Source organism: Phocoena sinus, chromosome 2 (assembly GCF_008692025.1).
Source record: "Phocoena sinus isolate mPhoSin1 chromosome 2, mPhoSin1.pri, whole genome shotgun sequence".
NCBI classification, from domain to species: domain Eukaryota; kingdom Metazoa; phylum Chordata; class Mammalia; order Artiodactyla; family Phocoenidae; genus Phocoena; species Phocoena sinus.
Genome location: NC_045764.1, coordinates 38,221,987 through 38,292,681, shown reverse-complemented (window position 1 = coordinate 38,292,681; position 70,695 = coordinate 38,221,987). Strand labels below are relative to the sequence as shown.

The window sequence follows — 70,695 nt, the reverse complement described above, 5'->3', positions numbered from 1 at the left end:
AAATGTACACTTTCCTAACCAAACTATTATGACCACACAACTCACACTCTAATTCACTGTTTTAAATGTTAAATACAAATAAAACTAAGCAATTCAAGTCCTGTTTCTACAATTTCACCATCACAGAGCTAGGGCTGGGCGACACAAAACCACCTGAAAACACTCAGTTGATTCCAAACACCAGAACTGGATAAGGGGCCAGCTGCATGGAGTTGCGAGGTATTGGGATTAACTTCCATGTAGAACACAGGGTTAATTAAAGGATAAGTAATAAAAAATGTGCTGACTTGAAGCCTACATATTTATTATTAAAGCCAACAGGTTAAGACACAAAAGGACACATGTTATATGATTCCACTTATATGAGAAACCTAGAGTAGGTAATTCATAGAAACGGAAAGTAGAAAGAGGTTACCAGGAGCTGGGGAAGGGGGATTGGAAGTTATTGTTTAATGGGTACAAGGTTTCTGATCGGGATGATGAAAAAGTTCTGGAAATAGTGGTGATGGTTATACAACATTGTGAATGCACTCAGCGCCATTGAACTGTATGCTTAAAAATGGTTAAAATAGTCACAATAAAAAAAATAGAAAAAATGATTAATATCATGTTATGTATATTTTACCACAATAAAAATCATCTGAAAAAAACCCAACAGGTTAGAATTAACAAAATAATTTGGGGAGGGGGAGAGGAATATCTTATCACTGACGTGGTTAAAGGCCAGTGCAAGGCGGGGGGGGGGGGGGGGGGGGGGCGGCGGGGGAAGCAGACTGAAGGTGTGTTTTACTATGGTTTTCAAGTTCTCTACAGACAAGGTACTTGCCTGCCTCCAGGCTGGATCCCTTGGGACAACTTTGTTGTGTTTATCTTCGTGGGTCCAAGGTGTGTTTGTCCCTCTTTTGTGTCTGAGTCTGTGAAGTGTTTGTCTTTGGGTTTCTAATGTGTGTGTCTCTCTCTCTTTATGTCTTTTTGTGTGTATATTTGCGTGTCTGTCTACAGTGAGATGATCAGGGACCCATCACAGTGCCTATGATGAGGATCCAACGACTGTTATCTGCTGTGTGCTTGTTTGGGGGTTCTCGTCTTTGTGTCTCCATGGTTCTGATGGTGGTGGGGTTTTGGTGTCTCTGTGTACAAGTTTCTATGTGTGTGTATGGTGTGTGGGGTAGGTACATGGTGACTGTCTCCATCTCTACTCCTCCTCTCTGGCCTGTGTGTGGGGTGCCACAGTGGATGGGCTCATAGGGAAGGCTGCTGCTGCCCCCAAATTTCTGGCTTAGGGTTCCCCCAGAGCTGCACTGGTGGGAGAGGGCACCCCATAGCCTGGCTTTCCCAAAAGCCACACCAAAAAGTCTCTGACATTTTGCCTGAGACGGTCTTCCTAGTGACTCCCAGTCCTTCCAAAGCCCCAGCTAGCCCTGCACTTGCTCATCCACGGACCCCCAAATTGGGCAGTAAGGAGTGGACAGCAAATAACCCTGGCAGTGGGCAAACCCTCTTGAAGTCACCTCGGTCCACCCCTTTCACAGAGCTAGGGGCATGAGTCCTTAGGGCAAGTGGCCCAGGAGCCACATGGGACTCCAATCCTGGGTCTGGAGACCCGATGCATGCCCCTCCCCTGGGCCCGTCAGTCACCCCTCTGGGCCTGAGTTCCACTACCTTCAAAGTAGGCACAGTAACTCCAGTTGGAATCTCTCCCTCCTTCCAAACACAGCCCTAAGCAGGCTTCATTGCAAGTCCCTTTCAAGGCTAACAGGATGAGCCTCGTGAAAGGTCTTCAGAGTAGTTGATGAATAGGTAGGGGGTGGATGGGGGCCGGAGGCAGTGAGCCAGGCAGGCTGAGAATCCTGTAGCTTCAGAGTCAGGAGGGAGCAGACCCGAATCACAAAGCGTGGGGGGCACACTTCCCTTTCCAACTCTGAGGTTCCCAAGCGGGGGGTAGCGGGAAGCCTCAGCTTCCTGAACAAAGGTCAGACCCCCTTGCCGCTGATGCTCTTTTGGGAGCCTTGGCTTTGGCCAGCACGGAAGAAAGGCTCCTTCTCTCTGGGTCGTGTCAGGCCTGGCACAGGGCTGCCTGGGAAACAGAGTCCAGTGTCTGGCTCCAATGGGCATTCAGAAGCTCAGGGCCTGGCAGGCTCTGCCAGCTACCAGAAAAAGGGGGCATTGTCCCTTCCTCACTGGAGCCAACGGGTCTTTCCTCCCCTGCTCTTGGGGGCCCAGTGGACTCCCTGCTCCCAGGGTATGCTGGAACCCAGGGGTGCCCACCGTCAGGCACCAAGACCCAGTTCTGAGGGAAGAGGGCTTGGGGGATGGGCTGGGACTCCTTCTGGTTCTCATTCATGTGCTCAAGTGTGGGGAGAAAGAGTTCTGGATTCAAAACCACCCTCTGAGCTACAAGATGGCCTGACTTGGGGCTGAGGGTGTGTGGGCACCAAGCAGCCAGGACACAGGGCTTCTCAGATGCTTCTGGGGTCCCAGTTCCCATCTGTGTGGTCTGGCACAGCTCTGAAATTCTCCCTACAGACTCCCAAGCTAGCAAGAAGCTACCGAAATCCTTCACGAATCCAGAGCTTTGAGAAGGGCAGCTCTACCCGCAGTCCTGTGTTTAGGAAACCTGCGTGCAGATCAGGGAGATGCTGAAGCGTCAACTGGACAGCTTGTGTGGGTCCCGTGCCCACGGTGGAGACAGCTTTACTGGAAGCTCTGCCTTCGGGGAGTAAGAAAAGCTGATGAAGAATGACACTTCCGTCCTTTCATCCACTAAAAAACAGGTGGCGGGACTTCCCTGGCCGTCCACTGGTTAAGACTCCATGCTTCCAATGCAGGGGGTGCAGGTTTGATCCCTGGTTGGGGAACTAAGATCCCACAAGCTGCACAGCGCGGCGAAACCAACCAACCAACCAACCAACCAACCAACCAACAAAAGTAGGTGACTAAAGGCAATGTGGAGTGGACCCTGGAACAAAGGACATTAGTGGAAAAACTGGTGAAATCCAAATAAGTCTGGAGTTTATATCATCGTATTGTAGAAATGTTAACTTCCTAGTTTTGACAAATGTACCATTGTTGTATAAGACGTTAATGTTTGGGGAATCTGGATGAAGGGTATACGGAACTCTGTACTACCTGCAGTTTTTCTGTAAGTCTAAAGTTATTCCAAAATAAAAAAGTTACTTTAAAAAAGGCCATGGGCTTCCCTGGTGGCGCAGTGGTTGAGAGTTTGCCTGCCGTTGCTGGGGACGTGGGTTTGTGCCCTGGTCCGGGAAGATCCCACATGCCGCAGAGCGACTAGGCCCATGAGCCATGGCCGCTAAGCCTGCGCGTCCGGAGCCTGTGCTCCGCAACGGGAGAGGCCACAACAGTGAGAGGCCCATGTACCGCAAAAAAAAATAAAAAATAAAAAAGGCCAGATGGATACTATAGAAGGAGCCCTTATTGTGCAACACTTTCGCTCCAACATACAACGGTTGTTACTAAGAACGCTGGAAGCCTTAGTCTGAATGCTACTTTTGGATACAACTTATTTAGAATTAATGATCATTCCGTGTTCAAACAGGGCCTAAGAAATATAGTTGCCATTTATAGAGCATATCCTATGTGTCAGGGCCTGCTCCCATCACCTCATATAATGCACATGCCATCCTACAAGCTTAATTTCTGTACAATCACTGTTTAGAGATGGAGAAACTGTGGTTCAGTGGGTTATAAAGCCCGTTGAGATCACAGAGCCAGAGCTGCAGAGCCCAGGCATGCTGACTCCCGTATCCCATAGTCCCAGTGGGGGGGACGACTCAGAAGAGGAGCTGTTTCTAAGCCTCCTGGAGCTTCCCCTGGTTTGCAAACCAGCAACCTCTCAGGGGGTCCATCTCTCATCAGAGGCTGAAGGCCTTTCTGAAGCCCACTCTCATCCGTCACGAGTCCCTGTTGCTGTCCTGGAAGGCAGCATTTTAGCTCCCCCCCTCGCTCCTGGTGGGGACTCTTCTCGTACTTTCTGGGCCCCTTGGCCGGTGTGTGTGTGTGTAGGGGGGCGGGTTCCCTCAGCTTTCATTAAGTCTCAGCACAGCTGCCCAGGCTGTGGGTGACTGGGACCCAGCAGGCCCCTGTGATGGGGCGGCAAGTGAGAGCTGGCTTCCTGGGGCCTCCCCGGGTGTTGAGCAGCGTGGCCACTTCCGAAGGCCCCTTTGTTCACCCCTTTATCCAGAAGAGTGGCTGCGATTGTATGGGTACAAAGAGCCTGCGGGCCCTGACTTCCCACCCCTGCCTGTGGCTCAGCAGGGAGAGGGTTTCCCAGGCTGCCCTGCGTAAGCCAGAGACTCAGACCTTCTACTTCTGGGTCCCAGACCTGTTCATTCATCTAGCCTGCACTGGCTCCCCTGCCCCCGGGGCCCAGCTATTCACACTGGCCACCATCTCCCTGTCCCTCCTGTGCTCACATCGGGACACACACAGCAAGCAGTTCCCGCGCTAAACGCTGGGGGAGACTCCAGGAAGATGTGGCTTGCTCCATTCACCTGCCGCAAAGTGTTTTTGGAAGGTTTGCTGACTTGCAGGCAGCTGAGGATGCACTGGGTGTGGGCCTCCCCAAGAGGCAGCTGGAAAATGGGGTAGGGTGGGGAAGCGGGCCGGAGGCCTGTCTGTGGGGACTTGCACCCACCATGAGCACATGCATGGCTGCCCTGTGCCAGAGGAAGAACAGAGTAAAGAAAGGAAGAGGGGGCTTCCCTGGTGGCGCAGTTGTTGAGAGTCCGCCTGCCGATGCAGGGGACACGGGTTTGTGCCCCGGTCCGGGAAGATCCCACATGCCGCAGAGTAGCTGGGCCCGTGAGCCATGGCCGCTGAGTCTGCGCGTCCGGAGCCTGTGTTCCGCAACAGGAGAGGCCACAACAGTGAGAGGCCCATGTACCGCAAAAAAAAAAAAAGAAAGAAAGAAAGGAAGAGGAAGGCAGTACATCTTAACCTCCTCCTTTAAGCACTGGTATGCCGAGCCCTGGCCTCACATAATGGTGCTCAGTGCCCCCAGTAGTACCCCTTCCTATAGACAACTAAGCCTGAGAGAAGGAAGTGACTTTCTCAAGGAGTCACAGCTCAAAAGTGAAATTTAAGGCCATGGGTCTCTGATCCTTAAGGCCATGCTTTTTACTACAATTCAGGAGAGAGAGCAGGAATGCCAACCAGGGGGCAAACTACATGGCCATGGCCAAAGAGCCTGCTCTGGGGCTGGCTGCTTTGGCCCCATCTGTCCAGACTACCCAGCCTCAGCGATCCCCTGGGAGTGGCCACCTTTACCTAGTGGGAAGGTTCTGGTCCTTCCAGGAAAGAGCCAGAAAAGCCTTTTACCCTGGTTTGATCTCTTGCCTCTCTGTCTGCCCCTGGCCTCCAAAGAAGAGAAGGGGTACTGCCCCCGGGCGCATAGGCACACCCTGGGCGTGCTCACGGGGGAAATAATGGCTCGTCTATAGGCCAATGGCTCTCACCTGACCTGTTTTCCTCTAGGTCAGGGGAGGCAGTGACTCAAGGTCTAGTGGTCTGTCCCTGGAATCCAGAAGGGCAGCCCCAGGGGCCAGACTCTGGACATCAGCCCTCTAGGAAGAGCCTACCATGCCCCACCTCCCACAAGCCAGAAGTCCTTCAGGCATCCCGGTAGCTAACTCATTCCTGGTCTCCTCTGCACAGATGGGAGCAGCCCAGCAGAACCTTCCTTCTCATTCCTCCTCCTCTTCTTCTCCTCCCTCCCTCCCTCCCTCCTCCCCCTCCCCCCCTCCTTCCTCTGCCCTCCCTTCTCCTCTCCCATCTTTCTTTCCTTCTTCCTGCGTCTCATCTCTTTCTTCCTCTCCCTTTCCTTTTCCTCTTCCTCACCCCCTCTCTCCTACACTTTTCTTCTCCTCCTTCTCTCCCTCCTCCACTCTCTCCTACCTCCAAACATCTCCAGGGGCCCAGGATTTGAAGCTCATAAATGATATAGTCAGCACAACCTTCCTCTCATCAACCCAGAGTGCCCACAAACCATATAGCTCACACCAGAAGGAGGCCTTGGGTTTCTTCTCCTCCAAGCCCCTCATTTCACAGATGGCCCAGAGACGGGATGCAATTTGCCCAAGGTCACAAAGCCCAGGGCACTAAAGTACTATGTGGCCACTTGTCCATGGGAATAAAAAGAATCATAGCACCATTTATTGAGCACCTACTAAATTTTAGGTCTTGTGCTAGGCATTTGTACCTATTGCATGATAGCAACCCTTTAGAATAGGTATCACTATTTCCTTTTATTTTGCACCAGGGAGCTGAAACACTGAAAAGTCCAATTACTTGTCCAAGGTCACACAGCGAGGAAGTGGAAGAGCAGAGATTCAAGCCACATCTGCTCAGACTCTGACCATGAGGTCTGCTAGGATCACCTGCTCCAGCTCTCTCCTGCTTAGGACCCATTGGTCACTGACTCTCTCAGACATTGCTTGAGGCCAAGCAGAGGCCTCTGTGTTATGCTAGACTGTCCTCTGCCAGCCCAGTCCTGTAGCCCCATCACACACCTTGCTCCTGCCGGAGGTGCTGCCATCAGTTCCACCCAGGGACTCTGTCCTGCTTGCTCAGAACTTGCAAATGAGGGCAGAGGAGCATCCTGGGAGAACGGGGGTAGGGGGCTCAGAGCATCTCCCCTTCCATCTGTCTGCCCACCCAGGAGCCCTCCCTCTGAGATGTCACATGAATTCGGCATTGGCAGAAGCCCAGGGCAGAGAAGGGAGTACAGCCACAGCTGTGGGAAAGAGGCGAGAAGGAGGGAGGCAGGCAGCCAGAGACATCCCCAACCTCTGGCTGCCCCTTGGAGCAGAAGGGGGCCTGTCAGATGTGGGAGGACAAGGACCTAACCCCTGCAGAGGGAAGGCACTAAGCTCAGGCCTCTTGCCAGCCCTAGAGGGCCTGACCCCAGCTGAGCCAGTCTGGGGCAAAGCAGCAGGTTTGCAGGGGAAGCGGGGGTTGCTTGGTCCAGCAACCAGGTTCTTGCCCTTCACATGGTGTCCCCTGCATTCATAGGTCACAGGACGCCTGGGGGTGGGGAATTAAGGGATCCAGGCAGCAGGGATCCCCTGTTGCTGGCCTGCTGAGCATCCCAGACTAAATGGGTACAAACTTCAGGGCCTGAGAGGAGGAAGAAAACTGGTCCATTTGACAGATGAGGAAACTGAGGTCCAGATAAGGGAAGGGACTTCTGTGGTTCAAACATTAGACTATAGGTAGTCAGGGCTCTTGACTGTTGGTGGAAAGGATTCAGGGAGGGCCACCAGGGGATCCCTTCCTTGTCCCATACAGGGTCTCCAGCCCAAGAGAGCTCAGAGTCTAGAGGATGCTATCGGGAGACTGGGGGCAACTTCTTCCTGGGACAAGGGCTTGGGTCCAGAATGCTCATGGGGGTTCCCTGCAGCACCAGAGCTAACCTACATGGTATCTCCATTTGAGTTAGAAAAGAAGACCCATTTCCCTAACACACCCAGACTTTCTGCACCCCAGAGCTGGGTGACCCTGGTAACCTGGCCCCTCTCCACCCCCTGTCTTCTCTTCTAACCGTCACCTCTCTCCACCGCCTTTCCTCTCTCTCCTACCCTCCCATTCTCTGAGCTCAGCTGTGCCCCTATCCCCATCACCCCCAGAAGTCCAAACTCCCCAGCAGGGCTCACACAGGCCTTTTAGGAGCCGGCCTCTCCATCCTTCCACGCGTCCCCTGCTCTAGCTGCACTGAGCTGCTGCAGTGCCCTGAGCAGACCTGCCTCGGCATCTGCTGTTTCTTCTGGCCAGAACTTGGTTCTTCCTTCTTTGCCTGGACTGCTCCTGGGCATGCACCAAGGCTTAGAGGCCCCAGTGGCTGAGTTAGCTGCCCCTCTATCGGGCTTCCCCTTACACAGGCCTTGCCTCACTGCACCCTCACGCTGTCTCTCCCCCAGGGGACACAAGGCTTCGGGGGTGGGGCGGAGCCCATGTGTCCCCTCCCAGCTGCATCCCCGGGTCTAGGCCCATAATACAAATTGCTACTATCTAATGAGTGTAATGAATGTATCCTGTGTGCAAGATATAGTGGAAAATGCATTAAACACAACACTTCAGCGACTCTTCACCATGACCCTTTGGGTTCTATTACTGATAATTAATAATAAATGCTATTATTAAGCCCATTCCACAGGTGAAGAAACCGAGACCCAGGGAGGTTAGGCACTTTCCTGCCAAGTCTTCTATCACACGTTCCACCTCTGAGAAAATTCGAGGTAAATGAACTGGGTCTGCGTGGAGAGGCAGGGGGGATCTGGGATGCTTCTCTCACCAGAGTGTGGCACCAGGTCCCCGATTCCATCAGGGACTAAGTCCCAGCCCAACGGGCTCCAGGACCTTCTCAAACTAGCGCTGGGTCCTAGCCTCAGCCTCGTCAAGAGATGTGTGAGTCTCATTCCCTGAGCTTCTGGGCTGCTCCTGTAAAATGGACATTGTGGTCCTGCCCTGGCTCCCCGACATGCTGGTTTGAGGGGCTCAGACAAGATCCTGGATGTGAACGTGCTTTGAAAATGGGAAAGCTTCACACAAACAGAAAGCAGTGTTTGGTATTAACAAAAGCTACTGGCCTCTCTTTGGCTCCTGCTGCACCCTTGTCCAGGGTCTGGAGCTCCCCAGACTGCTGGGGACAGGGGTGCTTGGGCTGTCTGGGGGTCATCAGTTCCTTCTCCTTGCTGGATCCGGATGCTCCTCTACGACTTTGTGGGAGTGGGTTGGCAGCCTACCAGGAGATGTAGGACAATGGGTTCTAGGCCCTGGGAGGCCCCTTGCAGCTGTGTGCCCTAGAGCAGGGAGCATCAGTTTTCCCAGGTGTAAGACAAACTTTTAGGGTTTGTCATGAAGACCAAGTGGGAAAGTGGGTTTAAAATCCAGCCTGCACTCAATCCCCAAGCTGTATGCCCTGCAAGTGCTGCCCAGAGGGGGCGCCTTTTCCTAATTTTCACACAAGACTTGTCTGGGCTGGCAGCTGAGCTGGGGTGCAGGCCCTATCAGGAGAGAGGCAGCCTGGCGTCTGAAACCCTTCAGGACTTCCTGGGGTTAGAGCACTTTTCCAGGCATAGATATTCAGCAGGTCTCTGAGGCAGGCATGAATCTGCATCCCCAGTTGCCCATGAGGAACCTGGGTAGGTGATGTGTGTGGAGATGCTGCTGGTAGGCCCCGGGCCCTGGGCTTGATCCACCATCCATCTGCCCCATGGTCTGAGCATCACCTGCAGACATGGCGTCCGGATGCTAGGCCCTCCTCTCCATCCTCCAACCCTCCTCTCTTGGAAAGAATGAGACAGATAATAAAGTTCTATTTCCATCACATTTGCCATTTCCTGGTCTAAGTAAAGAGTATCAGGAGAGTGACAAGCTGAAAGCTGCTGATTACTGTGGCTTCAAGGCAGTGACCAGTGAAAAGATCCAACATCAGAAATAATGTGGTCCAGCCGGTTTGGGGTGCCCAACCCTGAAATTAATCAGCATTGGAGTAGAGGGATGGTTGGAGAAGATGGGTAAGGGTCTGTGTGCCTACCCCCTAGGAGGTGGGGAACCTGACAGTTAAAGGGACAGACACTCTCCCTCTCCTGGGTGGTGGTGGGGTCTGAGGATGGAGGAGGCAGGGGCCAGGGTAGAGTCACCATGAAACGAGTTTTGGTATTTTGAATTCAAACCCATATTGTGAGTCTGTGCCCCAACCTTCCCCCAGAAATCCCTGGGATTATCATTCAATCCGATTTAGCGGCCTACCCTCTGGGGTCCTAAATGTTAGAACAGTGAGGCTGATGGACACACACACACACTCACACACACACACACCCCCCACACACACTCACACACACACACCCAGAGGCACTTAATCAGTCTGGCAGGAGGGACAGTTTATAGAAGTGATTTCATTTATTTTACTCTCAATATAAAGGAGGCTTTGCAGGGAATAAACCTTTCCTCTAGGTAGGCTGGTAAACTCTGTGACTTGTTTGCAAGCTTATTTTAAACCTATGGTACCATAGGAATAAGGCTAGTTTGGGGCCTGGTTCCAGCTCACACTTATTCTTGACTCATCTGAGTTATTAATTTTGATGGCACTGGTACCATCATGCACACGATCATCTTGATTTGGGTTTCTTGCATTCCTGTGACTGGTCCTGCGCTGGTGGAGCCCCTTTGTTTCTGGGGCTGTTTTCTGGGATTCAGGAGCTGCCAGTCACGGCTCAAGAGGAGGCTTGGATCTGCAGATCCAGAACTCAGGGTCAGGCAGCACTGCCCTCCTTAGAGGTGGGATGGTGCCCTGGCTTCAAGGTGACCAGGACAGGGAAGATGTCCACATCCCTTGCCACGAGAGCCTCTGGGGCCACAGGGCTGGGGTGGGGAGTAGGGGTGGAGGCTTGGTCTCTTGATCTTTTAGCCCCCTGAGGCTCAGTAAATTAATCCGCTAAAGAGGTTGGGTTGTTTTTTATCTCACTCTCAACACCCACCCCCACCCCGGAGTCTCCTTTATACACCCTGGGGGCTGAGAGAACAGACAGGACTAAAACCCACAGAAGGGTCAGAGGGGACGGCCTGGCAATTAACCTCGCATCCCGAGCAGGGTGGGGTCAGGGGTCACTGAGGTGGGGGGAGGGGCTGACCACCAGCTGCCATGCCCAAGAGGAGGCCTCCAGGGGCCCCCACAGGCGGGATTCCAGCCAGGCCTGAGCTGGAGAGAGAAGGACAGGAGGTTCCAGCTCTCAACCACCCCCTGCACCCTCCACAAGGCCTCCAGGAAGTGTCTTTCTCACTTCGCTCCCACACCACACAGGGCCCATCCTGCTGCCCGCCAGGCCTCTTCCTGGGCTGGGACCCTGCACCCAACCCCAGCTAGGAGAGGCAGCTGATTCTCCCCCACCACCCCTCCCCCCTCTCTACTTTCGGAGGAGAATAACCTGTGATAATTTTTTCTTCTTCTTTCTGGCAACTAATGGACTCCTTAAATAGCAAAAATTGCGGCCTGTAATTAAGATCTTGCTTTTTAAATGATTAATCATTGTAACCCCTTTGAGCAGCATCCTACTTTCCACTCTTCTCACATTGAAATGCAGATCGCTGGCGAGGGAGGGAGGTGCTCCCAAGCCACTGAGGAGCAATTAAACCTTCCCAGCTGTCACTCGTCCCGTCTGCCTCCCGGCCTGTCCAGACGCCTTGGAGAGTATGCAGGGCCCTGCTCTGAGTGCCGCACTTGCCAGTGGCCTGGGGCCTCCGGGAGGGTCTGCCTCCAAGCCTGACCCTGGGTGGCAGCGCAAGTGCTCTTGGAAACTCCCGGGAAAGCAGATAACGTTTGCTGAGCACTTTTTAAAAATATATATTTATTTATTTATTTGGCTGTGCCAGGTCTTAGTTGTGGCATGTGGAATCTTCATTGCCACGTGCGAGATTTTTTTTTTTTTTTAGTTGTGGCATGCATAATCTTTAGTTGCGGCATATGGGGTCTTTAGTTGCGGCATGAGAACTCTTAGTTGTGGCACATGGGGTCTATTTCCCTGACCAGGGATCGGAGTCCCTGGTCAGGGAGCATTGGGAGCATTGGGAGCACGGAGTCTTAGCCACAGGACCACAAAGGAAGTCCCTGCTGAGTACTTCTAATGTGTCCAGCTCTTTAGTAACAAGATCTCATTCAATGTTCACAATAGCCACCTAAGAGAGATGTGAAGGTGGCCCAGAAAATGCTTTGCATTTCTACAAGGCACCACCATTTATCAGCCCAAGAAGTGTTTTTCAAGCCTTTCCTCCCTTTGATACATACATGGACTGACCACATGATTTGGCAATGGTACCTCATTAGTGCTAGGAGACTTGGAAGCCCCACATCCATACCTGTCATCTTACTCAAGAGATTGCTGGGGCCCAGAGGTTAAGGGAAGTGGCCAAGATCACATATCACACATACAGCACTTAGGAGGATGCCAGGCCCACGGTAGATGCTCATGGATTTGTTCAATGAGTAAACATGGGCAGATATACTTCTTCCTGTAGGACTCTGCTGCTCTGTTTTCCAGAACCGACTTGTGTATGTGTGTGTGGTGTTGGTGGTTGGCGGGGGCGTCCCCTCCTTTGTAAGGGTTTCAGAGGAAGAGGCAGGGGAGAAAAACAGCAGATACAAGCGTGAGCAGGGCTGCCATGTGTGGTCACGCACTATCCCTGCATGAGAGCACCGGCTGGGAAGGCTGACAGGCCAGTGCCCTGCTGGCCAAGCCACGATGGGTGCGTCTAACTACACAGTGATCCATCCTCACTAAGATCCTATCAGCCACATACTGTGGGTAGGGGGTGACACCCACCCCATGAAGGACAAGATATAGCAAAATGACAAAGGCATATAAGCTTTGGCCCAGCGGTCTCCCTTCTGGGAATTTGTCCTGTAGATACACTCACACTTGTGAGAAATGACTTATGAGCAAGGTTATTTGCTGCAGTGACATCTGTAAAAGCAAAAGGTTGAAACAAGGCAAACGAGCCTCAAGAGAGGACTGATTAATGTCATCCTATGAAGCTGTATAAAATGAGGGAAAAATCAGAATACAAGTTTGTATGGGCTTGTTTATGTATAAAGAAACTCTGGAAGGATACAAAAAAATGAATAACAGTTATTACCTTTTTAGGGAGTCATGAGAACAGGGCAGATGGGAGACAGGACATGAAGGAGACTTCTCACAGCAAATCTTTTTAGTTTTATACTAGGTGAAAATATCAGCTTTTGCAAAAAATTAAATACGAATGATCTGAAATGCTCTTGGTGGTGTGGTACAGGCTCATACAAATGTCACCACCCCTGTGGGTTCTCTTAGGTGCCCGCTTTTGTGGGAGGTGTAGGTCAGGTGAAACCACCTGTGGCCTGTCTGCAGGGGCAGCCAGGGGTGGAGGTGGTACAGACCTGCAGTTCCCTTTCCTTCCTCAGGGATACCCCCAGCTTCCTTGGCCTCTTACTCAGCTGGTCTCATGTTGAGACTCACCCCATAATCCAGGTATGGGCCCACCTTTGTCTTGCACTTAGGAACATCTGAGTGGTTCAAGGCTTCTGCTCCAGCCGTACGTGACCATGGCACAGGCACACGTACAACCACATACACACAGCCAAACGACATGTGCTTGCATGCGCACAGGCACACCTGGGCACATAGGCCTTGCTTGGGCCAATATGCAGGTCAGGGATGCCCCCTCAGCCACAGTCAGGACCAAGGCACTGAGGAGTGGTGAGTGGGAACTCAGAGGGAGGGCTGGAAGAACCGAGAGAACTGGGCTCATCCATCCCAGGCTATCACCTCCCACGGCCTAGACCCAAGTGGGGAATGAGGCTCCATATCCCTTGGGACTGTGAGAAGTAGTGAGCCTTTGAGCTCAGGGGTCAGACCACACAGATACAAAGCCCAGCCCTGCTGCTTGCTCCTGGTGTGCCAAGTGCTTTTCTAGGATGTGTCATCAACATTGGCAGGTCTGCAAACTGAGGCACAGAGAAGTTGACTGGCTTGCTAAGGTCCCACAGCTGGTAAGTGGCAGAGCCAGGATCACACCCGTCAGGGTGGCCCAGCAGCTATGCTTGTCCCCACAGTGCCGAGGGGGCCGCCTCTCAGCTTTGAGGGGCTTTTTGAGGTGTTTGTGCATGAAAAACACAAGAGGTGCACAAGAGGTGCTCAGTAAGCATGAGAGTCATTATTATGGCCGTTTCTGCTCTGTACTCCTATAAGAGGCAGCTCACAGGCTTTCACTCAGGACATGACACATGGTGGCCAAAGGGTCAGTTGTCTAGTCCTGCTGGGCAAGTGTCAGGACAGGTGTCCCAGGAAGCATGGGGGTCCTCAGGAAATCCCTTTGCTGCCCAAGACCCCCAGAGATGAGGTCTCCTTGGGCGAGGGCACTTCATGGGCCACCACCATCTGGGAAGGGACAGCCTGGCTCACTATGCCCAGAATCATTGCTCTGTCCCAGGTCTTCACACCCCACCACGGCTATGTCACCTCCTCTCAAGGAAGTTCTGAGTGGCACAACCCCTTCAGTCACTCTGAAAGTGCAAGACCAGGAATATGAGCCCTGGGCTGTCCTACTGTGTCAGGTAGGATCGTTTCTGCTGCAAGTAACTGACAGCCTGATGGACAGGACAGGGGCTTAAACAAATGAAGTCCTATTCATCTCACACAGTAAGAGGGTGGTGATCCCCGGGTTGGCCTGGTGGCTCAGTGACATCAGGGTTCAGCATCTCTGGTCACCCTGGCACTTGAACCTTAGGCTCTCCTAATCCTGTCCCCTCAACAGGGCTTCACACTAGCCCATCTAGTCCTGCTGGGCAGGACTAGTGTTCACTGAAAGGATCAGTGAACACTAATCCCACCCAGTAGCTGTTAGAGGCACTGGGCCACCGTGGCATCGACAAAGGCCTGGGAAAGGGGCCTGGCTCATACAGGGGGACTGTGTAGTTCCCAGATTGCCCCCCTCCCTGGCCTGGCCTGGGGAGAAAGGAAGGGAGGTGAGGTGTTCCTTTCTCTTCCCACCCCTACCCCACCCCGCATTCCAGGACACTTCCCAGAGCTGGGTCAGGCCAGCCCAGCCTGTTCCCATCCTCCCTGGGCATGATGAATGCCAGGGCCGCTTATAGAGTCACAATCGCCAAATTAGGTTGCCAAAGCATCCCAAGCCTGGCCTGGAAACACCTCCCCAGCTGAAAGGAGGCATGTCTGGACCGAGCAGACGTCTTTATTCAGCTGTAATTGACGTTTCACAGACGTCTGTAACTCCGTCTGGAGAGACACAAAGCGCCCCCATGCTCAGCCCAGGCAGCCTTTTTATGTCGCCCCCTTTCATCTGGCAGTCAAAAGTGTATGAGCCGCCTGGGCCGTCCTAACCTGGTCCTGGGGCCAGGACAAAGGCAGGCGTTGCACACAGAGGCCGCCTGGTGGGCCTTTACCTCCTGGAGTGCGTTATGCTAATCCAGCGCCAGTCCGGACCCCTCCTGCATATCGATGGGCGGCTGTCAGCCTGGCTGGGACAGCCACTGGGGATCCAGAGAGGCCCCGCTCACCCAGAGGAGGGGTGGTCCTGGCCAGTCAGGTCTGAGAGAGTGGGTCTGCTTGGACCCAGACTCAGGCAGCTGAGGCAAAAGGGGAAGGGACGTTGGTGCTCAGCAGGGGTTCTTAGCCTGGCATCCCTGCCCCCCAGGGGGAGGGGCATGTGAACCTCTCAAATGGTAGGCAAATCTATGCACAGGTCCTTTTCTCTAGGGAGAGGGTCCATAGCTTTCATCAGATGCTCCAAAAGGTGAGTCTTACTGCTGGGCTCATCCAGTCTCCCGTTTTACAGATGGAAAAGCTGAGGCCCAGAGCTGGCATGCTTTGCCCAATGTCACACGATAAGTTGGTGGTAGCACTTGGGCCCCTACTCTTGCCCAGAGGACTCTCTGCTGTCACAGGCAACACATTCCTGAGCTTACAGAGGCAGGCAAGTAACTGAGGAGGTATCCAGGTTCAAGGAGAAGGGGCCAGCAGGACAGAGGGGTGTGCAAGGGTCTGCCAGGGACACTGCTGCTCAGCCATAGCCCAGTGTTGCCACGTCCTCAAGAGGAAACTTAGATTTTGGGACTTCCCTGGCGGCACAGTGGTTAAGAATCCGCCTGCCAATGCAGGGGACAAGGGTTCGAGCCCTGGTCCAGGAAGATCCCACATGCTGCAGAGCAACTAAGCCCGTGCGCCACAACTACTGAGCCTGCACTCTACAGCCTGCGAGTCACAACTACTGAAGCCCGCATGCACTAGGGTCCACTCGCCGCAATTACCGAGCCTACATGCTACAACTACTGAAGCCCGCACGCCTAGAGCCCGAGCTCCGCAACAAGAGAAGCCACGGTAGGGCTTCCCTGGTGGTGCAGTGGTTGGGAGTCCGCCTGCAGATGCAGGGGATGCGGGTTTGCGTCCTGGCCCGGGAGGATCCCACATGCCGTGGAGCGGCTGGGCCCGTGAGCCATGGCCGCTGGGCCTGCGCATCCGGAGCCCGTGCTCCGCAACGGGAGGGGCCGCAACAGTGAGAGGCCCGCGTACCGCAAAAATAAAAAAAGAGAAGCCACCGCGATGAGAAGCCCACGCACCACAACGAAAACTAGGCCCCACTCACCGCAACTAGAGAAAGCCTGCACACAGCAGCAAAGGCCCAAAGCAGACAAAAAAAAAAAAAGAAAAGAAACTTAGATTAAAAAAAAAAAAAAGTGCTACCATTTTATGTAGCTACCAAAAAATGTGCTACCAAAATAGATAGCTAGTGGGAAGCAGCCGCATAGCACAGGGAGATCAGCTTGGTGCTTTGTGACCACCTAGAGAGGTGGGATAGGGAGGGTGGAAGGGAGATGCAAGAAGGAGGAGAGATGGGGATGTATGTATATGTATAGCTGATTCACTTTGTTATACAGCAGAAACTAACATACCATTGTAAAGCAATTATACTCCAATAAAGATGTCAAAAAATGTGAAATTTGCCAATTAAAAAATGTACATTCATATTTTAGAGCCACTGGGGGGCAGGGTGGTGATGGGATACATGGCCCTCAGGCTGCTGAGTTTGAGACCTTTGCTTCTGACCTCACTGAGATCCCCCATCCTCAGTTCCCAAGACTGCAGACAAGGGAGGCTTGAATGTGGCCACCAGTGCAGATTCTCCCTGTGCACAGGTCCCCCCGGCCCAGAAGTCAAAAGCAGTCTGTAATGCGGACTGGTGTCCAGAAACCCACTCTACTTGTCCTCGGTGCCCTGGTGCACGTCTGCAGCCCTCTGACTGGGTGGCTTCTGCTTTCAGTTGTCAGCCCCAGCTGAGACGTCCCATCTCCAATGACTGCAATTCCTCGCCTTTCCTGAGCCCCGCTGTTTTCCCCACTGGAGGCAGAAGTGACAGGTTAATAGCAGTCTGTGCTGGTCTCTGCGGGGTGCCCTGACCTTCCCTTTGGGCTTGGCATGATCCCACAACACAGATCATCCTCTTGAGGGGTCAATGGGGAGGGGGAGGACCGAGAGGGAGAGAGACAGAGAGAGAGAGACAGCCACAGAGAGAGAAGAGCAGGGAGGTGAGGGAGCAGAGAAGGAAAGAGAAAAAGGAGAAGAAGAGAGAGAAAGAGAGGGAGAATCAGGCGGATACACAGAGAGAAACAGCAAGAAAATCAGAGAGAGATACAAGAGAGATAGAGGATGTTGGTGGAGACAGAGGAGAGAGATGGGGAGTGACACAGGGGACAAGGCTGACACAGGTGGAGAGAGTCAGAGAGAGACCTACAGACAGACATGGAAAGAGACCGCGGAAGAGAGGAGGAGAGAAGGGCAGGAGAGGAGAGAAGGTAGGGGACACCCCTCCCAGGTGCCCCCAGGTCCCCTTCCCCAGGCTTCCCTTGTCAGGACTGTCTCCGCAGTTCCCAGAGGCTCTGAGGGGCAAGAATCAGAGCCCTCCGAGACGATTCCCTCTTTGCTCTGAACCCTGGGGCTGTGCACACCTGCATTTGAAGCTCAGGGGAAGCCGGCACTACCTCTACGCTGGTAAGCGACAGACTCCAATCCAGGGACGACATGTCCTGAGGGCTCTGAAAGGCAGAAGGGCAGCTCTCACTGGACTCCAGGGAGGTGCTGCAGATGGGGAGCCCCACCCACCTGTCAAAGGAGTTTACATTTATTTGGGAAGGATGAGACCAAAAATTTCAAATTCTTAAAAAAATCCTTTTGAAAATGTTATTAAGCTTTTAAGATGATAAAGAAAAAACCCTTGCCGTGACAACATAGGAGGAGATCAAGCAAAGAGTAAAAATTCTCCTCCCCTGCAACATCTCCAAACACATTTCTAGGGGACAGGATTCAAATCCGGAGCCCTCTAAGCCAGATTCACAAGTGGTTCCCTTAGCCTTCCCTCTCCTTGGCCCATGGGACTGGGGCTACTGGGGTTGGCATTCGTGCCAGCTCTGCCTGCAGGACCCCTTGGTGGCATCTCTTAGGAACATACAGAAGGGCCAGGTCTTTAGTGAGGCAGCTTTTCACAAGTACCCATGTATGTAAGTGCACAAGCATGTGCAAGCACACACGTGCACGTGCACACACAACCCATCTTCCAGGTGTGGCTCCTGGTGTGTCCGAGGGGTCAGCTAGGTGACCTTTCATTACAATCCTTGGTAATAGTCAACCAGAAAGGTTAGAACACATATTGGGTACTGGTGTGCTGCTCATAACCGTGGTCTTTGGGACACTTGACCTGTGTGCCTTGGTGCTCAGTGACTCAAGGGGGGAAATTCCAGGCACAAGAGAAAGATAAACAGTGCTGGGCCGACAGGGGAGAGGTTTGAGGGGAAAGATGAGCAGATGGGCCAGACCCATTCCTTTGTGTCTTTAATGACTGATATCTTCTTCTATCAAGCATTTACAGTGATGTTTATCTCATGTGCATTTAATTATGTGTATAGACACTCAAAATATTTTTAATTAGGGCTTCCCTGGTGGCGCAGTGGTTGAGAGTCCGCCTGCCGATGCAGGGGACACGGGTTCGTGCCCCGGTCTGGGAGGATCCCACATGCCGCGGAGCGGCTGGGCCCGTGGGCCATGGCCGCTGAGCCTGTGCGTCCGGAGCCTGTGCTCCGCAACGGGAGAGGCCACAACAGTGAGAGGCCCGCGTAACGCATTAAAAAAAAAAAAAAAAAAAAAAAAAAATATTTTTAATTAAAAATACTGAATACATTTGAAAATGTACTCTTTCTTGTATCCTACATATTAGTACATCCATTTATACATGTATATTACTGTTCAGAGTTATATATATAAAACCATGTATACTGACTTGCTGGGCAAATTTTACAGGCTCACTAGGGGTAATATTTTTTTTCAAATATTTTATTTATTTATGGCTGCTTCTGTTAGACCCAAGCGGTCTACGAGGGATTCCAACTCGCCCAAGAACCGCCAAGAGTCGAGAGCCGTTGCAACACGCAAGAGGTTTATTAGGAGCCGATGCACCGGGGTTCCCTGAACCTCACGCAGGAGGCCGATGGGGAAACCCTAAAAGCGGAATCACATACTTTTTATAGGTTTATTTATTCATAGGGCGGGTATATTCTCACAATGATTGGGTAAATGTGGTGACTTTTGAATTCATTGGCTTAGGAACTTTTGTCCCACCTTCTGGCCGTTATAGTTGTCTGTTCATTGTGGCGGTTAGGGCGTATACCTGTTACGGGCAACTGGAAAATTACCCGCTGTCTGGCAAGTCCCCGTCAACTGAAAAACTCCAAGAATTGGTTTCGATAGGGAGAAGGAGTGGCGCACGATAGGGAGAAGAATTGGTTTCGATAGGGAGAAGGAGTGGCGCACGATAGGGAGAAGAATTGGTTTACGGGAACAAGTGAGGGGGTGGAAAGTCCCTAACGGCCCCACATTCCCCCCCCTTTTTTTTTTTTTGTAACTAATTCCAATCATGGAGTTTCAGTTTCTTTTTGCGAGTTTTGGTATTGTTGCCTTAGCATTAAAACTTGTACCGTACTAATGCGTTCTCTAATAAAGGCTATCAGGCGATTCAGAATGCATGGTCCAAAAGTTAAAAGCAACAATAAAATAATGAGGGGCCCTAACAAGGTGGAAACTAAAGTAGTAAGCCAGGGAGATTTATCAAACCATGATTGAAACCATCCTTTTTGATTTTCCCTTTCCTGTTGTCTTTTGTCCAGGCGCTCCCTAAGTTTGTCCATTGTTTTGGTAATAGCCCCAGAATGATCAATATAAAAACAGCATTCTTCTTTTAGTGCAGCACATAGTCCGCCCTCCTTAAGGAACAGCAGATCTAATCCCCTCCTGTTTTGCATTACCACCTCTGAAAGCGAGGTGAGGGATTCTTTTAACTGAGTTATGGAACTTTCTAATGCCCGGAGGTCAACATCTACAGCTTGCCTTAAGGCATCATAATAGTGGGGTTGTTGGATGAGGGCTGTTGTACCCGTTCCTACCCCGGCTGCCATTCCTAGTCCTAGGAGTACAGCCAGGGTGAGTGTTATGGGTTCCCTCTTAAACCTTCCTCTGCCCTCATATTCATCTAGAAAGGATGAATCTGAATGATAAATGAGTCTGGGGACCAGCTGAACTAACACACAAAAATCGGTTGAAGCTTTAAGGACCTCTAAAGAAATGCAGGGGGTCAATCCTGTGTTACATGCCCACCATCCATCCGGAGGAGGGAGGAGATACCCTGAGCCCTGTGGGAGGCTTAAATTGGCACAAAGATGTCGGTGGGACGAGGGGGGCGTTCCTACACATGTACCGTTTCCTAATACTGAGGCCAGGGTCAATTTACTATTTCCTTCTTGTTTCCATCGACATTGATCTGGAGTGTTAACATTATTATAATTAGAATTATATCCTATAGCATCATAATAAGGGGGAGGAGCAGCATAGCAAAGCCAACATGATTTGGTAGCCTCCGGGTTTGTGGCATTTAAAACCTCAAAAGCCGCCTGGACCAATGAGAGCATTCGGTCCCGGGGGGTCTTGGGCTTGATTGTTATTCCTTTTGGCTCAGAAGTTTGGTTTCTTATCTCTGGTAACGCTGTGGGAGGGACCAAAGGTAGCAAAGAGTGCCCTATCTCAGGGTTGGGGCTTATAGGAACTGGAGTAGGGGTTTCAATTTTTAGTTTGATGGTCATTAGTAATCCATCATTATATCCTTCTTTATAAAACCTGATTCCCCATGAATGGCCATTTATCCAGTTTTTATCCTTTTTTCCTGGTTTACTAAAAGAGATCTTAAGGGGATGGCACCATTTAGTACATTCAGGCCTATAAGTTAAGGGGTTGGTTGGGTGTGTATAATTGGCTGTCACCTTAATAAAGTCCCAGCCAGAGGTGGGCTTCCAATAGGTGTCTCCTGTGGTTTCACACCCCCAGCTTTTACAATAAAAATGTTCCTTTCCCCCACATTGATAATTTAGGGACCTATGGCGATGAAATCCCGGGCATACATAAAAGGTAGGGTTGCTAAGTTTCTGTCGCGTACCCGAGTTTTGGCAGCCGTATTGGCCGGCCCGACCGGGTATGGATGGGGCATTTTGACGATCATGGGAGTGTGCTGTGTCCCAATTGGGAGCTCCTATGGCTAATTTACAAACATCGGGGAAAAGGTCTGGCCACCAGGTCCAAGGAGCAGCAGTATGGCTAACAGACCATATTACATCTCCAGTTTGGGAAATTACCTGCCAGGTTAAATGCTGGGGCAGGTGAGGACTAAAATTACTCACAGTCAGTAGGGGTAACAGAGTTAAAGTTATAAATCTGATGATCGCAGAAGCTTGAGCTTGAGCGGGTTGCTGGTCTTTTGGGCTCGCCATTCCGATGTTGCAGATGCTGGTGCGGCCTTCACGTGTGAAGCGTGGATCCACGCAGCGATGCCGTCTACCTTTATAGCCGTGGGGGTGGTGAGCAGGACGATGTATGGTCCTTTCCACCGAGGCTCTAGAGTCTGGGTTCGGTGCCGACGGACGTACACGGAATCTCCGACTTGGAAGGGATGAGCCTCTGCTGGTGTTCCTGGTCGGTAAGCCTCTGCCAGCTGGGACCACACCTCCTTTTGGACCAACTGGAGTCCCAACAGCCTAGCACATAAGTCAGTGTTATTCTGGCAGTCAGGACTTAATTTCTCCCTTAGCGTAAAAAGAGGAGGTGGGGCCCCGTATAGTATTTCAAATGGAGTAAGATAATAGCGGGAGGGGGTATTTCTAGCCCGGAACAGGGCTAAGGGAAGGAGCACCGTCCAATCTGTACCGCCAGTCTCTATGGACAATTTAGTTAGGGTCTCTTTTAGAGTTCTATTCATTCTCTCTACCTGTCCTGAACTCTGGGGTCTATAGGCACAATGTAATTTCCAATCAGTCCCCAGGTATTTGGCCACACCCTGACTTACCTGGGCGACGAAGGCGGGACCATTATCTGATCCTATTACCTTTGGTGCCCCGAACCGGGGGAAAATTTCTTCTAAGATCTTTTTGGCCACCACAGTAGCTGTCTCCTTCTTCGTCGGGAAAGCTTCTACCCATCCTGAGAAGGTATCTATAAAAACTAGAAGATACCTGTTACCGTACCTTCCAGGGCATATTTCAGTGAAGTCGACCTCCCAATAGGCTCCTGGGCGGTCTCCTCTGAGCCTTTTTCCGACCTCAAGTTTTCCTTTATGGGAGTTTACCTGTTGGCATGGAATGCACTCTCGTGCAATCTGCTCAGCTATTTTGGTTAATCCAGAGGTATCATAACCTGTCTTATGTAATAGGGATACCATCTTCTTGGTTCCCAAGTGTGTCCATCTGTGAATCTGTTGTAGCATGGATTTTGCTTGTTGAGGAGATAATGTTCCTTTAGTTATGGCTGGGGTAATTGTTCCCCTATCATTTGGTTTCCCAGGACTCTCATCTGATAGTTCTAGTATGATTTCCCGTAGAGCCACTTCTCGTGCCACCCTATCTGCCATGTTGTTGCCTCTTGTCACCGGGGTATTGTCCTTCTGGTGTCCGGGGCAATGAATGATGCTGACTTTAGTGGGGAGCATGAGGGCAGCTAGCAGTGCCACTATTTCTTCTTTGTTTTTAATTTCTTTGCCCGCCGAGGTGAGCAACCCTCTTTGTTGGTAAATGGCCCCATGGACATGGGCGGTAGCAAATGCGTACCTACTGTCCGTATAGATGTTTACCTTTTTGTTTTCTGCTAGTTCCAATGCTCTAGTCATGGCGATTAGTTCAGCCCGTTGGGCCGATGTCCCTTGTGGTAATGCGGCTGCCCAGATGACCTCTTTCCCGTCTACCACGGCAGCTCCCGCCCGACGCTTACCTTCCTCTAGGAAACTGCTTCCGTCAGTAAACCAGGTAACGTCGGCGTTGGGGAGGGGCTGATCCATCAAGTCTGGTCTGCTACGGTGTGCTGCAGCCAGTACTTCCTGACAATCATGGATGACGGTAGTGCTTTCCAGGTCAGGGTCGGGTAGCAAGGTGGCCGGGTTGAGTCCTGTGGCTGAGGTAAACTTAATACGATCTGAGTTTAACAGCAGGGCTTGGTAATGAGTCATCCTGGCATTTGTTAGCCATCTGTCGGGTGGCTGGCGAATTACATTTTCTAATGCATGGGGGGCTGTTATCGTTAGGTTCTGCCCCAAAGTCAGTTTGTCAGCATCTTTGACCAAAGCGGCCACCGCGGCGATTATTTTTAAACAGGCGGGCCATCCTGCTGCCACAGGATCCAATTTCTTTGATAGGTACGCAACCGGGCGATTCCAGGGGCCCAGTTTCTGAGTTAGTACTCCCTTTGCGATGCCTTTATTCTCGGCCACGTACAGATGAAAAGGCTTAGTAACATCTGGTAGCCCCAGAGCCGGGGCTGATAGTAGGGCTCGTTTAATTCGGTCAAAAGCCCGTTGTTCTTTATCACCCCAAGCAAAAGGGATGCCATTTTTGGTCAGGGGATATAAAGGGGCTGCTAATTCAGCAAACCCCGGAATCCATAGCCTACAAAATCCGGCCGTCCCCAAAAATTCCCTAACTTGTTTGGGACTCTTGGGGGCCGGTATCCGGGCAACAGTGTCTTTCCTGCTTTCCGAAAGCCATCTCTGTCCTCCTTTTAACAAGTACCCCAGGTAACTAACCTGTCGTTGACATATTTGTGCTTTCTTTGCTGAAGCCCGATATCCCAATGTTCCCAGTTCTGTTAACAGCCTCTCGGTTCCCTTGATGCAGTCTTCTTGGGTTTCAGCAGCTAAAAGAATATCATCGACATATTGAAGTAGAGTTACCTGGGGATTGGATTCTCTATAAGATGCCAAATCCTGGTGGAGAGCCTCATCAAAAATGGTGGGGGAGTTCTTGAATCCTTGTGGCAGGCGAGTCCATGTCAGCTGGCCTGACATCCCAGAGGCTGGATCCTTCCACTCGAAGGCAAAGTAAGGCTGAGAGAAGAAAGTCTCAGGCAGAAGAAAGCATCTTTAAGATCCAAAACAGTGTACCAAGTGTGCTGAGGTGGAAGAGTACTTAAGAGATTGTAGGGGTTGGGTACCGTGGGGTGGAGGTCCATCACCCGCTTATTTACCTCTCGTAGGTCTTGTACCGGTCGGTAATTATTAGTTCCTGGCTTTTTAACTGGCAAAAGAGGGGTATTCCATGCAGATTGGCACCTTACCAGGATCCCTAATTCCAGTAACCTTTGTATTTGAGGACGGATGCCATCTCGGGCTTCTTTACTCATGGGGTATTGGCGGACCGTTACTGGGGTGGCGGTTGTTTTAAGTTCTACCACCACAGGGGGCCGATATTTTGCCATTCCCATACCGGCAGTTTCTGCCCAAGCCTGTGGAAACCTAGTCATCCAATCCTGCATGTCAGCTTGTGGAGGCGAGGGTGTTTCATATATCCTGTGTTCATCTTCCAGTTTCATGGTCAAGATTTGGAGTAATCTCCCTTGGTTGTCAGTTATGGTGGGCCCTTCTGGTTGAAAGTGGATTTGGGCCCCCACCTTAGAGAGTAAGTCTCTACCTAGCAGAGGGTATGGGCACTCAGGTATGACCAAGAATGAGTGGGTTACTCGTCCCACCCCAAGATCTACTGTCCTTCGGGTGGTCCATGAGTACTGCTTATTTCCAGTGGCCCCCTGGACCCATGACCTTTTAGTTGAAAGGGGGCCCTTTGAATGAAGGAGGACTGAGTGCTGGGCTCCGGTGTCCACCAAGAACTGGACGGGTTCCCCCTCCACTTTAAGAGTTACCCTGGGCTCGGGGAGAGGGTCCGAGCCCTGACTTCCCTAATCTTCCTCTTCCAATGTTAAGATTTTATCTCTGGTTGGCCTTCCCCCATTCCTTTTTTTAGGGCATTCTCTTGCCCAATGACCTTTTTCTTTACAGTAGGCACATTGGTCCTTGTCTAATGGCCGCCTTCTATCCGTTGTTCGCCCTTCCTGTCTATTTCTGTCTCTACTGTTTCCTCCTCTGACTACAGTGGCCAGTATCTTACTCAAATGTCTTTCTTGCCTCTTATCTCGTCTTACCTCACGAGCCTCTTGTTCCTTCTGCTTTCTTTCTTCCCTTTCTTCCTCTGTCTCCCTCTTATTATATACCTTATCTGCCTCTTTTACTAAGTCCTGAAGGGAGAAACCTTGTAGGCCATCCAGCCTTTGTAACTTCTTTCTAATATCAGGGGCCGCCTGGTCAATAAAGGCCATTGCTATGGTGGCCTTATGTTCCTCAGAGGTTGGATCATAAGGAGTGAATCGTCTAAAAGCCTCCATTAAGCGTTCTAGGAACACGGTTGGCGATTCCTGGGGCCCCTGAGTTACCTCTCTTACCTTAGCCAAATTCGTGGGGCGCCTGGCCGCTCCATGGAGACCCGCCACCAGAGCCTGGCGATACATTTTCAGGTGCTCCTTACCTTCCAGGGTATTAAAGTCCCAATTCGGCCTGACGAGTGGAAAACCGGCATCAATCTCATTAGGCAACTGGGTAGGTTGTCCATTGGCGCCTAACACATTCTTTCTAGCCTCCAGGAGAACCCGTTGCCTCTCCTCAGTTGTGAGGAGAGTCTGGAGGAGCTGTTGACAATCATCCCAGGTGGGTTGGTGGGAGAAGACAAGAGACTCTATTAGAGCAGTAAGAGCCTGTGGGTTTTCAGAGAAAGTAGGGTTATGCATCTTCCAATTATAAAGATCTGCGGAGGAAAAGGGCCAGTATTGAAGGGGCCTATTCCCGTGGTTATCGGGGGGGCCATATTCTCTAAGGGGTAAAGCAGTAGAATCCGGGGAAACAGCCCTCCGGCTTCTGGTGCCCGCCGAGGGACCCCCCCTTTCCGCCATAACAGGTGGCCCTACTGGTGTGGAGGGTTGTGAAGCTGGGGGTCCTAGGGGCGACATGGGATTTAGGGCCGGAGGATAAGGAGGTGGGGAATCTAGAAGAAGCAAATCAGACTGCAGGTCAGGATATATCGCCTTTGGCGGGTCCGGGGCAGCAGATGACTTTTCCGTGTCTGGGGTTTTCTTCAGGGCCAATATCTCCGATTGTGCTGGAGCGCATGCAGACGTGCCTGTTGAGGAAACAAAGGGCCGGACCCACGGAGGCGGGGAGAGAACTAGATCTTCCCAGACCAAGATATATGGTATCTGGTCTGGGTGTCCGTGGGGTCCTGTGTTAAAGACCCTAGACTTGACTAGCCCAACCTTATCTAACAAAAAAGATCCTTCGGGTGGCCACCCTGTCTGAAATGTAGGCCACTCAGAGGTACACAGCGTTTGCCATTTTCCTTTCCTTACTTCTACCGAAAGGTTGTGGGCCCTAGCCCTAACTTCGGTCCAGTGGCTTAGGGTAAGAGAAAGAGGAGTCGTCATAGTTTGTCCCATTGTCGTCCGTCAAAAGAAAGATAATAGTACAGAAAAACAATAAAATTTCAAAAGACACACATTGATATTGCCGCCGCGAACTTAAACCCGAAACCAACTCAAATTCAGATGGCAGCTTATATAACCTGCCAGAACCAGATGAAGGGGAGACAAAATTTGTTTCTCCTTCCAGATGGACCACCAGGGCGTCCCCCGGGGCCCATGGACACCAGCTTTCGGCACGTCTGCCTAGCCAGGAGTCCAATACAGATTCCACAGCAAGCCGGTTCACACGGCTTTTTCCTAATGGCGGCTAGCAACAAACAAACGACAAACAAACAGACAATTGGGCTCGAGCCTACCTGATACCTCCGACTCCCGATGTTCTTGTGACCCGGGGGCGAGTGGGGATCCCGGACGAGCCCCCAAATGTTAGACCCAAGCGGTCTACGAGGGATTCCAACTCGCCCAAGAACCGCCAAGAGTCGAGAGCCGTTGCAACACGCAAGAGGTTTATTAGGAGCCGATGCACCGGGGTTCCCTGAACCTCACGCAGGAGGCCGATGGGGAAACCCTAAAAGCGGAATCACATACTTTTTATAGGTTTATTTATTCATAGGGCGGGTATATTCTCACAATGATTGGGTAAATGTGGTGACTTTTGAATTCATTGGCTTAGGAACTTTTGTCCCACCTTCTGGCCGTTATAGTTGTCTGTTCATTGTGGCGGTTAGGGCGTATACCTGTTACGGGCAACTGGAAAATTACCCGCTGTCTGGCAAGTCCCCGTCAACTGAAAAACTCCAAGAATTGGTTTCGATAGGGAGAAGGAGTGGCGCACGATAGGGAGAAGAATTGGTTTACGGGAACAAGTGAGGGGGTGGAAAGTCCCTAACGGCCCCACACTTCAGGTCTTAGTTGCAGCATGTGGGCTTCTCTCTAGCTGTGGTGTGTGAACTCAGTGGCTGCGGTGCACGGGCTCTCTAGTTGTGGCGCACGGGCTTAGTTGCAGAGCGTGGGCTTAGTTGTCCCGGCTTAGTTGCCCCGAAGCATGTAGGATCTTAGTTCCTTGACCAGGGATAGGACCCATGTCCCCTGCATTGGAAGGTGAACTCTTTTTTTTTTTTTAATTTATTTTTTTGGCTGCATTGGGTCTTCGTTGCTACATGTGGGCTTTCTCTAGTTGTGGCGAGGTGGGGCTACTCTTCGTTACTGTGCACGGGCTTCTCATTGCAGTGGTCTCTCTTGTAGAGCATGGGCTCTAGGCGCACAGACTTCAGTAGTTGAGGCACACGGCCTTAGTTGCTCCGCAGCATGTGGGATGGAATCTTCCCAGACCAGGGCTCAAACCCGTGTCCCCTGTATTGGCAGGCAGATTCTAAACCACTGCGCCACCAGGGAAGTCCCGGAAGGTGGATTCTTAACCATGGGACCACCAGTGAAGTCCCCCACTAGGGGTAATTTGACTATACTGGATGTTGACTTTAAGTAATGACTCTAACCGCACAAAAGATAAGACTCCACTGTGCCTATTGCCTCCTCTCTGCCAAGCCCCCCATTATGCCCTGGGGGAGACAGAAACAAAGGTCCCACCTTGTGGGATATTGTATCCTATTGGGGGTAGACGTATAGGCACATGATGAGAATATACTGTGATGTGTGTTATAGGGGAGGTGTGTCCATGGGGAAATGGCATCCAGGAAGGCTTTGTAGAGCAGAGGACACTGGAGGAAATTCTCAGAGGGGGAGTAGGAGAGGTTATGGGCACTAATAGTTTCAGCCTTGCTCCTGATGTCTGGGAGACAGCCTGGGTTCAAAGCCTGGCCCTGACACATACTAGCTGTGGGACCTCGGGCTAGTTACCTCATCTCACTGGACCTAACATCCACAGCAGATGCTGTTGGTCACCCACCAGCAGGCATTTCTTTGTCCTTGCACGACTCTAACTTTGTCCCTGGCTCAGGGAGGGGGAACCGAGCTCCAGCCCCGGTCCCAGCCTCCGGGGGAGGGTTCCAGAAGATTTAAGCCCTTGTCCCTTTGTCAGTGATTGGTTTAGGCGTTGAAACATATTGCACCATTGGCACAACTGCCTAACAAACCACCTTGACACTTCAAACAACAACAATCATTTCCTTTTTTATTTATTTTTGTCTATGTTGGGTCTTTGTTGCTGCGTGGGCTTTCTCTAGTTGCGGCGAGCGGGGGCTACTCTTTGTTGCAGTACATGGGCTTCTCATTGCAGTGGCTTCTCTTGCTGCAGAGCATGGGATCTAGGCGAGTGGGCTCAGTAGTTGTGGTTTGCAGGCCCTAGAGCGCAGGCTCAGTAGTTGTGGCGCACGGGCTTAGTTGCTCCGCAGCATGTGGGATCTTCCCGGACTAGGGCTCGAAGCCGTGTCCCGTGCATTGGCAAGCGGATTCTTAACCTCCGTGCCACCAGGGAAGTCCCAACAATCATTTCTTTTGCTCAATACATCTGTGATTGGGGCAGGAATCAGTGGGATGGCTCATCTAGGTTTCACATGGTATCAACTGGGCAGTTTGAGTGGAGCTAGAGGATCAATCACACGGCTGGAAGCTGGGGCTGGCTGTGGGCCGGTCACTCAGCCTAGCCTGCGGGCCAAGGGCCTCCATTCCTCCTTGCTTGGACTTCTTCAGACATGGACGCTGGGTTCCCAGAACAAGGGTCCCAAGACGCAGGAAAGAGAAGCTGTCGTTTCTTAAGGTCTGGGCCTGGAAGCTGGCACTGTGTCATTTTGTCCTGTTCTATTTGGGCAAGCAGTCACCAAGCTCAGATTCAAGGGGAGGGCACAGACCTCACCTCTTGATGAGAAGAATATGGAAGAATTGGGGGTGGGGGCATGTTTTAAAATTGCTGTAGCCAGTGAAACATGGGGAGAAGTCTGTTGGGGGGTGATTTCTAAGAAAGGTTTCTTTGCTCCCCAAAAGAGACATGGGCTTAACTGAATCACAACTGAGAGGCCAACATAAGAAATGAGACTCTCCCAAGAAGAACGGGATGATCATACGCTTGACCCTTTACGATTATATTCTTAGTTTCATAAAATTCAGGGAAAGGAGACCATTATAATAATATCTCCTGCAGTTGTTATATTTGGGATCATAACAAAGCATGCCTAAATTACATATAATTATGTGAATTATACTTAAAATCCTGTAGAATTTCAATATTTGATGGGAAAACTCAATACTGTCAAGATGTCAATCCTTCCTAAATTAAAGTATAAATACAATGCAATACCACTGAGATTGGAATTTAGAAACATTCTAAAGTTCATCTGGAAAAGCGAATGTGAAAAATTAACCAAGAAAATTTTGAGAGAGAAGAAGTGTTCTCACAGGACACAAAAACACATATAAAGGGATGTATCATAGCATAAGTTTTAATAACAAGAAATTGGAGACAACTTGAATGTCCACCCCCAGGGGAATAGTTAAATAAATTAGAGAGTATGACTCAAACTTGAGCATGCATCAGGATCACCTGAAGACTGTCAGGCCCTGCTTTCAGAGTTTCTGTAGGCTGGGGGAGGGAAGGCTCAAGAATTTTGCATTTCAAACAGGCTCCCAGGTGATGGCGATGCCGCTGGTCCAGACCACACTTTGAGAACCCCTGAATTAGAGACTCTCTCTACTAGAGAATACACTGAAATTGATCAAAGGACAAGGGGTGTGTGAGCTGCAAAAGATAAAGAATAACATTAATTTTCCCTCCCAAAACACAAAAACTAAACTTAATCAAATTATGTGTGTGTATAATTTCACTTAAAAAGATGACTGAAGGGAAAAAAGACAGGTAAGGAAAAGGTAGATGGTTGCTCTTCTTGCCCTGGACATTGCCGCGTCTGCACGCGATGCTGCAGCCACCTTTATACTGGCCTGACGTTGGAGCCAATAGCAAGGAGGGAGGAGCCATGAGAATCACAGGAAAGCATGCCCGCGGCCTGGTGTATCCCTGGAACTCTTGTTATGTGAATTAATAAGTCCTCATATGGCTTAAGCCATTTTTTGTTGAGGTCTTCTTTTACTCACAGCCCAAACTGCGTAACTGATCCATTAATGATTGAATAAGATCATATAAGTGAGTGCTTACTTGGGCACTTGACACATAGCCCTCTTCCATCCAGCCACCTTTTACTGCACTTATTCTGAAAAGCTTTCTGGGCTGGGCCATAATAGGAAATATTGTGAGGAAGCTGGCAGATTCCCTGACTTCCAGGAGCTCAGAGTGGATAAGGGGAGCCAAGAGAAGCAAAAGAAGGAATTTAATGGTTCATGCAACTGGGAAATCCAGGAATGGGCTGGCTTCAGGTGTGGCAGAGTCCTGTTACTCAAATGATGTCAATTGGTCTCTTTTTCAATGTGGCTCAGGTCTCCCCTTTGTGAGCTACTTGCATTCTGTCCTGCTGTGGGGCACTTCCTCTATGCAGTGGGAGGAGAGCATGGATTTTGTCAACCATAAGGCTTACATCCTACCATCTGAGCAAGCCTAGAGGAAAGAGAAGGCTCCTCTTTTCCCTGCCTCCATATATAAAATCCCAGGGAAGGAGTCTGAGTGGCTTAGCCTGTGCCATGTGCCCTTATCTGGCCAAAAATTGTGGTCGGGGGATGGCATACCATGCTTGGCCTAACATGTGTATTGTGTGGGTGTTTACATATATCATTTATGTCATATATGTGTGTATATTGGGTATATATATATTTTTTAATCTATTGTGTTTTTTTTAAGATTTAATTTTATTTTTGGCTGCTTTGGGTCTTTTTTAAAATAAATTTATTTATTTATTTTTGGCTGTGTTGGGTCTTTGTTGCTGTGCGTGGGCTTTCTCTAGCTGCTGAGAGCAGGGGCTACCCTTCGTTGTGTTGCACTGGCTTCTCATTGAGGTGGCTTCTCTTGTTGCAGAGCACGGGCTCTAGGCACATGGGCTTCAGTAGTTGTGGCTCGTGGGCTCTAGAGCGCAGGCTCAGCAGTTGTGGCGCACGGGCTTCATTGCTCTGCGGCATGTGGGGTCTTCCCAGACCAGGGCTCGAACCCGTGTCCCCTGCATTGGCAGGTGGATTCTTATCCACTGCGCCACCATGGAAGTCCCTAATCTATTGTTGTATAACAATATTACCACAAATGCAGCAGTGTGAGACAACATATATTATCTCACTGCTTTTGTAGGTCAGGAATCCTGGCATGGCTTAGCTGGGTCCTCTGCAAGCCTGTAATCAAGGTGCAGGCCAGGACTGAGGCCTTATCTGGAGGCTCAGCTGGGGAAGGGTCCACTTCCAAGTTCATGCAGCACTTGGCCAAATTCAGTTCCTTGCACATACAGGACTGAGGGCTCATTTTCTTGCTGGCTGTCACCTGTCCTCAGTTTCTAGAGGCCATTTTCAGGTGGGCTGCAACATGGCCACCTGCTTTATCAAAACCAACAAGGGAGTGAGAGAATTAGTAAGATGGGCGCTACAATCATTTTTTTTTTTTTTTGGTCACGCCATGTGGCACGTGGGATCTTAGTTCCCTGACCAAGGATCGGACCGGTGCCCCCTGCTGTGGAAGCTCAGAGTCTTAACCACTGGACGGCCAGGGAAGTTCCCGGGTACTACAGTCTTACGTGACGTAATCACATCATCATATACATGTAATCACATACATCCCATCACCTTTGCTGTATCCTGTTGTTTAGACATAAGTCACAGGTCCTGCCCAATCTCAAGGAGATGGGATTCTGCATGGGCATGAATACCAAGAAGTGGGTGTCATGGGGGCCACCTCAAGAGTTTGTCTCCATATAGTATATATACATACAGGTATATGTTTACTGAATAGTTTATTACATATGTAGTTGTTCTCTGCTTGCTATTCTCCACCTCATTCTCCCAGTGTAGCCAAAATTCATTCATTCACTTATTCATTCACTTAACAAGTACTGATCAATCCCCTGCAATGTGCCAGGCTCAGCCCTAGGAAGATGGATTCCTGTTCTCATAGGACTTATATCTACTGGGGGAACTGATAGTTAACTAATCACACAACGAAATACATCATCACAGACTCTGTAAATGCTATGAAGAAAAGTTCAGGGTACAGTAGAGGCATATAACTAGGGGTCCTGTCCTGGTCTAGGGCTCAGCAAAAGTTCCTCTGAGCAATATTTTCTGAAATTTAAGGATGAGTAGAAAATGCAGTGCACAGGGAGTCAATGCAATGGGGCAGGGTGTGTAGAACACTCTAGGCAAAGGGCATGGCCTATGCAAAGGCCCTGAGGCAGAACTGTATGACTAATTCCTAGAACTCAGTGAATTCCCTGAGGCTGGCATCCCGAACAGCAAGGGGGAGTGGAGAATACCGTTCCTGATCCTGTCACTCCTGGTGCTTAAAACTCTTCAATGACTTGTTCTCAGAACCCTTAGTATAATATCTAAACTTGCCCTTGGGTAGACTCCTGTCTTCCCCTCTGGCTGCATGCCTGACCACTCCTGAGCCAGATGTTCTGTCACCTCCCAGAAGCTGGTTTCTCCACCCCCAACCCTTTGCTTGAATAATTCCTATTTGTCCTTCAGGACACAGATTAGACATGATGGCCTCTGGAAAGCTGGGTTAAATATTCTCCTGTTTGTCTCTGCAAACCCATGGGTTCCATGCAGGTTTTGTCAGGAGGGAGGGGAGTGAGGATGGGTCATTTTCCATGGTCTCCTCTCCTCCCTCCCTCACAGGGTCAACTTGGAGCTGGCTATGGCCATTGACAGATATCACTGATCTGCTTGAGACAGCCCTCTCCACATAACCCTCCGCCATCCAGGATCTTCAAACCCTCCCTTCCTTTGTCTCTTCCAGTGACCTAAGAGTGGTAACAGCCTAGCTGTGACTAAAAGTGTGTGATTAAAAGCTGGACCTCTGGGGCCATAGTTTGAATGCCAGCTTTGCTACATACTTAGCTGTGTGACTTTGGGCAAGTTACTCAACCTCTCTGTGCTTCAGTTTCTTCATGAGTTAAAATGAGGATAATAACTGTACTCCCTTCATAGAATTGTTATGAAGATTAAATGAATTGGGACCAGCAGTAAAGAATCCGCCTTCCAATGCAGGGGATGCAGGTTTGATCCTTGGTCAGGGAACTAAGATCCCAAATGTCGCAGGGCAATTAAGCCCATGAGTCACAACTACTGAGCTCGAGCACCTCAACGAGAGCCTGCATGCTGCAAACTATAGAGCCCACATGCTCTGGAGCCTGCGCGCCACAACAAAAGATCCCGCATGCTGCAACTAAGACCTAACACAGCCAAAAATAAAAATAAAATAAATAAATATTTAAAAAAAAGATTAAATGAATTAATATATGTAAAGTACCTAGAACTGTGCCTGGCACCGAGTAGGTGCTTTGTGTTGCTGTTATTGGTCTTTAGTCCTCTCCTGGCCTGACCAGTTACTGTATCATTGCTTTTAGACTTGCCTCCTGAATAGGGCTGTGGAACCTGAAGTCGGAGTGCCCGGGGCTTCCCTGCACCCCTGTCTTCCAGCACCTGGCCTAGTAGAGGTCAAATGGCAACTGCCCAGTGAATTGGATTTGATCTAAGATTTCTGGCCATCATCTCATTCAGGGATAAACATAGACTCTGGCCTTTCCTCCCAGTTGGGGAGTGAGGGGTGCCAAGCTGTACCTGCAGACCCTCCCTTGGATCTCTCTCCCTGCCCCAACCCCCAGTGCCACCCTGCACCCCAGCCTCCTGACAGCTCCGGGTAGGGCAGATCCTAACAGCCCTGAATGGAACAGTGAGGAGGCACCTGGTGGGTAGGGGGTGGGGGGTAGGGGTGGGCAGCAGCCCTGTGAGCATCTGTGGGGGGAGGGGGCTCCTCACTTTCAGAGGGACACCAACAAGCCAGGTGGGTCCAGTGGGGAGTGACCAGAGTGGACATGGCCCCATCATCTGAGATGCAGAGGTGTTAGGTTGCCACACCTAAGGGAGATGGGAGGGGTCCTCACATGCTGAAGGGGGGCCTGAGGAAGGGAGGGTAGCCCAGAGGGCAGGGGAATGCAGCCAGTGCAGCCCCGGACAGGGAAATAACTTGTATCTGGACTGTTGACAGTCACTATTCTTAATGTCCACCATGGCTCCCAAGCAATGCATCCAGTGTCTGACCATCTTTGTGGCCGTAGCTCTGTGCTGACTGTAGAGGGTGACCGCAGCTCACACCAGTGTGCTCGTGCTAAGGGCCCCATGACCATGCCCTTCTGAAACAGGAGGGAAGGAGACAGGGCACAACATTTGAAGGAATGACATAGCCCAAGGACATGACATAAACTAATTAAAACCAAGTGGGTCCAAGATGGCGGACAAGTCGGCTTCCAGTAGACCTTGAGCCTCAGTATACACTCACTGAAACACATCAGCAAGCTAAATGACACACCCACAGGCACCATGACATTTCCAAGACTGACCATAAGTATCAAAAAGTGGGCGGTGGCCCAATTCTTGGAAATCCACCCCCTTTGTGAAATAGCTGAAATCCTCCTCCCACTCATTAGCCTATGAAATTACCCACCCCTATAAAAACTGACAACCCCAAACCCTGGTGCCTTTCTCACCTTCTGAGATGGCCCACAGTCTGTCTGTGGAGGGTGTTTCTCTCTAAATAAATCCACTTCTTACTTATCACTTTGTCTCTCACTGAATTTCTTCTGTGATGAGACATCAAGAATCTAAGCTTCATTAAGTCCTGAAACCAGGTGTGTGATCACAGTTGAAAGACTGGGTTTTGGCCGGGTTCGAGTCCCAGCCGCGGGGGTTCAGGTCCCAATCTGAGGTGCACGGTTTCACTTCCTGGGTCATCTTAGTTCTCTGCATCCTCCATGCCTCAAACAGAACCCGGCTGACTGTCAGTTCTTGTTTGCTGCTTGAAGGAAGGAATGAACGCCTGTGGTGGGGCCGGGGCAGAAGGAACAAAGGGATCAGATAGACCTGGGTTCAAATTTCTGCTCTTGGGGCTTCCCTGGTGGTGCAGTGGTTAAGAATCTGCCTGCCAATGCAGGGGACACGGGTTCAAGCCCTGATCTGGGCAGATCCCACATGCCGCGGAGCAACTAAGCCCATGCGCCACAACTACTGAGCCTGCACTCTAGAGCCCGCGCACCACAACTACTGAGCCCAGGTGCCACAACTACTGAAGCCCACGCGCCTAGAGTCCGTGCTCCACAACAAGAGAAGCCACTGCAATGAGAAACCCATGCACCATGACGAAGAGTAGCCCCTGCTTGCCACCACTAGAGAAAGCCCGCGCGCACAAACGAAGACCCAACGCAGCCAAAAATAAATTAAAAAATAAATTAATTAAAAAAAATTTCTGCTCTTCACCTACTGGCTGTGTGACCTTGGGCAAGTCATTTAGCTTATCTGAGCCTCAGTTTCTTTGTGAAATGGGAAGCCCAGGGCCTACGTCCCTGGATTGCTCTCAGGCTCAATGAGCTGCTGTGTACAAAGTAGTGACACAGTGGCTGGCGCCTGCATAAAGGCTCAGTAAACTGATAAGAACTTTTTCTGAGTCTCTACACATCCCAACGTGTCCGCTTGCTGTGACTCAACTTACCCTTTCAGGATTCCATCTCTCCGGCACCTCCCAGATTCTATCCAGCTCCCAAACCACTCAAGTCTCAGCCTGGCCCTCAAAGGATCAGGCATAAAGACAGAAAGCTGCCCATCTTCACCCTGAAGGAAACTGGAGGCCAATTCTTCTGTCCTCTATGGGGTCCTTGCTTCCTTCCCCATCCTTCATCTTGACTGGCCAAAAAGGACATCCCAGAGCACAACCCAAGCTGGAAGTTTCTGGAATTCATGGGGAAAAGCCCCACACTAGTTAGGGGAGAGTTCCCAAGGCCTGGGTGCCCCACACTCCCAGCCTGTCTGCTCCCTCGAAAAGGGTCCCAGTACCTCCTATTTTCCCAGTCAGGAGGCCTGCCAGTTCCCACATTACCACATGAATGGGCCACAAGGCGCCCTGTCCACTTGAGCAAACAATTTGGCTAGCAAATTGACATAATTAGGAGAGACAGAGAGGGAAGAAAGCCGCCCGGCTCCCACAGCAGCCCGCGGGCAGCTCCTGCCGAGCTCCTCCTGGGCTTTGTGGGCCTGGTGCTCAGGGCTGATTAGAAACCTTGTGGCCTTTTCAAGAGCCCTAAGTGATTGGCCCCCTTAATCTGATTACAACTTGCAGAGCCCCTCCAGCCGCCTCTGAAGGGCCGTTCTCAAGCATCCTGCTCGATGGTGCACACACGAGTACACACACACACACACACACACACACACTTAGCACCCACTCAGGTCTGCTGGTGGAGGCGCTGCCTCTTTCCTCACCATGGCTCACCTCTTTAGTCAGGGACCTCTGAGGACCTCTGAGCTGTCCTAGTCGCTGCCTTCAGGCCCCATTCCCCTCAAGACAGGCCCTAAACCTGACACACAAGGGGACTGACACTGCCCCTAACACACTGGGTCACCTATCTTTTTACTTTTTTAATTTCTTAATACAATTTTAAAAGTTACTTTCCATTTACAGTTATTACAAAACATTGGCTATACTCCCCACGTCGTACAATACATCCTTGAGTCTATCTTACACCCAACAGTTTGTACTTCCCTCTCGCCCACCCAAATTGCCCTCCCCCCACCCCAACTGGTAACCACTAGCTTGTTTTTTATATCTTGGGTCACCTATCTTTAGAGTGTCCCACTCGGATACACTGCCCAGGCCAGGGGCACATGCATACACTCACACCCCATGGGCATGCCTCCCCACCACCCATCCCTCCTCAGAGCGGCCACTCTGACCATCCAGGACAAGATACCCAACCCCACCAAGGGCAGTCCTCTCTCCACAGCAGCTGTATTTCCGGGGCTTCTCGGGCTGCAGCTCCCAGGGGATTAGGCCCAGCAGGCAGCCTGGACACAGCTCAGGCACAGGCTGCTTGGGCCGCCCCCCCTGGGAACTCAGCTCGCAGGGCTACCGTCAATGGCCTCAGCTCTCCACATCCACTTTCTAGCTCTTAATCCCCGGAGCTGAGCCACAATGGCCCCTTTTCCCATACTTGCTCCTGGTCCTCACAGGCCCCAGCCTAGCCTCCGACCCCAATCGGAGCCCTCCTGGACCGCAGCGCAGGGTGAGGGTGGGGCGGGGGACAAAGCTGGCCCAAGGCGGAAGAGGACAGAAGAGGAGGCTCTGGCCTTGTTAACTAACCACCCCTACCCCAAGAGATGCAAGACGGGCATGTACGTATGGGTGGGTGACATGCGTAGGGCCCTCAGGGATGAGCCCCAGGCTGCTGCACCCCATCTTTCAGGCCATTCAACCTGGAGGCCCTGAGAAAGGGTTCTCCACTTAGGAGCCCCACTCTTTTCTCACACCGTCCTGAAGACCCTCATCTCCTGGCTGGGCCAGGAACCAGAGAGTGGGAAACATGGGGTCCAGGTCGGGACATTGAAATCAGAGGGACCTGGGCTCCAGTGTCACTTTAGCACCACCCTTAATAACACTGTGACCATAGACGGGTTACTTATCCTCTCTGGACCTCAGTATCCCCACCTGTGAGATGCTGGGAGCTGCTGGGAGGTTAAATAACAGGGCCTGTAAGATCAGCACAGTGCCCAGCACATAGTCAGCACTCAATACATGGCTGCTGTCATCATTTGTGAGTCAAAACAGGAGGGGACTTGGGGTACAGCCACCAAACAACAGATGTGGGGACAGTCTCTGGGTGTGCCCCTGCAGCCCTGCAGGAATCTGGGCTCTGCAGGGTCCTGCGAAAACCGTTGTCACAGCTGTGCCCTCCAGGATAAGCCTCCCAGTATAAGCCTCCCAGTTGCCAACATTTTAAAGACCTCATCTCCAATCACGTGACCCAGTGCTAGTTTGAGCAACAGGGGTCGGTCCAGACTCAGAGGTCTCTCCCTGCTGAGGCCTGCCTGGGCTTGGGCTCCCAGGGCAACCTCGACATTACCCTGAGGCGACTGCCGGACCCTTGCCTTCGGTGCCCTCCCTGCACAGCCCCCAGAACCCAGGTCGTGTCATCAGGGGAAGGGGCCCCCCCAGAGCCCCCAAAGCCTGGTCCTTGTCTGGGCCTACTACTGGGCGGTTCTGCCAGCGGGACCTCAGGGCCGTCAGGCTTCGGGGATCTCCTCCACCCGTACCTCTCCGGCGCCGCCGCCCCTCCCAGGCCCTCCGTGGGCGTGCCGGGCTGGGCTGGGCTGGGCCAGCTCTGCAGGGGGAGGGAGGCTGGGGTGAGGATCAGCTGAAATCAAAGCCGCCGCTCCCCTCCCCGCCACGCCGCACCCCTGCCGAGCCGCCGCGCACCTCCTTCTTTGTCACAATGTTTTTCAATCCGGTGAAGCAAACTGTCCAATTAGAGCCGGGGCCTCCGGCTTCCATCTTTGCCGACGTTTAATTAACACGCTCCTCTTGGCAGCTGCTGACAAGTTCCAGAAACAGGTTGTAAAGGGTTTTTGTCTTTACCCAGCATGGAAAATGAGGGGTGTTACATCTCGGGAACATGAATAGGTTGCATTTCAGCTCCTCCTCCCCGCCGCCTCCTCCCGCTCCTCTGGCAAGTGGAATGAAGGCCTGAGTGCGTATGTACGTGTGAATTGCGAGGCGGACGGGGAGGGCGATTTGGAGGCAGGAGAGACCTTCTCCTCCCTCTCCCCTCACCCCTTCTTCCTGGAGTCTTTGCTCCACAAAGGATCTGGATTCTGCTTATTCTCCAGCTGGCACACTTTTGCCTCACCTCCTTTTTAGCCATACCAAACCTTGCCATGCTGATTCCCATCCCTGGGTCTCTGCCCATGCTGTCCCTTTGCCATCCTTCTGGTAAACTCCTATTCAGCCTCCAAAACCCTGCACAGGTGGCCCGCTCTGGTAAGCCACCTGGGTATTGAATGCCTGCCAGAGTTCAGGGTGGATTCTGGATGTCAGTTTAATCCCCCAGCTACACTGTGAGCCCCCTGAAGGCAGGAACTCTGTGTGGTGGCAGGCCTTAATAAGTGATGGAAGATCTGAATTACTGCAACATTCTCCCAATCTGGAGGGAAAGCAGGACTGGCATGGCAGGGAGGAAGGCGGGAAGGGTTGGGGGAGGGGAATTGGCCACAAAAGCCCTATCTCTCTACCCTCTCACCTGCCTGAGTGCCCTTGAAAGGGAGCCGGGTCACATGGAGGGCACAGTGGGCATGGTAGTTTCACAAAATGGGTGTTTCTGGGGTGGCTGATGTGAAGTAAGGAGGGGCCTTGGGGAAAGATCCCAGTACAAAAGCTGAGTCCTGCTGGGGGAGGGTGGGGGCGGGCTCCAGGCTGGGCAGACTCCAGCACCCTGAATTCTTCCTCTTCAGCCTGGGATGATTTTCCTTGCAGTGTGAGTGGCAGCTTGCGGTGGGAGGTCAGGACTGAGACGGGAGGTTTCCTGGGTCTTTTTCTCCCTCAAACTGGCCCTGTTGGAGCATTAATACCCATTCTACAAAGAACACCAAGAACGTTTTATTCACGGAGGCTACCATCTGCATGGCACAGAGAGGCCTGGAGGTTTCAGGGGGCATGGGAGATACTGGCTGAGGGGCAGGAAGGGAGTGGAAGAGCCCAGCAGTCGGTGGTTGGCAGCTACGTTGTCTCGTAGGAGCGCTCGGGTCCACTTCCAGCCCCCAGCCCCACTCCTGCCTGCTTTTCTCAGGATGTGGCCACCAAAACCCCTGGTGGCAGGCTTCCTGCAGCCAGAACCTGGCTTGGATGCCCACTTTGTCTATAGCTCCTCCTCCATTCTCAGGCAGGTCCCCTGGGATGAAGGCGGAGGGAGAGATGGAGGCACCCTGGACCGGGCCAGCAGGTGGAGTGCCGCTCGCCTTGCTCTTTTGTTCCCAGCTTGATCAGCACTGGCTCCTTGGGGAACGCTGGAACAGTCTGTGGAGCCTGCAGGGAGAGCCAACAGCAGCGGGCCACTGTCATGTTCTGCAGTAGCCCCTCGGGCACCTTTTCCTTTTCTGAACGAGATGGGCAGCATTAGAAGCAACCGGTGACAGCCTCTCTTTTCTCTTTCCTTAGACCCCAGCATCCTCTCCTGACACATCACTCAGCGTGTGTCCCAGACACAGCTCTTTCCAAACTCTGGTCTTTGAAGAGGTCAGATAACTACGATAAGAGCAATGATAGTGACCTGGAGAGACCCCAGTTCCTCCACTTGCGCTGTGTGGCTTTGAAGATCCTGAACCTCTCTGAGCCTTAATTTCCTCATCTATTAAAAAGAGGAAAGTAACTGCACCTGTCTGTAGAGATCTCTGAAGGGTCAGATGCAAAAGACATGAGAAAGGGCTTGGTGCATTCCACAGAGGGAGCAAGGAAATGTTAGTTGATGGAAAAAAAGGAAGGAGAGAGAGATAAGGAAGGAAGGAAGGGTCTCGCCTGAGTTGATCTACTGAACAGAGCCAGACCTTCTCATCTCCACTTTTATAAATGAGGAAAGTGAGGCTCAGTCTCTGGGGTGAAGAGTTCCTCAAAGTCACTCTTCCAGTCCAGGGTGCTTTCCACAAATTACCGTGTCTGTCCAGTAGGCGCAGAGTCTGACTCTGAGTGCCTCTCCCACCAACCCCAGCATGCCGCTGTGGGTGGGTGGGTAGGGGGGTGTGGGAGCTCACATCCTCATTTCTTGATGCTTTCTTTTTGCCCCTTTGCTGGTGGCATCTGATTCCCAGAGTTGGGCCCCCACTGACAAGCCAAGCCCATGCTCACCTGCTTCTCACTTGCCCTGGGAGTTTAAGGTTCTGAGGGCTTGAGGGTGGGGTCCTCAGAACGGAAGACAGTACTCTTCTGGTCCTTGGGCATCTGCAGAGAGAGGAGGCAGCTCCGAGGGCCCTGCCCCAGGCCGGGCAGGTGTACCTGGTGGAACTAGAAGAGCCTGGGCAAGTCAGGAGCAGCAAATGGTGTGTGGCGGGCGCCACCTTGTGATCACTGTGCAGTTTGCATGCCGCAAAGCAGGGCAGTCTTTCGCACAGGTATCTGGCTCCTAGTTCACTTAGCCACTGTCCAGGGTGCTAGGGCACTGCAAGGCCAAGGCACAGTCCTTGACCCACTAGAGCAATGGGAAGGCATTCAAGTGAAGTGCACAGTGACAGTAAGAGTTGTAAATGCACGCAAGAGACTGATAACCCAGCCTGGGGGGATTCCAATTGTGCTGAACACACTTTCTGAAAGAGGAGTAGTAGTGTGCCAGGTGAGAGGCAGCAGGGCAAGCTCCCTGAAGCGCAGGCAGGTCCAAAAGTGAGGTAGGGGGAGATGCAGGGGAAGCCAGAAGTGGATTGGTAGGTGCAGTAGGGGTGGGGCAGATCAGCCCAACCTTGGCCTCAAGGCTCAGATTTGATCCTAAAGACTCCCTCATCTGTTGTCCTGGGGAATATCTGTCTCACTTCTGTCCTCTGGGAAGCCACCTTATCTCCCAGGTAGACGACCCAGAGGCCAGGGGCCATGGGAATGGCTTGATGGTGGCTTACTTCCATCGACATGGAATTATATTACTTCAAACTGAGCACTGCTGAAGAGTATACAGCACGGAGAAGGTGTGAACTTAGAATAAATTATAAAGATCAAAACAGAACCAAGAGGGAATTCCCTGGTGGTCCAGTGGTTAGGACTTGGAGCTTCCACTGCTGCGGCCGCCCCAGTTCAATCCCTGGTTGGGAAACTAGGATCCCACAAGCTGTGCAATGGCAAAAAAGAAAAGAAAAGAAAAGAAAAAAATAAAACAAGAGAGAACTTCTACATGTGGGAATTGATAATGTTTTTTAGTTTATTTCATCAGCATTAAATCTGTGTGGTTTCTAATTGTGGTGTCTGAAATAGTTTAAGTTCTGACTTCAAATATAGAATGAAAATAATTACACTGCTAAAAAAATAAAGTTTATTCAGAATGTAATAACACAAAACACTTCTTATGATAGAGAGATAAAGAAAAAGAGCAGGATACCAAATCGAGTATAATATCATCTCAGCTATGTATGAAAAATCAATGCCGATTTTAAAAAAAGGGCTGGAAGGAAATATATCGAGACTATTAATAGTGCTTGAATGAGGGTGATGGGATTTCTTTCTATTTTTCTCTATTTCCAGATTTTCTTTAATGAGCTTCTATTCATGTTATAATTTAAAAAATAATTTAAAGAGAGTGAATTGAAAAGGCTTATTAGTTATGTACATAAAATTGGATTACCCTGAAAACTTCTGGTATGATTTTAAAAATACAGAGCCAACTAATCATAGGAGATGCAAATCAAAACCACAATGAGCTATCACCTCACACCTGTCAGAATGGCTATCATCAGAAAGTCTACAAATAACAAACGTTGGTGAGGATGTGAGAAAAGGGAACACTTGAACAGTGTTGGTGGGAATGAAAATTGGTGCAGCCACTATGGAGAACGGTATGGAAGTTCCTCAAAAAACTAAAAATAAAACTGCTATATGATCCAGCAATTCCACTGCTGGATATATATCTGAAGAAAATGGAAACACTAATTTGAAAAGATATATGCACCCCAATGTGCATAGCAGCATTATTTACAATAGCCAAGATATGGAAGCAACCTAAGTGTTCAACAACAGATAAGCAGATAAAGAAGAAGATGTGGTATATAGAGAGAATGGAATATTACTCAGCCATAAAAAAGAATGAAATTCTGCCACTTGTAACAACATAGATGGACCTGGAGGGTGTTATGCTTAGTGAAATAAATCAGAGAAAGACAAATACTGTACGTTATCACTTATATGTGGAATCTAAAACATAAAATGAACGAATGAATATAACAGAACAGAAACAGACTCACAGATACAGAGAACAAACTAGTGGTTACCAGTGGGGAGAGGGAAGGGAGGAGGGGCCAGATGGGGTAGGGGATTAAGAGGTACAAACCACCATGTATAAAATAAGCTACAAGGATATAGTATACAGCACAGGGAAATATAGCTATTATTTTATAATAACTTTAAATAGAGTATAATCTATTAGAATATTGAATCACTATGCTGTACATCTGAAACTAATATAATACTGTAATTCAACCATACTTCAGTAATAAAATAATACAAAGCCAAATGAAGGACCATGATGGGCAGACCCTTGTCTCAGGGGCCACAGACACAGGCTAGGTCCTTGCCCTTGTCAGGAGGGGGAAGTGCAGGAGGCAAGAAGTGCCCTCTGTGTCATCCTCCATCACCTAATGCAGGTAAATACCTCTAATAATGATTCGTGGGGAGGAAGGCCATCCTGAAGTCACAGAAAGCCCAGACTGTGGCATGTTTTTTGTTTTTTGTTTTTTGCTGTACGTGGGCCTCTCACTGTTGTGGCCTCTCCCGTTGCGGAGCACAGGCTCTGGATGCGCAGGCTCAGCGGCCATGGCTCACAGGCCTAGCCGCTTCGCAGCACGTAGGATCTTCCCGGACCTGGGCACGAACCCACGTCCCCTGCATCGGCAGGCGGACTCTCAACCACTGCACCACCAGGGAAGCCCTGTGGCATGTTTTTAAAGAGACTGAGTTCTGTTACATTCTACTACTTTTAGCTTCTAGAACAATGTTTCTCAAGTTGGATTTTTGTACTAACACTTCTCTGGATGCTGGGAGAAGTGTTAGTATAAGACCACCTGGGAGCTTGTTCCCATGCTGAGTCCCAGGCCCTACTGAAATGGAATTTCTGGGCTAGCCTCTGGGAGACTGAGTTTTTCCAGGTGGTTCTTATGGATACAGAAGCTAAGCACTGCACTGTGATTCTGAACCCAGGCTGTATATTAGATTCACCTGGGAGGTTTTAAGTACTGAAAAATTCTAATGCCCAGGCCCTTCACAAGGCCAATTAACTCCAAGTCGCTGGAGGCTGAGACCTGTGCTTGGAAAGCTTTTAAAGCTCTCCAGGTGATTACAGTGTGCATGTAAGGACCCAAACCCACTGGTCTTGGGCAGTGGTTCACAGATGAGTTTTTCATCAGAGTCAGGTGGAGGGCTTGTAAACAGTGCTGGGCCCCACCTCTTGAGTTGTGAAATCAGGAGCTTTGGGTGGGACTTGAGAATTTATATTTCTCAGGAGTTCCCAGGTGGTGCTTCTGCTCTGGGGAGCACAGGGGACTAGGCTTTGGGAATTACTCTAGAATGCTCTAGAATGAAGCCTTCAACCCCCAGGAGACACAGCCTCCTGGATAAAGGAGCAGGATGACACAGGCTCTGTCCCCCAACCCTCAGCTTCCTGCTTCTCAGGCCCCAGCCCAGCTGATGTGGTCCAGGGAGAGGGGAATGCAGCCGCCCTTGTGTGGGGGGACAAGTCAGTAAAACTCACCTCCCAGTAGATTGCATCCTCAAAGCAGTTCTCATCAGCGGCTTGTCCCCAGAATGGCAACTTCAAAATGACCCCTAAAGGAAGTTGGAGGTCAGGGATAACTTCTTCTCTACCTACCCAGCCCTTTCCCTTGACGGAAAAATCCCCTCAGTCTCACCGCTATAAGTGCAGAGACAAAGGGTTTCTGGGAGCCTCAGCTGACCTCTGGCACACACTCTTAGGTCCCCCAACCACAGGCCCCACCTTCTCTGGCCCAGCCAGTCCCACTCACCTACGATGATGCCGCCCACCAGGGCCATGGCCAGCGACACAAAGAGACCAGCAGCCTGGAACTTGCCCTGTGTGCTTGCGTTCCAGCTCAGTGTGGAACTTCCAAAGCCAAAGGCAAAGGCAAGCCTGGGGTGGAAACAGGGGGCAGGTCAGGGCCCTACGGAGAGGCCAAGTCACCGCCTGCTGCCACCCCACACATGAGTGGACACCAAGGCTCAATGACCCCTGGGCCTTCCTGTCTACAAAATGGGGACACTGGAAAGATCAGATGATCTCTAAGATCCTTATGGAAGGACAGAGGTTGAGGAGAGAAGGCCCATGAAATAGTGGTCCAGACTGGGCAAGAAAGGGGATAGAGACACAGTCTTGGACCTGAAAGGAACAGTAGGAAGGAGGAATGGAGAAGGAAGGAGGGAGCTCAACCTCCCTCTACCTCCTCCATTCTTACCCTTCCTGCCCATACAGCTCAGTGTTGGCGGAGGCTGCCGTCACAGCACCCACAATGCCACCTATGATGCCGGGCATGCCATGCAGGTTGTGAATGCCGCACGTGTCCTGGATCCGCAGCCGGGACTCCAGGAATGGCTGGAAAGGGGAGATAGGTGCTGCTCAGGCATGGGGCTATGGCACAATGTGGGGAGGCCAGGATTCTGGAGGCTCCAAATACAGAGACCCCGGATTCCCCAGTCCCACACCCCCTCCCTAGGGAACGCCCCCCACTGTCAGGAACACAGAGACCCCAGCATTCTCCAGCCCCCAGACCCTGGCCGGGGGCCCTCACCGTCAGGTACACAAAACCCAGGGTGGAGATGATGCCGCAGATGAAGCCGATGACGAGGGAGCCGTAAGGCATGAGCATCATCTCGGCGGCGGTGCCCACGGCCACCCCTCCCGCGAGCGTGGCGTTCTGGATGTGCACCTGAGCAGGGCAGGCAGAGCGGGCAGGAACTCAGTCCTCTCCCAGAGTAGTGTCCTGGAGGAGCTGACCCATAGCCCAAGTTGACCTCCTATGCGTGGGTGCCACCTGGGAGCCAGGGATGTCTCAGAGTGCATCTCAGCAAGCCAGGAGACTGCGGAGGGCTCCAGCCTGGGCCCAGGCTTCGGACAGCCACCCCTGTGTTCTCTGCACATGTGCGACCCACACCAGCGCTCTGGGCTTTTTCCGTGTGCACAAATCAGTGTTCTTGTGTCCATGCCAATGAGTTCCATCAGCACACCTGCATGTTCCCTTTGTATCTGGCTGCCACACATCCTTGTGTGCCCAGGTTTGCATGTCTGATGTTCTCTACGTGTCCGTGTGCCAACGTCAGGCACCTCTGGGGCCTATTCATTCACACGCATCCATGTCAGACTCTGTGAGCCTACACCAGCACCAGCTGACTCTCTGAGCGCCTACCTGCACCATGTACTGTGTCACTGGCTTGTGGAGATGTTGTTTCCTCTCCAAAACAAGCCCAGGAGGTAAGTACAGTTATCTTTTGACGTTTGCAGATGAGGAAACTGAGGCACAGGGAGGTTAATGTACTTGCTGAAGACCACACAGCTAGCAAGGGGCAGAAAGGTGTCTTGATCCAGGTCTTCGTGGAGCCACAGCCCCTGACCTTGACATTATTCCATGTCCCTCCCTGCATGTGCCCACGTCAGTGTGTCTGATTCTTTTCCCCCTGCTTCCTGAGTCCCCACCTCTCTGTGCAGTGATCGGCCAGTGCATCCAGGGGCTCGAGGCTGTGTCCCGGAATAACGGGTACTCCTGGCAGTGTCTCGACACACATGTGCCCATGTCTAGAAGCTAGTGTCAGAATAGCAAATAGAGGGGTGGTTGTCTTTTTACAGAAAAATCTACCAACACCCATGGGGTTTGGCCCCTCCCGCTAATGACAGAAACACGTCCCAGTGGTGTGATATGAAGGACACTGGGCAACACCACATTCCCACAAACCTCCCAAATGCATCAGAGGGATTCCCCCCTTTGGTGTGTGGGATAGGGCAGGTGAAAGCAGTGCTAGGAGGGCTGAGGGCCAGTGTCTGGAGGATTGGAAGTTTGTAGAGGGGAGGTGCTCAGTCCAGAAGAGCTGTCAGCACCCAGGCTGTGGGGAGGAGAACGAGAGGAGCCAGTTCATCCAGAGCAGCCGGCATAATAGAACCTCCAAGAATGTGGTTCTGGACTCTGCCTAAAGCCAGCTATGTCATCTGGACAAATCATTTATGCCGGAGCCTCCGTTTCTTCATCTGCAAGATGGGTGCGATAACCCTTATGCTGCCTGCTTCACAGCGCTGTCGGCGGAGCGTGGTGATCAGTGCCCACTGGGCACAGGCAGTCATGGCCGCAGCTCCCCCCAAGGCTCCCCACTGCTCCCCCGCCCCACGCTCACCATATCCAGCTTGCCCTTCTTATGCAGGACGCTGGACAGCGCCACCGCAGTGAGCACACAGGCTGCCAAGGAGCAGTAGGTGTTGATGACAGCTCGGTGCTGGGCGTCTCCGTGATTGGACACAGCTGAGTTGAAGCTGGGCCAGTACATCCACAGGAAGAGGGTGCCTGGCCAGACCAGACAGGGCCGGTGGGCCCGGGAGAAGAGGTGTTAGATGGGCCCAACGGAGCTCAGGCAGGCATCCTGTCCTTTAGCTACAGAGATGTCAAATGACTCACACGCCCCAGCTATTTCCCACCCCTGCAGATCTATTCATGCTGGGATCTTCTTAGAAGGCCCTCCCTGCCTTACTTACTACCTAACTCCCACTGAGCCTTCCACTCTGCTCCAGGAAGTCTACCTTGACCCCATAACTGGGCAAAATGCCTCCCACCGGCTTCCACAGCACCTTGAGGGAGAATCTTTTTCTCCACTGTAGGGAGATTATCTGGTGGCATGGCCATCTCTCTACTACACTGTGAGGCGCTCCTTGGAGGCAGGGCTGGGTTTTAAGAGACCAGAGAGGGTGGCTGATACGTATTCTCTGGAATGAATGGACACTGGAAATAAGAATGTACACCTTGCCTAGCCTAGGGATGGAGTGAACAGTTCCTGGTTACCACTGTGTCTGCCCTGGGACATCCTAGGGAACACACAGGATGACTGACCAACTTCTTCCAGCCCCATGGGGGAAAGGGACAAGTATCTGGGATCCTGGAAGTATCTATAGGCGACCTCTCTCTGCACTTCCTCCAAAGGGAGCTGGCAGCCACCTCACAGGGCGCATGGGGATCAGCTGTGAACATGGCAGCCTGAACTGCTCATGGTGACCTTCACCCGTCACAGTGGTCCTCACCCGACATGGCAGCCCTCAGTCATCACGGTGGCCCTCAATCGTTATGGAAGCTCTCACCGATCATGGCAAAGAGGTCCGAGTGGTACACAGAACTTGGCCTGTCCTTGCTCTGATATAGGTTGGGTCGGTAGAGGATCCAGGTCACTGTGAGCCCAAAGTAGGCGCCGAATGTGTGGATGGTCATGGAGCCCCCTGCATCCTTCACCTGGGGTACAAGGGGCCTGTAAGACTCTGACACCTCCTCTCTCTCCCTCCTCAGAGCACTCTCCCACCTCCCCCTACCCACAGACAGAAGTTCAGCTGTCTTTTGACTCCACAGGCTACAGGAGGGAGCCTAGGGCCCCTTATAGATCAATCAACTGGCAAGGGGAGAAAGTGGGGATCCCCTGTACAGCTATACTTCAATAAAAAAATAAAGAGGGGGATCCATGAACCCAGGCTGTAAGCCTGTCAGCAAAATGCCAGGGCATCCTCACCTAACAGATGAGGTTTATGGCCAGATGGGGAACCCAGGCCTGGAAAGGACTTGCTCAGTCACACAGCTGGAAGAGGTAAAGCCAAGCTAGGACCCAGGGCAGTGCCCTATCTAGTCTGTCACCCACTAGTTTCCAGCTTATCTTAATTCCTGGGACCTCGCCGCTGCCCTCTGGGGTCTCCCCTCTCCACATTTCCTCCTACACACCACTCCTGGCCCAACACCACCCCATCCGGACTGCCATTACCCATCTCCCCTGCATCCTATCATGCTCCTTGCCCTCCAACCTCCCAGCCAACCTCCCACCATCCGCCCCATCCCCTCTCCTCTCTCCTGTCCCCCAGAGTCAGAGCAGGCAGATTTGGTGCCCTCCCCATCTGTCCAAGTTCCTCCTTTACAAAGTGGGACAGGTCCTAGTGACTTAGCAGAGCTGTCTTGAGGATGAAACTAGACAACTTGTGTAAAGCACTTGGCAAGCATGTGACACTCCACAGGGGTGGATGATTGACTGATTTAGTCTTCCTCCCTGCCCCCAACCTCCCCTCTCTTCATCTTCCTCGTCCTCCCCACTCAGGAAATCCCCATCAGAATCACAGACTCGCTTCTTCGCTTTAGATGGGAAACCCAACCTTGTGTCCAAGGTCACAGAGCTACCTGTTGAATAGTTGACGGAGCTGAGTTTCCTGACTCCCAGCTTAGTGGGTGCCTCTACTAGCTATGTGACCTTGGGGGAGCCCATTACCCTCTCTGAGTCTCAGTCTTCTCATCTGTAACATGGGGGTAATAATTGTATCCATCTCAGAGATGGGAATTAAATGAGATAACCCATGTGAAGCATTCAGAGCAGGGCCCAGGCAAGGGCAAGTGCTCCTTAACTGTCAGCAGTCATTATTGTGTTTAAACTTGGCTCAAAGAGAGGCCAGAAGACTGTCATGCACTGAAAGAATTTCTGCAGCAGATCAGGGAGGGGTTTTGAGGGCCAAAGGAGCCTTCTCTGCCTCTAAATTCACACCCAAGATACTACTTCTCAGCCAATTTCAGATCTCATCTGTTGACCCCACTGTGTACCCCCTCACCTAAGCCTCACTTCTTTCTCTCTACCCACCCCAATCAGTCTCCAAGGTCTATTTGTTCACCTTCCTTATAACTCTTGTATCATCCACTTTCTTCTCCTTGTACTAACCCAGTCCCATTATCTGTCACCAGGGTGACTAAAACAGCCTCTTAACCGGACCCTTTGCCTCCAACTGTTCTCTTCACCACAGCCAAAGTGACATTTCCATTACATGTGTCTGACCGTGTCACTCTCCTGCCTGAAACCTTCCATAGCTCCCGACTGCCCTCATGATAAAGTGGAGACTCTTTGGGACTTCCCTGGTGGTTCAGTGCTTAAGACTCTGCGCTTCCAATGCAGGGGACTCAGGTTCGATCCCTGGTTGGGGAACTAAGATCCCACATGCCGCACGGTGCAGGCAAAAACAAACAAACAAAAAAATAAAGTTGAGACTCTTTAACACAGTCTCTGAAAGTCTGAAGATCCATGTTCCTCTCCCTACCCTGTTTCCTCTGCCTCAAATGCCCTTGCTCATTCCTTTGCCTGGTTATCTCCTACTTGACTTCTAGTTTTGATATCTCTTCCTCCAGGAAGCCTCCCTGACCTGCCAGGTGCTGGTTCAGGCCTTCCTCCCCTCCCTTCAGGCCACCTGGCCCTGGAGCTCAATCCTTGTCTCACTGCATGGTCACTGTCTATTTGCTTCCTGGCCCCCTCACTAGACTGTGAGCTCCTTGGGATGGAAACAAGAGTCCTGCTCACCTCTGTATCCCAGTGCCTGGAGCATTGCCTGACATGCAGTTAGACTCCAAAATTCATTCCCTTGACAAATATTTCTTGAGAACTTATTAGGCATTGGGCCAGGTGCCGGGAATAGAGACGGTCCAGATAAGATAAGGTTTCCCATGCTTATCAGATAAGGAAACGTGCTATGAAGAAAATAAATTAAGGCAATGAGAGAGAGAGTGACTGGGAAGAGGTAAGGTAGAAGGCAACACTGGGTAGGAGAATCTGGGAGGGCCTCTCTGAATAGGTGAGATTCCAGTTTAGACCACAAAAAAAGGACTTGTGGGGGATGAGCATTCCAGGTAAAGGGAACAGCAAGTACAAAGGCCCTGAGGTGGGACCAAGCTTGGTGTGTTTGAAGAGCAGACAGCAAGGTATGGCCAGAGCACAGAAAGATGGGGAGAGAGTAGATGATAAGCTTGTAGAAAAGGCTGGGACCAGAACATGTAGGGCCTTATAACAAGTTTGGATTTTATTTGAAGTGAAATTTTAAAAACCAGGGTTTTAATCCGGGGAATGGTCTTATATGCATTATTAACAGAGCACCATGGCTGCTGGTGGAGATTAGCCTGAGGTGGTGGGTGGGGCGAGGATGAAGCCAGCGAGGGACTTACTTCCCTGGCCATCCAGTAGTTAAACTCTGTGCCTCCACTGCAGGGGGCATGGGTTCAATCCCTGGTAGGGGAACTAAGGTCCCACATGCCTGGCGCGGCCAAAAAAAAAAGGATGAAGACAGGGAGATGAGTCAGGAGGAAGGGATATGGTGGCTTGGACTAGTCTGGTGGCTGAAAAAAAATGACAAAATGAATGATTGAATGTAGGGTGGCCTGAAAACAAAAACCCTGTCAGTGGGACTTCCCTGGTGGTCCAGTGGTTAAGACTTTGTGCTTCCACTGCAGGGGGCATGGGTTCGATCCCTGGTTGGGGAACTAAAATCCTGTGTGCACAGCATGGCCGAAAAAAAAAGAAAAGAAAAAGAATGGAAATCATGTGCTCACAATAGTGGAACAAAAAAGATTAGGGTCCTGGATCCCAGATGATACTGAGGAACCACTATACAAGCCCTGATCTCCCTGCTTCTGAGAAATAAACTTTTGTATTAAAAAACAAAAAAACCCCAAAAATCCTGGGGGTTTTCAGGCACAGTCCAAATATAGAGGAGCTGGGGGCTAAGAAATGGATGGGGTCCCTGAATAATCCCTATACCTGCAAATATACCAAAGAGGTGTCTGAGCAAGAGTCAGCAGCCTAAGGTGCCCCTTACCTGGGCCAGTGAATTGGCCAACTCCAGGGGGCATCATTCCTGCCATAGAGGTCCACGTGAATGGCACCTCTGGAGTTGTGCAACCTGTGAAGCTATACATATCCACCTTGGCCACTCCCCTGGGAACTTTTCTTACTGATCTGCCCCTTCAATTTACTGTGCCTTTTTCTTGGCAGAGCAATCTGGGAATATGTGTGTGGAAGAGGATGTGCAGGAACATCCCATTCTTTCCATCTGATATACAGGAAAGAGAAAGAAGAGAGAAAATCAGCATGTGAGGAACCACTTCTCTGCGTAGCTGGTGGACTGATGTACCAGGTAGACTATCATTCCTGCCCGATAAATGTCATTACTCCTGCTTTACAGATGAGGAAACTGAGATTCAGAAGGTTAAGTGACTTGCCAAGCTTGAATTGAAGTCAGCTGGCATGTCTCCTCAGCTCTCTCTTTCTGTCCCCCTCCTGCCCCCATCCAAGTGTCCCTTCCACCCCCATCCCTGTTCTGACCCCTGCTCACCTCTAGCAGGCTGAGGAGAATGAACTCATTCACTGAGAAGAGAGTCACTTGGAAGAGAGTCATGATGAGGAGCTGGACAGGGCTGACTTTGCCCAGAACTGCCCCAAAGGCGACACAGACAGAGCCCACGCAGAAGTCCGCATTGATGAGGCTGTGGGGAGACAGGTCAGGGGAGGGGCTGAGGCCACAGCAAGAAGTGGCACTCCAAGCCCTGGGGAGTCTAGGAGTCTAGGTTGAACCTAGACTTTGGTCACTTGTGGGTTTGGGCTTGCGGTCTAAACTCTCTGAGCCTCAGTTTCATCATCTGTGGTAATGGGCACATAGCATCTTAGAGCTACTCTAAGAATTGAAAGAGGGCTTCCCTGGTGGCGCAGTGGTTGAGAGTCCACCTGCCAATGCAGGGGACACGGGTTTGTGCCCCGGTCCGGGAAGATCCCACATGCCGTGGAGCGGCTGGGCCCGTGAGCCATGGCCGCCGAGCCTGCGCGTCCGGAGCCTGTGCTCCGCAACGGGAGAGGCCACAACAGTGAGAGGCCCACGTACAGCAAAAAAAAAAAAAAAAAGAATTGAAAGAAATAGCATGTGAAGTATCCAGCACAGCAGTGGTACATACTAGATGCCACACCCTTCCTTTGCGGCCCCATCTCAGGCCCCCACCCCTCCTTGCAGGCAGCTTGCGTTTAAGGCATCCAAGTGGTCTGGCTGCTGTTGTTGAATGTGGCCCATATTTGGGGCCTTGCCCTGCCCTCCATCTTCTACCTGCCCTTCCAGAACCTCTTCTCACCTGCCTCCTCTTCAGGAAGCCTTCCCCAATTCGTCTAACCAGATGTGGTCTCTGCCTCCGAATCCTTATCTCTCACTGTGCACACACCTCTCCTGCTGGCTACCAGGGCCTTGCTTGGGTTTGAGTTATCGTGACCTCCTCGTCACCCTACTTGGGAGAGAGGATATGTGTCCAGGGAAGAGAGAGGGGCCTTCCTGCAGGCAGTAGGGAGCCGGAGGCTGGGTGGAGGGAGGGGGCAGAAAGGCCAACAGAGAGAATGGAGGCAGAAGGGCACATAGGCCCTCCTTAAGTGTGGACCCTGAAAGCCCAGCCAGCCAGCAGAGGCAGACATCATGTGGTCAGAGGAGACCCTGTTTCCATCCGTGTGTCCACTTTGCCTAACCCAGGCCTCCGTGGGCCCTGCCAGCAGCAACTCTGTCCTGGATTCCAAGGCAGACTCTCAGCGTGGCTCTCCGAGTCATGAGCGTTGTTAATTGGAGTTCGTGTAAGGACAGCAGGGGCTACTACTTCCTTAAGGCAGTCACATCCAGGGGAGTGCCCCTCCCCCATGTTCAGGTGTGTGTGTGTGTGTGTGTGTGTGTGTGTGTGTGTGTGTGTATGTGTGTGTGAATCAGGAGGTGAGAAGTAAGAAGCCAGCTGATTGTAGGGTCAGTGCGTGGAGTGGGGGCAGGGCACTGTTCCCTCTGGGTCCCTCCCCAGACAAAGGATGTTCACTGGAATGTATGCTTCACTATGAGCCTTGTTCACTGCTGAGTCCCCAGGGCCTGGCTGCATGAACAATGACAGCTGCTAAGTGCCAGGCACCTAAATGCCTGCTCAGTACTGCTCAGGCCCTCCTGTACCACACCCGAACCAATGATGGGAAATGGAGGCTTAGAGAGGCCGAGTTATTTGCCCCAATTCCCATAACTGCAGCCAGAAGACCATCTGACAGAGGTGACCACTAGGAAGGAGTGAGAGGGAAAGTACCAAAGCTCACACCTGGGCCATCAGCTCCCAGGAGATGGAGATCTGGATTTCACCTCTCAGGCAGGGCCTGCAGAGGGGAACTACCCTGGAGTGACAGGTACGATCTGGAGGACTCGGCAGCAGGGACAGGACAGAAGCCAGGAGAAGGGTCCACAGGTCAGGTCTGGGGGCGACATGCTCATCTCAGCCCTGGGCACCAGAGATCAGCTCTGGCTCAGTTGGTGAAAATCATTTCCCTGAAAACCAATTTGCCAAAACTCAAGTTGTCAAGTGACTAACTTGTTAAATATCTGGTTCAAAAAACTTAACTCACAAAAGTTTACAATAATTCCCTTTGAACATTTAAAAAAATACTTTTGTTTTGCATTTAGCCATAACTATTTTGCTGTGGTGGCCAATTAAATATATTACAGATATTTTTATGCTTTGGGTCTATGGCTCTGGGAATGAGAATTTCTTGTGTATCTTAAACAGTAGAGTGATATGCACGTCACGGATTTTATATACAAAAAGACTGACTTCTTGGTTCTGAAACATTTCCTATCTAGTCGACTGTTTTTCCTGTTTCTCTTAATTCATGGAGTCACTAATTGGCTTAAGTGAATTAATATTTTGCAAATACTTGGCATATGTTTAAAATTTCAGGCACCTGGCTTATGATACCTGGTTGGTGCCCTATATGTGACAGCAGGGATTTGCACTTTAAACGTGGTTTATAACAATTTGCCTCTAAACCCTTTCTGTAGACTTGGTTTTCTGATTTTCTCCCATGCAACACAAATTGCTATAGGTTTCACAAGTTGCCATGGCCTAGAGAGTTTGATAAATGAGACATTCAGTGAAGTGACTGCTTGGCAACTTGGTTTTTGGCAAGTTGGCAAATTTATTGTATAACCTGGTGGTAGTGTTGGGGGGAGGGATACACTGAGGCTCCTAGGAGGTCTCCTCAGACAGAGGGAGGGGCTGAGTTACCTGATGTGAGCGGGTGGTGGTATTCACCAGACCAAGAGATTATCACAGAAAAGTGATGTGGATAGTGGTGAGAAGAGATGGGGATAAGGTGCCCCCTGGAGGCTGAGGCAGGGAGGGGCTTCAGTCCTAGGTCTCCACACCTGCCGTGGGTGGGGATACCGGCAAGTCAGGGAGAAGCACTCCATTCCGTCCACAATGAACCTTAGGAGGCTGGTTCAGGCAGCCCCACACTCCTTCCCCTCCTCTGCTACCCGCAACACCGCCGCCTCCATGGGTTCCATGGGCTGAGGTCTCTCAGGGCAATTTTGATGTTTGATGTGTCAAAGGGGAGGGTCTGGCTCTGGCCCCTGGAGAGAAGAAGCCTGGCCTTGTGTCCCTGCAGCCCGCGTCTTAGGAGGAGGGAAAGCCTCCAACAGCACTTGGACACCATTAGAACTCCCACCTTGGGGACTCGTTGATCAGGAAGTGAGTGAGCGAGTGTGTGTGGTGTATGTCGCAGGGCCCCGGGTACCCTGGTTGGACGATGAGGACCCAGCTCACAGCCCCAAGCCCCGGGCTCCGCCCCTGGACCCTCCCCTCACCCGGGGCCGCGCCCACTGTGCTCGCCCCGCCACCGGCGCCGCGCTTACTTCTCCACGCCCAAGAGAATGTAGCGTCCGTCAAAGGAGTGGAACCATCCCTGCATGAGCAGCGCCCACTGGATGCCGAAGGCCGCCAGCAGGAAGTTGAAGCCCACGGCGCTGTAGCCGTAGCGCTGCAGGAAGGTCATGAGGAAGCCGAAGCCCACGAAGATCATCACGTGCACGTCCTGGAAGCCTGGGGGGAAAGCGCAGCCGAGGGTCTTGGCGGCCTGGCGAAGACCCGCCATAGCCCTAGGTCTGGGCCAGCTCCGCCCGACACAGAGCCTGTGTCTTCCCTGCCGCTGGCCGGAGCGGGCCGCCCCCGAAGCCGGTCCCGCCATGCCCGCATCTGGATCCTGAGGCTAGGCGCAGTAATGAATGGCTCTACTGCAAGTAGAGGAGCCACTAGTACCCCCATCAAGTCATGATACAAACTACTATGTATAAAACAGATAAACAAGGTCCTACTGTATAGCAAAGGGAACTATTCAATAGTTCTATTCAGTATATTGAATAGAAACTATTGAAACTATATTGAAACTATTCAATATATTCAATAGCCTGTAATAAACCGTAAAGGAAAGAATATGAAAAAGAATGGACTTCCCTGGTGGTGCAGTGGTTAAGAATCCGCCTGCCAATGCAGGGGACATGGGTTCAGTCCCTGATCCAGGAAGATCCCACATGCTTGTGGCAACTAAGCCTGTGAGCCACAAGTACTGAGCCTGCACGCCACAACTATTGAACCCACGTGGTGCAACTATTGAAGCCTGCGTGCCTAAAGCCCGTGCTCTGCACCACCACAATGAGAAGCCCAAGCACTGCAATGAAGAGTAGCCCCTGCTCTACACAACTAGAGAAAGCCTGAGCACAGCAACGAAGACCCAATGCAGCCATAAATAAATAAATAAATTCCTTTTAAAAAAAATTTATTAAAAAAAAAGAAAAAATATATTTATATATATGTATAACTGAATCACTTTGCTGTACACCAGAAACTAACCTAACATTGTAAATCAACTATACTTCAATTAAAAAAAAAAGACCTTCTGGAGTGAACTGGTCTAGGGGAGCAGAGGTGGGCCCCCCGACTTTAGACCACTTAGACCACTGGGTTTTAAGGCCAAGAAATGCCTGAGCCCCCCCCCTCAGGAGATGACAGCTCCCCCTCACCACTCTCACCAAGGGTGGGCGTGGGCAGCTAGGCATTTGAAACTGGGGCCAGGCTGTGGATTACACCCAGGGTCTAGGGCCTTGCCCCCTCAGCTCCATTCTTTTACTATGGAGAAGTTAGTCTTATCTAGCCTAGGAGTCCCTTGACTGGCCATGAACATCGGTTGATCACCCCCAGAAACATTGCCACATCCCACCCCCACTCCCAGCAAGCACACCTTCCAGCATCACTGAGACCTGAATTAGATGTCTCTGGAAAGTCACTTAACATACTTGATTCTCAGCACCTTCTGCAATGCTTACTCACAGATGTTGCGTAGATTAAATGCAGACGTGTATGTAAAGCACCTAGCACAGTGTCTATCCCATAATAGATGCTCCAAATGGGCATGTCATTATTTATTGCTACTTGATTATCATTTATTGTTACTTAGGTATAGTCCAATTCTCAGTTCTGACCCAACCCTTCTACCAATTCACAGTGTGGCCTCGACAAGCTACTTCCAGGACTTCCTTGGCGGTCCAGTGGTTAAGACTTTGCACTTCCACTGCAGGGGGCATGGGTTCGATCTCTGGTCAGGGAACTAAGATCCTGCATGGTGCAGCAAAAAAGAAAGGAAGGAAGGAAAGAATAAAGGAAGGAAAGAATAAAGGAAGGGAGGGAGAAAGAAAGGAAGGGAGAAAGAAAGAAAAGACAAGCCACTTCCCCTCTCAGAGCCTCAGTTTTCTCAATGATAAAACTAAAGGGATGGATTAGAATGATCTCAAGTGTCCTCCTAGGGCTAACATTGCATGGTTCTAGATTCCCAGAAAATAACAGAAGGCAAAGAGCTTTGAGAAGCAAAGATATAAGGCACTAAAAGGAACTACCACAGGTGTCACAGGACACAGGGGCCAGATGGAAGGGCTCTCATGGCCAATTCTGGGACAATTTGAGCACCAAAATAATTAGGTTACCATAACAAATTAAAACCATAAAAATATAGGAACTCAGAATAGGTAAATAAATAAATGAGATAGCAGGGAGGGCTCTTGCTTACAGCAGAATGCTGCCAGCCTGACAGTTAAATGTGGAATGAGCGCTGAAGTTGGAAAATCATAATTTTCACAGCAAAGATTCCATCAGTGGATGCTGAAATCCAGGGACAAATTTTTATGAAGAGCAGGACATTTGCCTTGTCTTAAAAGGGTCTCCCTATAGACTGCTTATGAGTTGCAAGGGAGGGGAAAAAGCACCCAGTAATTATATGGCAGAGAAATTGGGCAACATCTTGACTGGGTGATCAAAATGAACATCACCAGTGAGGGACAGATGGACAATGTGCTCCTTCAGGAAGATACTCTGAAAAGGACATATCACCTCTGTGGTGTTCTGGCTGAGAATGCATAATCCCACTCTAACCATGAGGAAACATCAGACAAAAAATGGGCAACATGCTATTAGAAAGGGGTGAGGCTGTATTCTTGAAAAAAATCAATATCATAAAAGATAAAGAAAGGCTGCCCATTTTGAGCATCTATTATGGGACAGACCCTGTGCTAGGTGCTTTACATGCACAGGAAGGGTCCAGATTAAAGAGGCTAAAGAGGGAGAGGGAAGGGTAAGCTGGGACGAAGTGAGAGAGTAGCATTGCCATATATACACTACCAAATGCAAAATAGATAGCTAGTGGGAAGCAGCTGCATAGCACAGGGAGACCAGCTTGGTGTTTTGAGACCCCCTAGAGGGGTGGGATAGGGAGGGTGGGAGGGAGGCACAAGAGGGAGGGGATACGGGGATATATGTATACGCATAGCTGATTCACTTTGTTATTCAGCAAAAACTAACACAACATTGTAAAGCAATTATACTCCAATAAAGATGTTAAAAAAAAAAAAAAGAGGCTAAAGAGACAGGTCAAATAAATTCAACACCTAACGCTAGACTGGATCCTGGACTTGGCCGGGGTGGGGGGGCGGGTGCAGGTGCAAGGGAGTGCTACAAAGGTTGTTACTGTGCCAACTGACAAAATTATATAGGGACAGTATATTAAAGTGCTGTGCAATGTAAATTTATGAAATTGATCACTGTGGTTAAAGAAGAGAATACCTCTATTCTTAGGAAACATTGTGGAGTCATTAAGGCTACAAGACCATGATGTGTACAACTGACTCTCAAGTAGTTCAGGGAAAAAGTAAGTGTGTGTATGTGCTTGTGTTTATGTGGGAAAAGAGAGAGAGAGAGAGAGAGAGAAGAGCAGATAGCTTAATCGGAGTTAAAGAGTATACAGTGTTCTTTGTACTATTTTTGTCTTAGCAACTTTTTGTAAATTTGGAATGATTTCCAAATTAAAACATTTTTTGAATAAAAGTGAACTGCAGAGCCCACCAGACCTGGCCTACCCACCTGCCTCCTCATTCTTCCTTTCCTCAGTCCTCCCCTCCCTCCTGTGCCCTGGTGTCACTGGCCTCCCCTGTGCTCGGTCCCACTCCGGGTCTTTGCCCGTGGTGGTCCCTCCACCTGGGATGCTGTTCCCACAGAATGGCCAAGCAACTTCTCTTCCTGCAGATCTTGGCAAAATGTCACCTCATCACAGAGGCCTTCCTGACCCCTGAGTTAAACTTGGTTCTTTCCCTCACAGCACCCTCTTCTTTCTATTCTAGTTCTTATTACAATTTGTAGTTAGGTTTGTTTGTCTAGCCCACCAGACTATAAAGCTCCAAGAAGGGAAGGCCAAGCCTGTTTCGTTCACTCTGGTATTCTCCATTGTCTATGAGAGTGCCCAGGTAGATGCCCCATAAAAATCCAGGAATGAATGAATGAGTGAATGAATGGTTACTGTCATGATCTCAGCAGCACCCAGATATGCCAGCCTAGGGCCCAGGTGGGATTTCACCATCAGGGGAGGCTGCAGGCCTTCTACCGTCCAAAGTCTCCTACCCACTGGGCAGATAGGCCCTGGTGCCCACAGCAGCCTGGCAATGCTTATGCTTGCCAGCCCCCATCTGCCCTCATCTGTCTCCCCTGCAGGCTTCCCTGAGGCCCAGGCCTCAGCCATAGACCCCTTGGCTAGCAGCCACCTGGACGAGGCTGAGAGAGGAGGCCCTGGCACATTGCTGGGTAAGGGCTGAGGGCATAGCAGATGATGCAAGAGAGCTGTGGGTGTCGCCCCAGTATGGTGCTCTGAGCTTTGCGCTTCTTGCGCAGACCTACACAAACAAACAGCAGCTCAGCTTAGGTTCCCAATGTGTGCAGCTGATTTCATGTATTATCATGTTTCATGGTTTATCACGTTTCTAACTGTTGTAGAGGAAGCTGAGCTAATGTATGTGAAGCACCATACACGGTGTTATGGTTATTCTTGGGAAGAAATGATGGGTGACAGACTGGAAAGAGAGGGAGAAGACACATTCAGACCACAATTACAAAAGCAGGGAGGGGACGTGGCAGGAGGGCAGAGCTGTGGGTAAACACAGGGAAGGAAGAGGAGGTTGCCGGGGTGGGAGGGAGATGCTGGGACTAGTGCTGGTTGTGGGAGTCTGAGATGACCCCACGGGTGGCAGTGAGTGTTGGGCAGGGTAATGTGGGAGGAATGGATCGTGGCCTTGGGGCTTGGAGCTGGGGTCTGAGATCAGGCAGACCTGCAGACAGAGCTGGCAGCTGGAATGTGGGAATGGTGAGTGGGAGCCAGAAACCGAGGATCTGCTAGCTTGCCTTGAAGCTAGCAGACCAGACAGGGAAGCTGCTGGCAAGGAGGTGGGGGGAACCCCTGGAAAAAGGTAGCATCACAGAAGGTGGGGGCCATTCAAGGAGCGGGGTGTCAGCTGTTTGGTGGCAGAGGAAGCATGCGGGCAGGGGCAGGGCTGAAGAGCACTGGAGGCGGCCTTCCTGGGGGGTGATGTGTAGTTTCAGGGCTGCCTTCGTTCTCCCTGTGGAGCAGAAGAGAGGCCTCAGCTTCCCAGGGCTTCTCCCTAACTGTCCCCACCTGGCCAGTTCTCTGTCCTTCTATGTGACTCCCTGGCTGTCCTGACCTCTGTCTCTGACCCTCTCTGCAGGTGTCTCTTTCTCCTCCCCCCGCCTCAGGCACACAGATGCCAGCTTCTCTCTCCTTGGGCACCTTCCCTATCCATTCTCTTGCTCATCTCTCTTTATCTCCCAAAGTCCTCATTAGAAGTACCACTTTATTAACTTATATTTCATAAAGTTTGATGCTACTGAAAATGCTTTTAATAATAATGGTCTGGGGACTTCCCAGGAGGTCCAGTGGTTAAGACTTTGCCTTCCAATGCAGGGGGTGTGGGTTCGATCCCTGGTTGGGGAGCTAAGATCCCACATGCCTTGTGGCCAAAAAATCAAAACATAAAATGGAAGCAATATTGTAACAAATTCAATAAAGACTTTAAAAATTGTCCACATCAAAAAAAAAAAATCTTAAAAAAAAAAATAATAGTGTGAAGGTCCGGAGTGCATGAACTTCAGCAGGGACATACCTCTCTGATCTGCAGTTTCATTTTCTGTAAAGTGGGGGATAGTAACAGAGCTCAGAGGTGTGTGGTGCACATTTAATTGGTCATCCAACCAAAGCCCTGGGCATAGGCCTGGCCCTTTAGCCGTTGTGCAATCATATTAGCTACTGTAATACTTCTCTTTTTCTCTTTCAAGACTGACTAGGTGCTTTGCATTGGGTTGGCGACTTGCTGGAGGACAGTGTAAGTTGTTAAGACACCTCCCCTCTTCCCCCTCCTTCCCCAGCCTGGAGTGACTCAAGCAGCCCAGCCCAGAACCTGCTCTCCACTGGGAGGTCCCTGATAGGGCAAGTCTGGCACCTGGTGTCCAGCTCTGAGAGCTGCCACAAGGGGGCACCAGTACACAGCTGTTCTGCACCCGCTTCCTTGCTCGCTCTTCCCTATGGGTCCCTAATGAAGCTGGCCTGAAGCTGGCCAAGTCTCAAAAATCTCTGAAGCCTGAAGACAAAGCTTCCCATGCTGACGGGCTATGGCAGCTCTCCCTCCTCTGCTGCCTCAGCACAGCAGGAGTGGTGCCCTGCAGCAGCCTGGGTACCAGCCCTTCCCATGCTCTATAGGCCAGCCCAGCCTAACCTGTTGCCTTTGAAACATACCGGCCAGCCCCTCAATTCCCCAAGGCTCTGTGCCCACCTCCCCCATGCCTCAGAGCTGACCAAAGAACCACCCCATCACTGCAAAACCTCCTGGGGAGGTGGCCGGGGAGTAGCAATGCGGCAGAGACTAGGGGAAGCTGGTTGGCTGTGCAGTGGGAGGGCTTGGCCTCACCCCTGCCTGTGCCACTGACCAGCTGGGCAAGTCTCTAACCTCCATCACCGGCACCATAAAATAGAAACAAATACACTCCCTGCCTGACAGAGCATGCAGAAAGCACTTGTAAGTGGGGAGAGCACAAAGGAATTTAAATGCTATAATAGTTCAAACTAATATTGGAAGAGACATTCCTCGGCCACATCTCTAAAGGGATGCTGAGCCTGCACTTAAACACCTTCAGCAACAGAGCACTCACTCCCTTCTGAGTAAGCTCGATACCAGCATTTACTGTCCTCTGTTTTCATGCCATGAGATGTGCCCTCCCAGCCACCCGTCATCTTCAATCTTCCAGGAGAGCCTGTGCATTAAAGAACATTCCCACTTCACAGATGAGCATATTGAGGCTCAGCATGGTTAAGGAGGTGGCTTACTCCATTTAGTGATGGACCCAGATCTGTTTAATTCCAAAGTCAACCACCAGGTTACACTGCCCTCTGCTTGTGGGAACATTGGTCTTTTATTAAATGGAGTTGAATCTGAGGTTCAGGTTCCCAGGAGCACAGGTCAAGCCTTGTTGCCTCGGTTTCATGAAACAGTCCTTCAGGTTTGAAACTGTGGCATCCTCTACCTTGGGTGATCTCCCTTCTCCCTTAGTTTTCCCAGGAGGCTTCAAGAGCCAAGGCTCTGATGGCTCCTCCTCAGGCCAACTTCCCCCAGACACTGCCTGGAGACCCTCAGGCCCCAGAGCACCAGCCCAGGAGGAAGTTCATGTTCAGCAGCCGGTGCCTGCAGCACGGCCTTTGAGGCCACTGCCAGGGCAGTTCCCCAGCTGGTTCTGTGCCTGCCGCCAAGGGGCCAGCTTGGGGAGTTGTCCTCAGGCACTCCCGGGCCCCAGCCTGAGCCAGCTGGAGCAGTACTCCTCTGGAAACCGAGATGCCCAGATGCTCCACTAATCCTCTGGGCGGGAATGAGGCCCACACAGGTGTTGACAGCCTGGAACCAAGAATCCTGAAAGTACCACAAGGGCTGCCCTCACTCCCCGCCCCTGGGAATTGCCTTGAGGCCCAGGAATCCAGGCACAGGGCCCCACCTGGGCTCCAACTCCTAACCATGGCCACTGGGAGCAAGAGGGGCAGGAAGAGAGGGGAAAGGTGAGACTAGGGGGAGGAGGGCAGTGTAGCAGGGTGGGCTCAGGTCCCCGGAGCTCCTACTCTGGCTCACTAGTTTCCTAGCTGAGTGATTTTGCAAGATACTTCCCCTCTCTGGCCTTAGTCTCCTCACCTGTAAAATGAGAGTCATAACATTGCCTTCCTCATGCAGAGGCGGTGATGACTTATGGAGAGATTGCATGTTCGGTTTGAGTTGCTGCCACTACTTCCTGCCCTTGCCAAGGAATCCTGAGGCCGAGATTCTCTCCCTACACTCCTCTCCTCTCTGTCACTTCCTGCTCAGATGACAAAGAGCGTCCCGGCAGTGGCAGGAGAAACTCAAGGCCCTCATTGATGGCTGGGACTACCTCATCCTGCTTAGTGACCTCCCTCCCAGTCTTTTCACAAACTTGAGCCGCTCAGCCCACATACCCGCGTGCTCTTTCCATGGACCCCTAAACTGCCCTGCTTTCCCCTCCTCACCATCCCACTGCTCTCCAGGAAGCTGTCACAGATCTCTTCTGCACAGAGCACTTGACCCCCTTGCTGAGGCCTGCGGTGTCGGGCTGTACCTCTCTGACGAGAGTGCCCATAAGCCCTGGTTTGCTGAGACAGTCATGGTTTATGCCTGTGTCCTGGCAAATTACTACTAGCACAAATTTCCCACCTCTTCACTCTCCAAAGTGTCATTTGGTTGATAAATTATGCGGCCACCCTATAGATAAGTGATCACTGAGTGAATAAAAGTAGAGCATGCAAGGAAGTGGGTGGGTGTGGAGAGAGTGGGGATAGGAGCTGGGGAGATGTGAGGATTGTACCCCCTACTGGCGTGGTTCTGTAGCTCCTATTAGAGGGTCTTGAGACCTTCCACTGCACAGACACATGGGGGACCTATAAACGCCCATGGGAGGCCTTGGCCCTGATGCTTTACCAAGGGGCTGGCTCTGTGGCCAACAGAGAAGCAAGAGCTGGAGGGAAGGAGTGAAACAGGCAAAGGAGGGTCTCAAGCTTGCCTGCCTCACCATTTGCTGGGTCAGTCCCCCGCCAAGAAGCATAAAAGTGGGCAATGTGAAAGGTAGATTTGGAGTCTAAACTCCAAGGCTACAGCTGTCAAGATCTCTTAAAACATGGCCCTGAGTAGAGCCCAGTAGAGGCTGTGGTGTCACCAACGCTGGGCACCCTCTTCTCTCACCTCCCTTCTTTTAGGCACCATATTTCTGTTAACGAAGCCTGTGATTTTGCTGGCTTTTTGGGAGGCACTTAATGTGGCTGGCTCCCACGGGGCCTACAGTCTCCTCCACCTCTACTTCTTTTCATGCAGGCTGCCATCCTGAATGTGTGTACTTATTTAACTGGATCTGAGTACGATGGGTAGAATCCCATTACTGAGGGTATACAAGCCATGGAGGGAAGACCAGTTTCTATAGGTGACTGTTCCAAAACCAACAGTCCATGACTATGTGAGCACCAACAGTCAGAAAGATTGTCTTTGGCTGCTGGTAGATGGTGTGGAAAACTAGAAAGCACAAGGGCATGAAGAGTCCTGGGCTGGGAGTCTGGAGGTTGGGCCGACCCAAGTGACCTTGGACCAGTTCTTCTAACTCCTGAATCCTAGGGCCTCTGTGTTTAGTGCTCTTCTAGCAATTGCTCCATTATGAAGTGAGGATTCCATGCCCAGCACCAGGCCAGAACTTTATGTGCAAGGTCTCAACCCACTCCTGGGAGGTAGGATCTATTATTATCGTCACTGGACAGATGAGGAAATTGAGTTTCTGCATTGTTGACATTTGCCTAAGGCCACCCACCTGGTTAATGGCAGAGCCATGATAGAGGTGAGGTCTGGTGATTCCAGGGCCATGCTCTTAACCACAGCACCACAGATGCGACAGAATTCAGGGGTGTTCTTTCTCCCTCTCCAAGCCAAAAGGTGGTAGGTGCCGTGGTCCCCCACACCTTTCCCAGCAGCAGGGCTGGTAGGCCAATGAGCCACCCCTGCAGCCCTCGACATTGGAACTACCCCCTTAACATGGAAAGCATGGGCACAGCTGGACAAGGGAACCAGAGTCACCCACTGGTTGGTGACCAAGATGAGACTCAGGTCTTTGGAAGATATCAAGAAGGGCTCTCTGACAGGGAGGCTGGAGGTCTCTGGCGGCACCTGGAAGGAGTGAGCTCTCCCTGGTGAGTTTTCAGAGGGTGAAAGGAATTTGTGTACATCGGGCCACTTCCCAAGCTTGATCTCCAGACACTGGGAAGTCCCCCTGGTGGGGAGCCTAAGAGGAGCGGGCCAGGGGGCCTGTGGGCAGCATTTCCTCCTCCGCTCCCGCCTGCCTGCCCCATGTTCCTGAGCAGCAGGCTGCAGAGGTGAGGCCAGGCGGGGCCCTCAGCCCGGTGGGGCCCTCAGCCCGGTGGGGACAGCTTGGATATGCCGCAGCTGGGCCTGCAAGGTGGTGGGACTTACTCGGGTACCGATAGTAGAATTCGTTGTCCAAGTCGCTGGAAATGTTCCTGGACATCCTCTCCTCGATCCAGTGGGCGTCGGCATCCAGGTCATAGCGCACGAACACGCCGAAGAGGACCACCAGGGCCACCTGCAGGAGCAGGCAGATGACCGGCAGCCGCCAGCGGAGATTGGTGTTCCAGGCCATGCTGCAGGGGGCGCCTGGCCGGGACGGGCAGCAGGCAGTTCGGACGCTCGGAGGCGAGAGAGGCTTTTAAGACTTCGGCAGGGGCGGGGCGGCCGAGTCCGGTTGCGGAACAGCTGATCCGGGGACCGCCCGCGCGCTCGCCCAACCGGGGAGGGGACCCGCGGCCCGCGGCTCGCCCTCCGCCCAAGGGCCCCCGCGCTGGGGTGGCGTTGACGGTGGCGGGAGTAGGGACTGAGAGGGCAGAGGGCAGGGATTAAGGCGTCCAGCCTCTGTGGATCCCATAGATACCGGGCAACACTGCCTTTCCTCTTCTGTTCCGGTGAACAGAGAAAGAAAAAGCCGATCATTTGCCTCCCACCGAGATAAAAATGAAGGCATTCCCGGGCATAAGTCATCATCATCATCATCATCGTCTTCATCTTCATCTTCTTCATCGTCGTGCCTTTCTTTTCCTGATTACAAAATTCACACAGGGTACGTGAAAAACCAGGAAAGTTCAAGAAACTGTCACAGACCAGGGAAGCCTGAAGAGACATGACAAATCAACGTGATGTGGTACCCAGGATTGTATCCTGGAACAGAAAGAGGATGTTAATGGGAAAACTGGAGAAACCCAAATAAAGCCTCAAGTTTAGTTACTAGTGTTGTATCCTCGTTGGTTTCTTAGTTGCGACAAGCGTACCCTGGTTATGCAAGTTAGGAGGGACTGGGTGAGGGGTACAGGGGAACTCTCCGTACTATCTTTGCACATTTCAGGTAAATTAACATTATTCCCAAAGAAAAGGGTATTAAGAAAAATATATATATATAAGATTGTAGGAACAGTTTAAGAGCTTTTCACAAGTTCATTTAACTATGATCAGGAATTATCTATTGGTTACTATAAGTGATCTTGATATGAGTCAAGATAGAATTTAACTTTGGAATTTAAGTTAAATCTTTGCTTAGTCCGTATTTTGTCAAAATAAATTTGATTTTCTTATTTTTTTAATATTGCTTTCCCTTTATTTTTTTTCACACACACACAGACTGTATTTTATTTTTACAAGAGATAAATCAACTGACACCAAGCATTGTAAATGGATGACCACAACAAAAGTAACAATGATTGCAATTACCAAACACGAAACACACTCATACTATGTCATAATATTGACATTCCGTCCAGGAATCCTCCACCGTAACAGCTCCTTTACTTTGCAGTGAAAATTGATTTGTATATTTTTTGCCTCTGAGTCCTTGTGGGATTTTTTTTTATTTTATTCAAACAAAGTCACAAAAATTATAATCATCCTCATCATTTCACTCAGTCCGATGTAATTAATTTTTTTTTATCTTGATCTTTTGTTAGCACTTTTATGAATTCATCAGTTAAAAAGAAAGAAAGAAAGAAAGAGAGAGAGGGAGGGAGGGAGGGAGGGAGGAAGGAAGGAAGGAAGGAGATTCTTCTGCTGCCTTTAGTCTCAGCTCGCCCCTGAACTTGGGGAACATGACCTCCTCAGTAGCATTTTGATGCTATTGCACTTTACTGAATGTCCCAGGGCAGCTGTCCTCTTCACTGGCTGCCCTTGGTCTTACTGGTGAACTGAGCTCTGTTTTTCCCTTGAGTGGCTAGCAGTTTCATTTCTGGTGCCCCTGGGGGGAAATGGCTACTGCTCCAAAAGCCTAGGGAAAATACCTCCTCCCAGAATACCTTCTCTCCAGCTAACATAAGGCCAGGCCAGCAGGCTGCCCCATCTCAGACAAGGGCCAGACTCTCTGCAGAGCGCCTGTCCTCCCAGGGTGATGGCAGGAGGATGGGAGCTCCCTCCCCGGGCCATTCATCCACTTTCTCCTCTCCTCGATCTACAATTCATTCATTCAGTCAGTCATTCAGTCATTCACACACTCTTTCTTTGTAGCGCTGGCCTCACATCATCTGCTTATTTATCTGTCTGTGGTCTGTCCCCCTACATTCAGTCCCCAAGAGCAAGGGCCCCTAGAAGAGATTCTAGCTCAAGGTAGTTAGTTGCTCGTTAATGATTTTTCGAGTGAATGAATGCATGAATAGATGAACTCTCATTTTATTTAGCTAATCAAAATATATACTGAGCACCTACTGCATACACAATGCAGGATTAGGCCCAAATAGCTGCACAAAGATGCACCCCCCCCCCCGCCTCCTCAGGTTTAGTACTATACAAGAGGAGGCACAAGTAATTTGCCCCAGTGGTTAAAGCAGAATTAAGCACTTTCCTATGCAGTTGAGAAGAGTTTGGTGGGCACCAAGGTGATCAAGGTGGGCTTCATGGAAGAGGAGAACTGATCTGGGATTTGTAGAGCAGTTAAGAGGTAGACCTTTCCCCTCTGCCCTCTGGCTACCCTTGACTCACCCACATCCCACCAGTTGATTCCAGGCCACCTCTCTGTCTTGGCCCAGTATTTTCTCTTGCCACCAGCAGGCTGGGATTCTAGGCTTCTCCTCTGAGACCAGGGTTCAAGACACCGGCTGCTCAGGTCTGTTGGACCAGGCAGAGGTTTACCACAGGAGCCAGCCGCTTCCTCCTAAAACGTGAGTGCCTTGACAAGTAGGGAGGATGAGTGGGGATTGCCGGGACAGGATGGTTTCCTCCCAGCCAAAGAGGCAGGGCATGGCAGCCACGTGGGCAGGCAGGAGGGGAGTTGTGGTTTGGGGGCAAAGGTGATTCTGAACTGCCCTGGGAAGCAGTTCTGGCCACACCCCATTCCCTTCATCTCCTCAGAGCCACAGAGAGTGCCACCTCTCCACGCTCATGGGGCAGTCTCCAATGTGGCTGGCCTGCGGGGCAAGGGGAGAGGATGCAGGCTTCTGCAAAATTCTCTCCCCTATGACAACTTGTGGGATCAAAAATGAGGTCACAGATAGTGGGACATGGGACATCTTGTGCTCCCTGGTGGGCTGCTCTGAGAGGGTCACAACATTCTATCTGTGCTATTCCTACCAAAATCATACACGCTGAATTTAATCATGTGGAAGCAGCAGACAATCCCAAATTGAGGGACATTCTGCAAAACAACTGGCCTGCATTCCGTAAAAAAAATGTAGGTGTCCCGGATGACCAACAAGAAAAAAGAGAACTAGGTTAAAAAGACATGACAGCTACATGTGGTGCTTTGATTGATCCTTGATTGGCTCTTGGATCAAAACAAACAAACAAAAAGAACCCTGTAAAAAACCACTATTGGGACAGCTGGGGAAATCTAAACAAGAACCACGGTTAGATAAGGGATTTATCAGCGTCAACTTGTATAGGACAATGTCCTTGTTCTGAGAGTATGCCTGGTGAAGCATTTTTAGGTGAAATGTCATGATGTAAACTCTCAAATGGTTCTGAAAAAAATGTGTGTGTGTGTGTGTGTGTGTGTGTGTGATGAAGCAAAAGTGGTGAATCCAGGTGAGGGGTACATGCATGTTCATTGCACCATTCTTGCAACTCTTCTGTAGGCTTGAAAATTCGTAAACAAAAAGTTTGAAGTAAATCCCTTGTGTAGCTGTCACTGGGAACCTCCGATATCTGCTAGGAAAAATCAGCTTCCCCAAGGCCTGGGGCAGAAACCACAGAGTTATAGGCTCAAGGAGAGTCCCACCCACACACTCTGCCCAATTACAGTTCAAACTTTGCATAACCCACAGGGCTCCCTGTGTTCCGTACAGAACAGGGGCCAGCATGTACCAGGGACTCAGCACTTACTCAGGACCTACCCCATGCCAGGCTCTGTACTAGGCACCAAGACATCAAGCCCCTGCTCTTTCAGTGTGCACAGTTCATGGAGGGGTCAGCTCATGCCACTGCAGAGTATGTTCTGGGTACAGGAGTCCAAAAACACACAAACCAAAATGCAGGGGTCTCAGGGAAGACAAGCAGAGATTAGCAACAGCAGCAGCCTCTGTGAACTGGGCGTTCCTAGGAGCCAAGCACAGAGCTGGGCCTTCTCTGGACAACACTGTGTCTCCTCTTCACAGTGACTGACCATGCAGGAGCGATTTTTTTTTTAACAAGGTGGAAACTCTGGCTCAGAGAGGTCACATCACTTGTCTAAAGTCACACAGCTAGAGGATGGCAGATCTGGAGAAAGAGGTGACGTGATCTCAGTCATGAAGAGGTTTGACAAACTGACTTAGTTTTGTTTTTGTTTTTGGCTGCACCGTGCAGCATGTGGGATCTTAGTTTCCCGACCAGGGATCAAACCCATGCCCCCTGCAGTAGAAGTACGGAGTCTTAACCACTGGACCGCCAGGGAAGTCCCCTCAAACTGACTTAGTTTGTTGCTTGCCAGGCATGAAGGGACTGCTTGAGTGACGATGTGGAGGGAGGAAAGTGTGGGCAGGGTTTCTCAGCTTTAGCACTAGTGACATTTGGGGCCAGATACATCTCTGTTGTGCGTCTGTCCTGTGCGTTGCAGGATGTGTAGCAGCATCCCTGGCCTCTACCCACTGTATGCCAGTAGCCAGTAGCACCCTCTACCCCTCGCTGAAACAACTAAAAATGTCTCCAGACATTGGCAGACGTTTGTCTGGGGGCAAGATCCCTGCCGCTGAGAGCCACTGGGGTAAAGCATCTGCATCCTGCCCTAAGCTGAAGGGTAGCTCTTGGCCTAGCTCTGCTCCTAACTGGAGGGCTGTGCCTGCTCCCTCCTGAGGTGGGCAGGTGGACAAACCCTGGCATGAACTCTGCACTATCTCTGCGGCTGCACCCGGCTTCTCCTCCCACACTGTCCTCGCCTCCATTTCTGCCTTGAC

The 70,695-nt window shown here is 51.0% G+C and overlaps 1 protein-coding gene across 2 annotated transcripts; it reads right to left on the bottom strand.

Moving 5' to 3' along the window:
* Positions 1 to 39,881: 39,881 nt before the first annotated feature.
* Positions 39,882 to 66,038, bottom strand: RHCG (Rh family C glycoprotein). 2 transcript variants are annotated; one of them, XM_032624872.1, is made up of 11 exons: positions 65,750 to 66,038; positions 55,721 to 55,907; positions 52,367 to 52,517; positions 48,332 to 48,479; positions 47,380 to 47,546; positions 45,789 to 45,926; positions 45,456 to 45,592; positions 45,009 to 45,133; positions 44,738 to 44,811; positions 41,146 to 41,238; positions 39,882 to 40,329 (listed from the first exon to the last, which is right to left on the bottom strand). In XM_032624872.1, exons 1-10 carry the CDS (start codon positions 65,934 to 65,936, stop codon positions 41,170 to 41,172), a joined length of 1,383 nt encoding a protein of 460 aa, XP_032480763.1. In that variant the 5' UTR covers positions 65,937 to 66,038; the 3' UTR covers positions 39,882 to 40,329; positions 41,146 to 41,169. The 2 variants fall into 2 exon arrangements, with proteins under 2 accessions (XP_032480763.1, XP_032480762.1); XM_032624871.1 differs by having other exon boundaries at positions 41,146 to 41,301; positions 65,750 to 65,968.
* Positions 66,039 to 70,695: the final 4,657 nt, after the last annotated feature.

Coding starts and splice junctions, on each gene's coding strand:
- RHCG (XM_032624871.1), bottom strand. CDS start 65,936: ATGGCCTGGAACACCAATCTCCGCTGGCGGCTGCCGGTCATCTGCCTG. Junction 52,518..55,720: donor ATTCTCTTGGGCGTGGAGAA/GTAAGCGCGGCG, acceptor GTCTCCCCACAG/CCTCATCAATGCGGACTTCT. Junction 45,927..47,379: donor AGAAGGGCAAGCTGGATATG/GTGAGCGTGGGG, acceptor TGCCCTGCTCAG/GTGCACATCCAGAACGCCAC.